Source organism: Gopherus flavomarginatus, chromosome 21 (assembly GCF_025201925.1).
Source record: "Gopherus flavomarginatus isolate rGopFla2 chromosome 21, rGopFla2.mat.asm, whole genome shotgun sequence".
In the NCBI taxonomy this organism is placed as follows: Eukaryota; Metazoa; Chordata; order Testudines; family Testudinidae; genus Gopherus; species Gopherus flavomarginatus.
In genome coordinates, this window is record NC_066637.1 from 9,305,887 (window position 1) to 9,366,971 (window position 61,085).

Sequence of the window (61,085 nt, forward strand, 5' to 3'; positions counted from 1 at the left end):
ATTTGTGTGTGGAGAGAAGGAGGCCTTGGGTTCCCACTGGAGTCAGAGCCTGGACTTAGTGTGTGGTGTAGACATACCCTTAGTCTCCCTGTGCCTCAGTTCCCCGGCAGTGAAATGGGTATAATGACACTTCCTGACCTCAGAGGAGTGTTGTGAGGATAAATCCATTAAAGACTGTGAGACCTCATATCCTATGGTAAATGCAACTAGATAACTTAGCTAGATAGACCTGCTAGGTTCCCAGTTAGCACAGTGGCACGTCCCTTCTCTACACAAATTAAAAGCAACTTTCAAGCTCTTAAGCGCCTGCTTGGCCACAACGTCTGAAAACCGGGTGAACTATTTAAAACTGGGTAGAGTGAAAAGATTATGAGGAAGTGTCTTCCAGAAATGGACCCACGTTCTCCAAAAATTATAAGGAGAAGGGGCTCGTGGCCGACTCCCTAGGGAGAGGAACGCTGTGCAACATTGCAAAAAGATCCTCTCTCTTTTCCTTTTGAAAAACTTACCAGGAGATTGGTGAAAAAGACAATGAATGGAAGGCTTAAATACGCCAGAAAGACTTCCTGCTGAAATGACCAATGTAACAGGAGTATTATTAGTCCCACTTGACCCTTAGCTGCAGGTTGTTCTTCCCGCAGAAAGTCCCTGCCATCCCCTAGCTCTCACACAGGAGGACATGTGCCTGGTCTTCGTTGCCTTTGCATCCTGGGCCGTGAAGACATCAAATCTGCAGGCTCCAGATGCATGGAAGACTGGTATGTAGGATGACAATGTGGGAGAGGAGACGCGCTTTACATAAAGGGGAGGGGGAGATGCATGGGGGATTTGTGGGGGTGGGGAGGATTTCTCTTTGGATAATGTTGGAAGGTTACATCCTCCCACTAGGCAGATTATACAAGTTGGAGCAGAATCTTTCCCTACTGTCGAAGGGCCTCTTCCTGCTTTCTGAAATGTTGTGTCCATCACCAGCTGTTTCTAGTGTTCTCTCTCACCCAGGAAGGGTGAGATTTCTATCTCTCATTGCTTTTACTCCAGCATAGCTGCTGCTGACTTTAATTATAGTTTGAAGCAGTAGGAGAATTCCTTTAGTTCTGATTAATCCTGTCCTGTATCCGGACAGTGACAATATCACCACATCCTATCATGGCTTATCGCTTCACCCCGTCAGTTTTCCCTAAGGTGTCAAAACACACATGGGGCAACATGTGCCTCCAATGCTAGCCTGGGCGTGCCAAGCTGCCAATGAAATGCTGGTGTTGGAAAGGACGGATGCTGCTGTGATCTGCCGGCACAGAGAGGTGGAACTGGACACCAGCACCCAAAAGGTTAATTAGTTGGGAACATTGCCACCAGGTGGTTAGAGCAGAGGGTGAGAAATCAAGAGTCCTGGGGTTCCATGCCAACCTCCGCCACTAACTCACTAGGGTTGAAATTAACCCCTGTGCGGTGGGGTCAACACAACACCTGTGTCCATTGGGTGAGTCACTGCTCCGTTCTGTTCCTTCAGTGTCCCCATCTGGGAAGTGGGCGTGATGATACTACCTACATTAAAGGGGGTTTGTGAGGCTAAATTCATTTATTTTTTGCAATGTGCTCTGCATTGTTGTGCAGAGAAATTGTTCATTAGCTGTGACCAGGAAGGACACCAGCATGAACGGCCCATGGTTGTTGTGCAGCAAAAAGACAATCATATGCAGAAACTCGTGTTCTGAAACTCTGCTCCAGAAAACTGTTTGCTCAGACTAGCCCTGTAACTATGGCTTTGGAATAATCCTACATTCATTCTTGAAATGTGTTGGGGTATTTTCCAGTATTACTGGCAAACGTCGGCACCCTGTCTGCCATCCGGTACTTCAGACGGCAGGCCATAGAAGGACAACATGGAACCTAGACACTCCCACATGGCCAGAGACACGTCCCGTGGGCCCGCGAGGAAGAGTCCGAGAGACGACACTCACTGCACCTTGCCCTTTGGCAATAAAATGACTGTTTGCCAAAGGATCCAGTGGAGATATGGTTCTGGAATCCAGGCTGCAGAGTCCTGGCAAGGCACAGGGTGCTAGGAAGCAGCATCCTTGCAATGAAATCTGACATGTAATCTGTTTGTTATAGGCATTATATGCATTTTGTTGCACGGGGTAGAATTAGGCCCAGTGCATGCTGGTTCAATTCTGCTCTCTGCCTCTGACTTGGTCAACATAGCGATGGTGATCGGGGAGGAGGAGGGGGGTGAAAAATCCACATGACTGACCAACGTAGCTATGCCGACCTGGTCCCAGTGTAGGAACAGCTCAAGAGAAGAATGCTTCCGTCAACATAGCTGCATCATTCAGGGAGGTGGAGTTCTGTCAGTGTAGGCCGTGTCTACACTATAGGGTTATGCCGATGTAGCTATGCTGGTATACAGGGGAGCTGGAACAATTTGTATGGGGGGGTGCTGAGAGCCATTGAACCAAACTGTAAACCCTGCATATAATGGAAACCACTTCAAGCCCGGGGGTGCTGCAGCCCCCCCAGTTCTATCACCTATACTGGTATAGTCCCTGAAGTGTAGAGATTTCCTCTCACTCCTTTAAGTTCAGCGGTTTCACTTTGCTGTGCTATCTCCTGTGGATAGTTAGGTAGCTGCATGCATTGGTGTATGTTCCAAGGGGAGTCATATCCATTTGTCTCCATCAGCTGGAAGTTGATGATTGCTGGCACAGGAGCCTTCTGAGAGTGGGGAGCCGCAAAGCAAAATTTAAAAGGGCAACTCCTCAGTCTTCTGGTGTCCAGTGGTCCTGGCTAGCAATGGGGAGGCTTTCTGGAGGGAAGGGAGAGGGTTTGGGGAACAATCGACTCTCCCCGGTTAAATATCTCCACATTGGCAGCTTTCAGGTTGGCTGCTTAGCCCCAGCCGATCTCTGGTGCAGCAGTGAAATTGGGAATGTATCCAGGTGACCTTAGACGGTGGCTTATTTAGCAGAGTTCAGACCTTTGTGGCTTGGATCATGCCAAGGGAGTTCAACCTCTCGGAGGTCAGTGCTAAAAGTCACTGTGTTCACGCCAGTGGTGCATTTCAATGAGGCTGCAGTAGGATTTCTGGAGCCAGTTCCCTGCTTTGCTGTGCCAGAGGCCGCCGGTTCAGTGCACTGGGGTGGGGAGAACCAGGCAGGTATGATGCACGCTGCTCCTACAGGGGAGGTACCGTTTGGCATCATTCAATAAACGACTCCTCTGACAGGCTATGCAGGAGCACTGAGGGGTCCTGAAAAGGGGCTGGTTTAACCTTTCTGGGCTGGATGGATTGAGGGCTTCAAGGTCAGAGTATATACAGGGGCTGGGGTTGGGGAGATTACGAATGAGGAGAGATCTAAAAGGCTCTGATGGGGGATGCAGAGGCGGGAGAAAGGGGAAATACCGAATGACTATGGAACAGATGGTACTGAGATGCTATGACCGCAGATACTAAGCCCCTCAGTGGTGATCAGGCCCCAGGGTTCAGAGACAACTGTAGGGACTTCTGCTTTATGGCATCACAGCGGGGCAGGCGGAGGGGGTTGAAATTAGTGGGGGAGGGGCATAGAAAGGGGCTTTGGAGAAGATGTGACCATGTGAGAGGACAGGCTGGTTGGTAGGTATGAGACCTGGCTAAGGCTGCCAATTTTGGTTGGACGTATTCCTGGAGGTTTCATCACATGACATAATCTTTTACTTAAAGATGAATCTTTAATTCCTGGAGACACCAGGACAATCCTGGAGAGTTGGCAATGCTAGACCTCGCTTGAATATTGCAACAACAAACAGGGATCTAGCTACTGCGCTGTTTGCTGCTGGAGGAGCCTTAGGCAGGTGTGAAAAGTGTCCTCAGAAAGTAGGCTGGGGGCAGGGGTTGGGGCACTGAACAGCCAGGGGAGGAGGAGAGAGGACAAAGGTGGCTGAGATCCAGGACTGAAAGGGGTGAAGTTCAAGAGTCTTGTGTTAAGGGTTAGTCACCCCATAACATCTCTGCAAATGTGCCACAAGGGACCCTCTGGGATAATCTCAGAGCACCCTCCTGTGCCCCAGACAGGTATTACGGCTAACGGCAAGCTACTAAATTGTCCCTGAAATTTTAGACTTTGATTCTGTTTTAGACATCTTCTTTCATTGGGTGCTAGGAGTTATCCGCAATGTAACCACCATCATCTTGGTCCCTATAAAGGACAGAACACAGAACTTGTACAGCTCCAGGCCTGCACTGCTACACGTTGAGCTAAAACACTGTGTCTCCCAGGTGGGCGATGTCGCCGACTCATCTCGGTGGTTCAGGCACATACATAACACACCCTAAACAGTGGGTTGCATTAGAAAACCCAGTCCTCTTCTAATGATGCGTTCACCAACTAGGGCCTGTAGGAAAAAGTCTTAGGCTTGGTAGCCTTTGCTAACTTCACCACGCAGTCAATCTTCCATCTTACCTTCTCCTTTACCCGTTTTCTGCTGACGAGGCTGCAAATTATCGGTGGCATAGTACAAGCAGGCACAGTGGGAGGTTCTGCCAGACAGCTCTGCCAGAGCACAGCGATCCCAACAGGCCGTTCCCTCTGTTTTTCGGGGATGGCCTACGCGATCTAATCAATTTTTGTTCATCTCTGATTTCTATAATTCCAGCCATCAAAGCACACAGACCTCAGTCACTGCATCTCAGTATCTCTTTGCACTAGCCCAGCCCTACTTTCTACATAGGTGCTGGAACTAGGGGGGCAGGGGCGCTACTGCACCCCCTGGCTTGAAGTGGTTTCCATTATACACAGGGTTTACAGTTTGGTTCAATGACTCTTCATACCCCCACTATAAAAATTGTTCCAGCCCCCCTGACCTTCTATAGCCAGAGACCCTCTCAAATATCAGATGGTGTTGAACGGCAAGGACGTGGTCAAAAGCCAACGAGGGATGTAGGCTGAGGCCAGCTAGCATGCGCATCACTGTTGACCTGCAGGTATCAAGCCCCCAAAGGCTGCAGCACATCAGCAGGGAGCATGCTGCCCAACCAGTCCCCCACCCACGAACTCCTGACAGCCCCTTCCATCCGTGAGAAATAACAGTGCCAGGAAATGCTCATAAGCCTTACTTGTCTTTGGCGCTGGTTCCTGAATCTGTCTTATGAACTAAGAGATGTTTAGGTAGTCCCTTGCATTACGTAATGTCATAGAGTTTTAATGTTACTTATGGGGGGGGATTTGAGGAGCTGGATTTAAAATCATGCCCTATTAAATACAAGAGTGAGCACGAGAGCAGTAAAAGGAGACAGTGGTAGGTACACACTGTATCTAGACGGAGTATATTCGTTGTATATATGAAATAAATCTCAGATAATTTTTGGCTGAATAATGCGTTGGAAGCTTCCAATACTTTTTCTATTCCATTTTAATTCTGGGGTCTTTCTACTTATACGTCCCTGCAAAATTTCCACCCGGTTCACACACACCACCATTTAATGGGTATGTGCCTAATAAACGATCAACCAGCCATACAGCCGCCTAGCACAACCGTTTCAAGGCATTGCCACAGTACAGAGGTGCTGAAGGGAACTGGCCAGTGAGGGCTACGCTAGATGACTTAATGACAATGTTGTTTTTTTTTAAATCATTTCTCCCGGCACAGCTTGGAGAACACTCGCTACTGGGGCTTGATCAAGAGAAGTGCTTCCTTAACCTCCAATGCCTACTGCCATCGGGGCCCAGGAGAGGAGTTCTCTTCCCAGGCCTACTTGGGTTTATCCCTTCCCAAAGAGCCAAGGAAGGGATTTCAGGAATGGGTGGGGGGAGGGAGTCCATTGCATGCTTCTGGCTCAGTCTAGCCACTGGCTTCAATTCATCATCAAGTCACATGGGCCCGTTTGCAGTGGTTTTGGCAGGGTGTTGTTCTCCAGTACTGTCGTAGAACATGGCATCCAGTTCTGCACAATTACAGTGTTGAGTCTGAATTAAATCCAACCCAGCAGCAAGCTGGTCTCTGCAGAACATCAGGAGCTATATAAACACATGGTACAGCGCGACACCAGTCCCGCTTGGGCCAACAGCAGGCCTCAAACCCATGACCTTTGGCCCAAGCAGGAGAATCTCATTATTTTAGCACTGCAGAGCTAGTCGGTGGAAGCAGCAGAGGACTCATAAGCCGCATGTGTGAACCAACTACTAGGAGGGAACAAAACCCCACATATTCCTAGTCTGTTACAGAGACACACGAACTGGGGTTTCTTTTTATTTTGCCCCAAAGACTCTTCTGATCAATGGGACACTTCATGACACTGCAATACAAGACCCAAGGCTGGCCTGGCTCAGCTGACTTGGGCTCCTGGGGACCAGGCTATGGGAGTATAAATTTGCAGTGTAGATGCTCAGGCTGGAGCCCTCCCCTCTCACAGGGTCTCAGAGCCCAGGCTCCAGCTGAGCCCAAATGTCTCCACTGCCATTTTATCCTCCCGAAGCCTGAGCCCCAGGCTATGAGCTGCCCCAGGCTATGAGATCGCAGTGTAGACATCCCCTAAAGGACAATCATTTTAAAACAAACACTACTCCAGGTGGGGTGAAGAGAACCATGAGAGAAACATCCCTCCTAGGAAACCTCCGGGCTGGATACAAGTCACACAACAATCTGCACCAGTGGCAAGAAGCCCCCATAATGTGAGGCACAAGTCAGGGGTCCAGGCCCTCCTCCTCCGATGGATACAGCCAACCACGGCTACCTGGGTTCTCCTGCCTGCAACGGCATCAGCGTCCAGGCCTGGGTAATTGTGCACGCCTGTCCCCCTTGAACAAACGGTAACACTGCAGGCGCTAGGGGAGTTCGAACATTCACATATGTTCAGTTTCACTGTTTACCCAGCCAGAACACATTAACCACACGGCACATTTTCAGTGGCAGGTTGGAATACAGAGACCGCAGCATGGGTAATAGGGGTAACAGCTGGAGGAATCCGACTATTTCATTGTCCAAGGCTTTCCTGGGAGACAGTAAATAACTCTGGTTAAAAAAAAAAATCAAAGCTGAGGTGGAGCGTCAGACAGCTCCTTCCGCTGAAAACAGAGTGTGCAGTGTTTGCTAAGTCTCAATACACAGTGTTTTGCGTCTCCCTGCTCAGGCCCTTCGGTTGCACCAGAGGCAGTGTAGAAGGCATCATTAATGCAAGAATAACCTCTAGCGGCTCCTTTTTTGGCTTTTCATTAACCTGATACATTTTTTTAACCAAATCACCAAAATCTGAAGGGAATCAGCTTTCTCCTTTCCACCCCAGGTGTAAGAGCAAGACTCAAGTGAGCTGTGTACAGCACTCCCACTGGCAGGCACCACTAAGATGTCTGTATTAAATAAATTAATGATTGTATAAACGATCACCAATTAGTGGGGCAAATCTCCAAGAGGTTGGGAATTCTACTTTAGTCTAAATCCACCACCTAAAATCTGGCTGCTTCTCTGGACTCTCCAAACTTCTTAGGTTGGTAAAGCTGGGCAGGAGGTCACACTAGAATAGGGGAGGTTTCTGGTACCTATTTTTTTGATCCTGGCCAGAAACCTGAATGTAATAATTTTTTTGGAATTCTTCAGACCCTCAGAGGAGGTTTGGCCCAGCTTGGGTTCCAAACCTGGGCAAAAGGTTGGCAGGGAAGAGTTTGATTTTTTCCATATGAGTTTACTTGTTCTTAACCCAATCTCCTACACATGAAGGATTTTCGGTTACGTTAGGTTCCTTCCAATTGCTGTGGTTTCTCCTAAGCCACAGCCGGGATTGAGTCTGCAAGGCGGATGCTGCTGGCTCCATTCACCATTTTGGTGCCTTATGATGAATGAGTGAACTCCATCAACTGAGGCCAGATCAGAAAACTTTAGCATCAGTGCACAGCTGGGCCTTTTGCTGAATCATTGCTAGAGAGTGACCCATTTGCCCTTTTCCCCACCCCAGAGCTAAAGGCATGGCTTCTGCACGGCTCCCAACCCCTGCCACATTGCTCTCTGCCCTTCACGTGATGGTGCTGTCAATCTTCTTAAGCTGAGCACAGCTGGGCTGGCGCTGATGGGAAAGCTCTGAGGAAAATTCTAGGGATTCAGTTCTGCCACCTTGCATCATCATTTACACATTTGCAAATACTTTTGATTTGGCAGCATTTCCCACTCCCTCTGCACAGGTACAAATGATAACATAAGGTGCAAGGCAGTGGAGGATCGCCCCTGAGGGTCTGCAGGAAGCTGAATAACTAGAGGACACTCTTTCCTCTGAATCCCCATTGAGTCAGGGACCCAGAATCCCTGCAGGGGCAGCTGTACTGCTAAAACCAGGAATCTTCCAGATGAGATGTAAAAACCAGATGCCTGGCTGTTTGAATAGCTCAGCCTGAGAAAAGAAATCATAAAAACAAGAGCTGGTGCTGATCGCAAACCCAAATTCTGGTACCTACAGTTTAAGACACAGGTTGATAAATTGGAGAAGGTTTAGAGAAGAGCCACGAGAATGATTAGAGGATTAGAAAACCTGCGTATAGTGATAGACTCAAGGAGTTCAATCTAGTTATCTTACCAAAGAGAAGGGGTGACTAGATTACAGTCTATAAGTACTTATGGGGGAACAAATGTTTAATTATGGGCTCTTCAGTCTGTCAGAGAAAGATATGCAGCAGAACCTCAGAGTTACAAATACCAGAGTTACGAACTGACCAGTCAACCACACACCTCATTTGGAACCGGAAGTACGCACTCAGGCAGCAGAGACAAAAAAAGACAGCAAACACAGTACAGCACAGTGCTGGGTTAAACGCAAACTACGAAAAAAAAAAAAGGGAAAGTTTAAAAAAAAGATTGGACACGGTAAGGAAACTGTCTGTGTTTGTTTCATTTACATGAAGATGGTTAAAAGCAGCATTTTTCTTCTGCATGGTAAAGTTTCAAAGCTGTATTAAGCCAATGTTCAGTTGTAAACTTTTGAAAGAACCATAGCGTTTTGTTCAGCATTACGAGCGTTTCAGAGTTACAAACAATCTCCATTCCCGAGGTGTTCATAACTCCGAGGTCCTATTGCAATAGGATCCAGTGGCTGACAGTTGAAGCTAGACAAATTCAGACCAGAAATAAGGCATCAATTTTTAACCATAAGAGTCGTTAACCATTGGAACAATTTACCCAGAGTCACGGGGGATTCTCCATCACTGATCATTTCCAAAAGCTCTGCTCTAGAGATCAGTGTGGGGCAGTTCTCCGGCCTGGGCTCTGCAGGAGGGAAGTCTAGACAATCACAACAGTCCTTCTGGCCTTCAAATCTCAGAAAGCCAGCCTAGGGAATTCAAACCCAGGATGCCACTGAAATGAACAGGGGTTGTGTCTAAATCCCCTACTCAGCCTTGAAAGTCTCAACTGTGGGGATCCGAAACACACGAAGCTTTATCAAGGCCAAACAGAAAAGCACCTTCCCTGCCCTGCAGAGTTGGATGTAACACAGTGAGTGGGGGTTACAAACAAGAGGGCGGGGCTGGAGGGAAGGAGGACCAGGGTTACAGCAGAAGTATCAGGCGTTTACTGAGTGTATGTATGTGCAGTTTGGGGTTGGTTTTTTTTGCAAGACCAGGACTGCTGGCCCAGACTGTAATTTGGCCAACTCATTATATCCTGCCATTTTAACTGGATACGGCCCTCGTTTATTCCCTCGGTTCTAAAACTGAAAGTTGCTGGGAGCCATTCAACACTTACTGGGTTTTTACCCCAGAAGTAACAATATTCCAGTGGTAGCTAACATGGTCTTTATGGGCCAGAATTTACCATTGGAACAGGGATGTGGTGAGGGTTTTTTTCTATCACATGAAATCTTCAAATCCAAATTGGAGGGTTTCGTAAGACAATAGGCTTGGGCCAGATCACAAGATATTGGCTCAATGCAGGAATTACTCGGGGAAATTCTGCTCAGTGTAAAATACTATGATCAGAAATTCTATGAATTAGTGGCCTTTGAATCAGGTACCTAAATACCTTTAAGGATCTGGGCCGTAAGGCCTAACTCCCACTGGTTTCACTGAAGATCTGGGCCTAAATGCAGAAAGCACTTCGAGATCTTTGCTGCAGAACAGGGGTTCTCAACTCATTTCTTTCTGAGCTGCCTCCTCCCCCCAACATGCTATAAAAACTCCACAGCCCACTTGGGCCACAATGATTGTTTTTCTGCATATAAAAGCCAGGGCCGGAGTTAAGGGGTAGCAAGCAGGACAATTGCCCAGGGCCCCACACCACAGCTAAGTTGCTCAGGCTTCAGCTTCAGCCCAGGTAGCAAGCTTCGGGGTCCTAGACTTCAGCCCTGCCTGGGGGGGTTTTGGCTTTCTACCCTGGGCCCTAGTGAGTCTAATGCCAACCCTGCTTGGCGGACCCCCCTGCAACCTGCTCATGGCCCCACGGGAGCCCTGGACTCCTGGTTGAGAACTGCCACTGTGGAAAATGCCAGATAATCAAGATGTGATCACACTGAGCTGGGTTCACATGCTTTGCGGCTCCTTTTGTATTCTACAGAAAGCTGAAGAGGGTGAAGTGAATAACTAGAAGATAAATGCCTCCTACCCTGTTGCAGAGCAATAGGAAAGGAGTGGCTTACACTGCAGAAATCAAAGTATCAGAAACCACAGCCAGTATCGGGGGATAAGCTCTGGGAGTTGGGGCCGGACTTGAAAGACCAGCAACCTCTCCAGTATCCTAGAGGGAAAACCAGCCTTGACATGCCTGTAATTTTCCTGCTTGGTTTAGTCAATGACCTTTTACACTCTGAAGTCTCCTCCCTCCCGTACCACTGACAGGTCCACGAGCCAATATCCTGCCCTACAACAAGGAAACAGGAATGACCATCTTTTGCAAAAGCAGGGATCAGCACAATAGAAAAATCCAGACTCGGACCCACTGAAAAGGTCATTTCTGTTTCACTCTGCCAAAGCAAGTCTGGAAATGCCAGGTGGGAGCCATGCTACCCTACACCGTATCCTAACCTAGTGTGCAGTTCCCCATCTGACACCGCATCGTGCCAAGCAAATGAAAAAGTCAGACAGGTGCACACTGAATAATTACCTCCCCGGCTTAGCTGCCTTCCGTGGCAGCATTCTTCAAAAGGGCCCCGTTATACAATGTAACGCTTAAGCTGCTGGATGGGAATAGATCCTGAATTTCTCTCTTCTATAGCAACCAATATAACAACAGCATGGACTGTTCAAGCAATAGCCCCACTAATGATTCATCTGACCACAACAAAATCAGAACGTAGGTTCCAGCGGAAATGTCTGCTCCGTCGCTTTCCAAGACATTTGCCTGGACCACCAGGGCTTCAAAAGGGATTGGAAAGCCATAGCTTTCAAATGATTTCAAGCCAGCTCTATGAATAGCATTTGCTAGTGAGCCGGCAGAGGACTCTGCTTGAGTCCTACAGAAATGACGGCCGGCTAGTTTTTATTTTAAACTGCTCGGCGACTAAAAGGCAGCTTGGACTAACAGGCCGGGGATATCTCCCTAGTTTCTTCCATGCCCCGGGCACCAAATCAACTAAACTACACACAGAGGGGTCACGTCATCCCATTCTGGGAGGAGCTGAATGGATCTTCATCATAAAGCCCTCAGGGGGCTGGATGAGGGACATATCTGGGCTTTGGTGGGGGGAAGAGGAAGTGGATTTAGTTCCCGCAACCACAGCCTTGCTGGAAAGACCCCTGGCTTAATGGGCTCTTCTGCAGTGATGCAGCAGCCTTGTTCTGTTTCTTCTTCTCCCTGGTCTCGAGCGGCATGGGATTGAGGCCAGGTCCCAGTTCTTGGTCCTGCTCCCCACAGCTCAGACTGAATCTTCAGGGAAAGCAACTTCCTGTCCTATCCACACCTCCACCCGTCCATCTGGCACCCGGCCCAGGCCATTACTCGTTGGCCCAAGGGCCGTGGGGGGCTTTAGTGCTTTCCACAGCAAAGGTCAAGTGCTGCACAGCATAGAGGCAGAGTAGGACTTTAGCAGGAGTGCAACAACTCTGGCTTCTGAGAGCCCTGCAGTTATGATTTGCACTTAGAGAAACTTCCATTAGCCAAGGATCTTAAAGCCTGTTACCAATACGAATTAATCCCCCCAGCCCCACAGAAGGCCAGGTCCCCATTTTATAGGTGAAGAAATTGAGGCACAAAATGTTGCATGGACTGGTCTATGGTCACAAAGGGAGTCAGTGGCTAAACCAGAAGCAAACTCAGGGCTCTTGAATTCCCAGTCCCCATAAATACCAGATGATGCTCCCTCCTATGTACATAATACAGTAGTTCTGAAAAGATCTCTCTTCACCTCTCATGCAGCAGAGAGGGAAACAAAATGCTCTCCCACGTTCTCAAAGGAAGGTAATTTATTTCTGCATGGTCCGTCAGGCTGCAGAGCCCTGACAAAAACACTGCTGTTCAGTTAAAGCCACACATTAATTCTGAGAGGTTTGAGTATTCACAACTCCCTCACGAGCATTCGTGCGAGCAACAAGTTCACAAGAACATCAGTGGAAAGAGAACACTCCACATAGCCTCGTGCAAATGTCCACTCTCACGCAGCCCTGTTCAACACTCTTAGTGGATTTGGGAATCAGCTAATCAGGGGGGCAGAAGCAATGGCATAAGATGAGGCTGACCAGTAACACCGCATTGATATCACTGAGATAGCTAATGTTACTTTAATTAAACTCTCTATTTAAAAACCTTGGACTGGCTGAAAAACATGTTGGAGAGCGAGGTGGGTTTTCAGTCACAAGAGAAGAGTATAAGGTAGAGCTTAAAAATATACCACTGCAGTCTGCAATAGCAGCTCCCAACAGCTAAACAGCCAGGGTCAGGCTGGGTCAGTAGCTCCCAGGGAAAATATTAGGGGCTGCTGTGAATCTTGGACTGGGATCTAAACTTACCCACTGTTTAGGGGTGCTGACTGGGGACCGTTTTAGGGCTCGTCCACCCACAAAAGTGCTACCACTTAAACTAAGCCAGTATTATTAAAGTAGTACCACCCCCTCCCCCTGCTCCCCCAAGCGTGGCATCAGATGCAGTTACATCAATATAAAAGTGGCATATTCCTATATGGGAAAGGAACTAAGCTATACCAGTATAACTGGTCCACAGTTGGGTCCATACCATTATAACTATTTAGATTAGAAAACAAAGCCACCCCCATAACCAGCCTAGTTCTATCAGGCCAAAAACGGTCTGCAGCCCAGGTCTTAGAGATCAATTAACCAATGACGTTCCGGGCTGGGGGCTTCAGTTCCACAGCGGATCTCTCTCTCCCCAATAGCTGGCGCTACTCCCATCGCAAGCACTCAACTAACAGCCCAGAACGGCGTGAAGGGGCAACAACGTCAGAGGTTTTGTCTTTCAGACGAGACATATGATCAAGGCCTTGGCAATGTGGTCATTAAAGCCCCATGGCATTTTTTTGCAAGATTACCCAGCATGGAAGATGGCCAAGATATCACAATTATTGCATTCTGCCTCACGCTATCCTGCCTGCACTTGCATCTGGATAAAGTAGGCTTCCTTTTCTATCCCGCTGTGCTACATTACTGTGTGCTGTTCCAGAATTGCCAAGTTCCACCCCAGAGATGGCTGTATTTCAGTGACAGGGTAATAACTCCTAATCCCCCAACAATCAGCTGGCTGCACAATGAATGCAGTTTGGTGGAATCTTTTCTGTAGAGGGATAAATACACTAGATTTTCACCACCATCAAATCTCTCTCTTTGACAGGCATTTTCTGCAGTACTTTGATCTCTAGTAACTAAGGCCCAGATTAGGCGTCGCTGCACTCAGCGTCACCATGTTTAATTACATTAGGAACGTAAGTCTCATTTTCAAAAGCAAAGTGGGCATTCAGGTGTCTAAATTCCATTGACGGTCGAGCACAGAAGCACCTAAATAGCTTTAAAAAGCTGGGCCTAAACACTGACCCTGAGTTAACTCTTCCAGTGCAGACATTGTCCCAACTCCTCCTTACAACCCTGAGCTGCATGTTTTGAAGGCAGCTGCACTCTCTTTTGCATACTCACATCAATCGATCTCCACAAGAGAGGGGGAACCAGGTAAAAAGGTAACATTTCTTTAAGAGTCGAACAGGCTAAGAGTGGACTGTCACAAACAGGAAAGGAAAAGTGACTCAGGTTTGAAAGAAGAACAAGAGACGTCTCCATCAGGAGCAGCAGATGGGTAGAGACAGGGTGACATTTGTAAAGCCTTGTTCGAGGCTAAATCCAGAGTTTCTTTAATGCCCGATCGCTGTCTTGAGAACTGGAGCTGCTTCTCCCCTTTATGGACTTCAGAGACAAACCCATGGCCTGACCTACCATTCCCAACCTGGAGGGACATCTAAATCTTCAAAAGTATTTAGATGCCTAACTCCCACTGATTCTACCTTCGGAGATCTGGGTCTGTCCTTCACTCCACTCACCCAATGGGCCTGGGACTTTATTTCCACTCAAAGCAAAGCTTCCACCCAGAACGCCTTAATTGATTTCCTTTCCCCTCCCACCCTGGAAAGGGGGAAGATGTTACAGCTAGATGGTACAGTCACAGCTGCTGTAGAATGCTAGATTCGTTTGAAAGATTGAGAAACAAGAGAGAAAGAGAAGGTGCCTCTTGAGTGAAATCCACTCCTATGCAAATGTTCAGCTAAAGGTTTATGCATCACTTATGATCTACTTCAGCTCGTGCTGGCCCTCTGCAAGTTTCCTGTAGTACTGGACTGCAGCCAGCATAACTGATAAAGTTTGCAGGCAGGCAAAGTGACCCCGGTCAGTAAAATCTGTTGAGCAATTTGAATTCTTTGACTGATACTTGCAAAGCACCTTTCCAGCCGAAAGATTCCAAGGACAGCAGGGCAAAACAGAGTCTGTAAACTCTGGAGTTCCAGCCTCTGGCACAAATCCCATCTCCCGAAGAACACACTGGAGAATTTGTTCCTAGATAAGGTGTTTGCACATGATTGATCTAAACTGAGCAGCGCAGGCTGTCGGCAGTCTGAAAATTCTTCCTCCAGCTAGTGATTCAAAGACTTAGGTGGGGAAAAGTAATTTTGTCCTTCAGGTGCTGGAAGGAATGACAGCAACACAGAGAAAACCACCAATCCCTCAGTTAAACCAGGTGAGGACAAACAGAGACTCAGTTCTGAAGACACGTGGGTGTATTATTACTAGAATTGTACAGTCTTGCAGAAATTGACCGGAGTACTTTACAGGAAATTATTTTGAAACATTGCAATTTCTGCTATTATTTATATAAAAATCTAGATCTTGAAAAAGGTCTTTGATTTCAGTGAACACAGCAACATTCAGTGAGCCCAGCTGCATCCCAGAAAACTATGTGCCTCTGACATTCCCCAGTGCAATTCTGTTCATAATAAATAGCTCCTCTCCGTGTTGTTATTATATATAAACCCTCCCAATAAGAAAGTTAAACCTGAAACAAAACAAAAACAGCTAGAAGACCCAACCATCCCACACAGCACAGATGTGTCGGCAGCTGGTAGTCTCACAGTATTGTTCATAGTCCATAGCTACAAAATTAAATAAGTTTTTAACTCACCCACATTTACATATTAAATACAAATATTCCACTCAAAACCTACGTGTAAACTTTGCTCATTACCTTCTAAAAAATTTCAAGTACAACAGTCTAGTGGCTTGTTTCACTTCCACCAGTGAAAGAAAGAGATTTCCTTAATATGCTTTGTTCTACAGATTGCTTGGGGAATGCAGGTTAGAATTTGGAGCCTAGGGTAAAGCACCTTGGCTTGCTGTTGACCCTGTATGTGCCGAAGGATCCGTCTGAAGCGGTTGGAAAATGATAAAGCTCAGACACTGTCCCCCTCAGGAAGGATGGGTTTTGTGCAGTGGTCTTCTGCCTTCCTAAGGGCCATGGAGGGGAGCTCAGGACACCAGCATTCCTTAGATTATTGGAGCATTCGGAGGATCGTGCAGGAGTTTTGCTTAATGATGATTTCCTGCCCACCCCCGCTGCCCAGACATACAAGAGGCAGAGTTTAGATTGAGTTCAGTAAACTTGGAGAGGTCTGAATGGGAGAGAGAGAAAAAGTCTCATAGAGGGATCCAGGGGTATCCTCACCTGGAGAACTCTTTGGAAAACGCATGCCCTTTGGAGCACTTCACAGGTAACAGATTTCCTCTTCGTCTCTTTCTCAATGCTGGCCAAGCTATGCAGATTCTTTCATTAGCACCCACCACCTTAGTCTCTGGCCATCACTAGCAGGGAAGATTGAGCGGTGTCCAGAGACAGAGGTGGACCCTACATGACCCTCCTCTGTTAGCTTGAGCAGGGCCTGTGGATCAGGTCAGGATTTCTATCTACCCTACCTCCATTGCCAGCTCTGACTTTTGCACCGAGTCAATGGGCTGAGTGCAGTTGTTACCCACGCTGCAGACGTTAGGTGATCGTGAATGCTCCCAGGGCTTCACAGACTTGATGCTTAGTGGGGAAATGTCTGGCTAATCAACAGAGCTCAAGGTTTAAAGGTATCCCAGATGTCGCCAACTAAGCAGCTCCATTGAAAAGGAAAGTGACCAGGTCTCCCGATGCATAGGTCTTTAATACTTAACACTCATGCTAACCCATCCAATGACCGGTTTCTCCTCTTCTATCCCCTCGGAGTCACCGACCTTTCCATACACACAATGTCCTGTTAGCCGAAGGGAGCGTGATTAGGAGCTAGGCTTCTTTTCTACTGCATGGAACAATGGCTATTCATGAAACCCGGTTCCCTACATAGCCAGGAAAGTGGGTTTCTTTAGAGTGCCTAGCGTCCAAGATCCCCTACTACTGTCAAAATGTTGGAGGGTAGGGAGGTACTTCATTGTTCATTAGGATTCGTAGAGTCTTGTTCCTGCTCATGGGCATCGTATTAAGATTTGGTGGAAGAGTTCCAACATGATGAAAACCTGCCGGAGCCAGAGCTCAGCACACACAGGAGACCCAGTCACTGGAAGGATCCTTCCCCCTGCTCATTCTATACACACCTTACACGCTTCACAGCTAAAAGGCACGGCTGAAAGCAGAGTGGTCAGGGTGAGGCAGGCCCGGGACTTTTTATGAGCACTGCTTTGGCTTCCTGCCTTCATACATGATAAAACTGCTGGCAGGAGAAGGGCACGGCCTGCCGGATGCCTGACTCCTTCTCCTCAGCCTCCCAGAGGTTGTCGTAACTGAAGTCGCTGTGGAAGCTTTGGAGTTCCGCGTAGTCATGATATGCAGAGTCGTGCCTCACGCGGCCATTCCCAGGCAGGTTGTAAACACCAGCGTTTCCCTCTGCAAATCAGAGAAAGAGAGACAAACAAAGCAGTTTACATTGATTGCTACAGGATTTCTACGCTATTATAGTCTCTTCCAAAATATACAATGGGGTAAGGTGCTGCAGTGAGAGATCTGGTAGCGGAAGCTCTCAGAGAGCAGATCCAAGAGAAGGACCAGCAAAGCATGCTTGACCCATACTGCCCTGCCCTGGCCCCAGATGGCCCAGCTCCTGGGGAGAGGTCCATCCCTACAGTTCTTGGTCTCGCTGCTGAGACGCCTACTGGGAGTGCAGGCCAGCCATGACTGACAGTGGGTTGTTTTCCTTTGTCACATGGCCACTTGTCCACAGGGAAGCAATGGACCTAGCGAAAGCCTCGTGTCATTCTCTAGCGAGAAGATGAACAAGGTCAGACGTTATCCTGGGTCACTGCCCCAGCACCACCAAATCCGGGGGTAATTGCATCTAAATGATTTTCCTGGAAAAATGCCCAAGTATCAAATGCAAACCCCAGCGTAAGCCAGAGAGGTGGAGTCTGGGGATAGCGAAGGGGCCTTTCTGTCGCTACCCGAAGATGGCAGACACCAACCATGCAGCCTGGGTTGCAGAACACACAGCAGCTGCTGGCAGTTTTAGAAAGTGCTGAGATACAGCTGGGCTGGGCTGAGCACAGCTAAGACCATGTTAGAAGAGAGGCAGAAAGCTAGTGCTGGTGTTGCATTGTACTGGAACTAGACAGTGGTTCTCTCTGGCTCCTGGGGGACTCACCTGAGGACTGCAGTGAGGAGCCCAGAAATTCTTCCCTCAAGGAGGGGATCTAAAGGAAAGAAATAGTGATGAGGGGTGTCTCTTAGCATTTGGGATGTCAGTGCCGGGATCTTTTGTAGCTTCCCACATCCAAATCCTCCAGGGTGTACCCGATCATATTCCCGAGGGTCAAATACTTTACACCGCTGCATTGTAACCATCATCTTTCTGACATAATAGGCAGGTCCAGCTGGACCCAATCCACAACCTTTCTTAGTCACTCAGAGAGGTCGCTCTTGGGCATGCATCACACCTGGGCTGGGAAAATGGGGTTCTCGAGGGCTATAGACGTTCCCTGGGCAAGGAGCTGCATCTTCAGCCCTCAGCAGCCTGCAGGAGCAAGGATGCTGTGGAAGGCTGGCTTTGTGGCTAAGGCCCCCAACTGGGATTCAGCAATTTGCAGTCAACTCCCAGCTCTGCAACAGAATCCCTGAGTGACCTTGGTCAAGTCCCTTAGGGGCTGGTTTTCAGAGTTGTTGAGGATCCATAGCTCCCATTGCCTTAAACTAAAAATAGTGGCTACTCAGAACTTCAGATCTCTCTCTCTGTGCCCCATCTACAGACGGGATAATGATACCTGCGTGGGGACCTGTGAGGATATGTGCACTACAGGGCTCAGGCTCTGTGGGGATGATAACTGCAGGAAAGCTTCCAAATATAGAGGAGAATGGTCCAGTGGTTAGGGCACTAACCTAGCTAGACCTGGGTTCAAGTCACTGCTCTGGAACAGACTTCTTCCGTGACTGTGGCCAAGTCATTTAGCCTATCTGTGCCTCAGTTTCCCTTTTGTAAAATTAGGATAATACTTCCCTACGTCCGGGGCTCCGGTGAGGAGAAATCCATTATAGATTGTAAGGCACTCAGGCACTACGGTAAATATAAATGCCATAAATGCCTAAGACAGACATAAATAAGGACCTCGGGATTTGACTCATTAATAAAAGTTACCAGAGTTGCCCATCGCTGGATTGAAATCATGCCCAACACTCCTGCAGACTTTAAGCCACCGTGGGGCAGGAGGAGCAAACCCACTCCTATTTTACAGAACGCCTCGGTCTGGATCTGGGCAGCAGCCTACTGCTCGACCTACTCTGGCATGTACCACTAGGGATGCTGTTGTTACCACTGGCCATGTCTGTTTCATGGCAGAAGCGCTGGGAGCTAGGGGGAAAAAGCGGGCACACGGCATGCTCAGGGGAGGAGGTGGAGCGGAGGTGGAGGTATGCTGGGCAGGGAGCTGCTGGTGGGTGCTGAGCACCCATCAATTTTTCCCCATGGGTGCTCCAGCTCTGGAGCACCTTCGGAATCAGTGCCTGTGCCCACACATGCTTGGCATCAGACTCGGGGCCCTGAGGGCACAAACACATCTGGTGGCAGTGGGAGCAACCCAGAGGCCCCATCTTGGCACTCACGTTTGTAAAACAGGAAGTGTCGGAGGGAGATGCCTGCGGGAAGTGACATGAGGTGCCAGGGATGCTGTATCTCTGCGCTGCGGATGGCTCTCTGCCGCGACTGCTGGACAACGGGTGGGAGGTCTTCTTCTGCAGTGGAGGGTGATGGGCCCCTGGGATTTCTGCATAGCCGTTCAGCTGCTCTGAGCCAGTCTGACCATGACGTCTTAAGAACTTAGAAGAGAACAGATCCCAATTTGGTAACTGCCGTCCCTGGATAGGGGCCTTCTCTGACTGCCCCCCACCTCCACCCACCCCAATGTTTCAATAAAATACCAGAGCCACAAAAAGAGGTTCAGGGTCTAAACTTCAAAATCCACCGAGTTGATACGCAGCCACTCGATTAGGGAGGGGGAGTAGCCTCACACTACTCAGCCATGCCCCAGAGCGATGACGAGGAACTCCAGAGGGAATCCTAGCCATGCACAAGGATGGGGAGAGGGGACACTGTGCCACATCCGGGGCGGTGGAGGGGAGACTGAAGGGCAGCTCAGGGCTCTGAAAAGGGGAGATGAAAGGGAGCTGCCGCCTAGCAGCAAGATAGTGGCTGCTAATGGACGGCACCAAAATGGCAGCAGCTTATGAGAGATGAGCTCATTGATTTATCTACCCACCTCCTCACAACACCTCTGAAACTTAGGGGTTTGGAGACAGTGGTCCCTAGATCTGAATCTGAATCTCCTGGTCTGGGAAAACCAAAGCTCACCGCCTACCCCCACCTCACTTTGGTGCATTTTTGCTCATCTCTGGGTCATTTGACACCCTCATCCGGACAGAGGAAACCAGCTCCTCACTGCTTCAGTCCGGAGCCAACAGGCAGAGAACTTTGCTGGTCACCAAAGAGACAGGCACCAGATTTCCGGACCTGTGGAACACTCGCCCAGGAGAAAAGGCCTGCTGTGCCTGGCATGGCTCTGTTGGGGGCCACATGATGTCAAAGCTCTGCATATTGAGCCAAGGATGCGACTCTTCTTGCCCTGGGCAGCCCCACGGTCACATACATATAGTACCTCTTCCAGGATGTCAGAGTCTGCAACCCTGCGTCCAGGGGTGGGGGTCGGGGTGTAGGGGTCAGCGTACAAGGGAGAGCGGGGCAGGGCTGGTTTCTCCAGAGAGCTGGGAGCTGCCAGAGTCTGACTTTCCCCCAAGCTCCAATGATTCAGCTGAAAGGAAGAGTCAAAAAGTTAACGCCAGGTCTCGTGGACACAATGATTAATTCAGGGGTATGGGGTGAGATTCCCCTGGAATTCTAACTCCAAATCCAACGAGGTCCTAAATCATAGAATCACAGAGCCCTGGCTTCTATAACTGTCCATCAGTGGGGACTGAACTCAGAGCAACAAGCACTGGAGCTAAAGCGGTAACTCCTTTGCTTGTGAACCAGTAGTAGGCTCTTATCCTTGGTAAGTCTTGATGGAAACAGATATGGAAACACACTGCTGGCCTCTTCCCAAAACCAGTCTCACAATGTACAGAGCTCTAAGCTGCAAGAAAAGGTTACGTCAGTGCTTTCCTATCTGTAACAGGAGAGAGAACCAGCCAGTTACCTACAGAGCCTGCATGGAAGACAGTGACCAACTGCTTTGCTTATGCTTAAAGCTGATCCTGCCTCTCTGACCTTCTAGAGACCAGACTTATGTAGGAAAGGCTCAGGAAGAGGAGATGCCATGTCCTCCATCACAATAATGCCCTCTTCCCCATGTAAACCCTTCTTCTTTACCAGCAGAGCTCCAATCAGAGCGGCACTCACACAGCCTTCAGGCTCAAGGTCCAGGAGCATGTGAGGGGTTAATGAGACCCTGCTCCACCCAAAGCAGAGATGAACCCATCCCCTTTCTCACTCCTGCCCCCAAAACACCTGCTATTGTGGAAGTCACTTCCTGTGAGTTGCCCTTTAAGGGGCAGTGCTTCTGGAAGTGCGCAGAATGGAGGGCAGGAGCATGGAGAGCAATATGAATGCCTCTGTCGGCAGGTGACCGAATCCCTTTGGTCGATCTATTCCACTCCCCTCCCCACCATGAGCATGCAGGCACTGGAGTGGAAAGGGCTCGGCCACATCATCTGCATCCCAGTGAGACGAGAAGCCCTTACGTTGTTCGAGTCCAGGTGCGGTGGGGGGACCACTAGGTGCTGCTGGCAGCTCAGTGGAGAGTAGGGATCGTTGTACACTGGTGACAGCAGCTCCCTGTTGGGGTTTTCGGGAATGAGGCTAACCACAGTCCTTTCTGAGTCCTGGCTGCCGGGCTGCAGCTGCTGGGTAGGTCCACATTTGCCTTTGGACTTGCGAGCGCTGCCACCCCTCTTCAGTTCTGGTTTGGGGATCCCGGTACTTGGCCAGCTGGGGTTTGCCAGGCACTGAAACAAGACAACAAATGCTATGGACCAGCTGTCGTAACAGTGAGAGTCCGGACATGCGTCACCCACAGGCACATAGCCATGTGATTAGGCACACACCTACCAGAATATACACATGCTCGTGTTACAGTGAACATGAACTAGCAGGTGACTGTGTAATTAAAGGATGAATTTTAGTTCCTATAGGCAAAGGGGCAGAGATAAGGGTGTGCGATAATCTCAACTTGGAGATTCTCTGACCTTTCAGTACCTTCCTGTTGTATCCTCACCATTCTTCAAACATAGCTTTATGGTGTGGATTTAATACAGACTTCTAGAGTGATATTAATAAAAACAATGAGGAGTCCGGTGGCACCTTAAAAACGAACAGATTTATTTGGGCATAAGCTTTCAAATAAATCTGTTAGTCTTTAAGGTGCCACCAGACTCCTTGTTGTTTTTGTGGATACAGGCTAACACGGCTACCCCCTGATACTTGTTGTATTTATGAGGATACTGAGGTGTACTAACTGCTTTGGAAGTTCTCTTGCTGATCTAAACTCTCGTTTAACCAAATTAAGCCAGTGCCCCCCATTTCATCTGGTTAATTGCATTTAAATGACTCGTTCAGGCCACTGCATCAATGAGTTTCATTCAGCTTTCCTGGCCAGCAGCGCAACCTCGACGCTGTTGAACACGCCTGTTCCTCCCCAACATCCAAACTGATCCCCTATGTATCCCCCAGGCTCCCAAGAGACCTCACTTCACTTACATGGACAGGCTGGGCATAGCCTGGGGACAGCGGGTCTTCGGTCACTCTGCCTTCAGGCATCAGAACAAATGATTGCTGGTCAGGGATGGAGCCACTATGCTGGGAGTGGTGGGTTGAGGTGGTAAGTTTCCCTCGTGACGTCCAGGAGTTTGTCCGGCCATCGGAGGTGAGTGAGCCTCTCCCGCTGCCTGGGAACTACATTGGCCATGGTTAAAAACAACAATACTTCTCATTGGTAGATTCAGGCTAATCCATTTCCCGCAACATCCCGCAGGCTCCGAAAGAGATGCCCAGTGGTCAGCTCGCCCTCAGATCCATGGGCAATGCCACGTTAGCATTCGCTGCTCTTTTAATGTCTATGTGAATTTGGTGCTGGCCTGACAGCCCAGAGTCCCCTCACTAGGCACAGAACAGGGCCAGCTTGGGTTGCCAGGCAAACTCCGCTGAGTGCATGAGAGGGAGGCGCTACCCTCTAGATGTAGGAGGGTAGTTGAGTGCTTGTGAACTGCAAACCAGGGACATATACAGGGATCAGCTGTGATGGTGGTTTGTGCGGCGGGGACACATCACACCCGGGAACTGGAGTGAGACCCGTCAACTCATTGCACGTTGGACACTGGCCAGTCATTAGATGGGAAACAATTTTGCTCACTGCCATGCTGGGCTATTTGGTGGAAGACTCTGACCCCACCCCCTGAGACAGTCCACCCCCAGCCTTTCCTCTCCCTGCTCCCCAGAGCAGAGCGAATCCAAGGGCCTTCATCGACCTTTACTCCATCCCTGTAACTTCTAATGAGACGCCTTTGACATGTTCAATCCTTGAGGGGGCCATTTAGGGATCTGGGGCAAAAATCAGTCTGGAGATTTGGTGCTGCTTTGAGCAGGGGGTTGGACTAGATACCTCCTGAGGTCCCTTCCAACCCTGAGATTCTATGATTATCTAAGCCCCATCTCCCCTTCAGATACTTCTGCTGGAGGCTGCTGCCCTAATGTCGATCTGGGCATATCAGTGCAGACGCATCTCAGGTGAATTGCCTCTCCGTCTTTAAGAAATGAGCAGTCTGGGGTTTAAATCATGGGACGCTCGGCAGGAGGAAAAATGTCCTCCACTAATTCCCAAGCCCTGAACTCACTGGAACAGGATGGGCTGGGGATGAGGTTGGAGGGGTGTGTCACCAGTGCTTAATTTGTTCTGGGCTCTGACTGCTCCCCACCCCCGCCCCCGCCTCGAGTGCTGGCGGTGTAGCTCTCAATGGCTGGGATCTCTAGGTTTGGCAGTTCATTGTCCTGGGCTTGCTGCTTCATTTATGAAAGGAGAAAAATTATGCGAGTCCCAGCACCTCTTCCATTACAAATTAAGCACCAGCTGCCACCTTTGTAAGCCACCATTATTGTCACTGTACCAATGCATCATTAAAATTGCACAACAGATTCATAATCTACTGCCGGGAATCTGCTTTTTATAGGGCTCTAAATATAATCTAAAATGATCAAAGACGTTCATTAGTGCCCTTCAGGGTGGGACTCAAAGCAGCCTGGTGTGTCGGGGCAGTCTCATGTGACTGGAGATACGACTTGGGGACACGCACTGATTACCAGGCAGTCCTGCAATAAATATACATTACCTGCCCAAGGTGTGGTGGCTTTGATCCCGAGAAGCTTTCTGATCCCGAAAGGGAAGAGTCAGCATTTCGAAACTGGGCTGTTTTAAGGCAGTACAGCCACTCCTGGTAATCTTCGTAGCTGGGGCAAATGACCTGGATTGAGTTTATTAGTCGGCCTGGAAGTAAGATAAATCACATGGTTAATGATGCATATTGAGAGTTTATCTTTCTTCCCTCTGAAATCCACTGAGGACAAACATCCGTCGTAGGTGGGGAGTCTGCACGAGGCCCATGCACCAAAACAAGGTGTAAGTAGGACATAAGTGCTGCTTGGACCTTGGCACTGGGTGAATTTCCCCTGTTGTGCATCTACTCTGGAAAAATCAGCACCTGCATTTTAGCAATGGGCCAGCTGCTGAGCTACTGGTTTTGAATGATTAAAGAGAATTAAATATGTTCCTAAACTTAGTTCATGAAAGCTTGTCTCTCTAACCAACAGGAGTTGGTCCAATAAAAGATATTACCTCCCCCACCTTTCTCTTTAGTTCACAAAACACAGAATTCTTTAGATTTGCTCTTTTTTTAAAAAAAAAGAAGTGTTAGTTATGTATATGTCATTTCAATAACTACACTACGGTAAAAGTTGTTTTATCCGGCACGTTGGGGAAAGGAGGGGTGCCAATAAGTAAAAAATGCCCGTTACCTAAAAGGGAGGGAGTTTGGGTGTGGGAGGGGATGCGGGGCTGGGGCACGGGAGGAAGTATGGAGTGCGGACTCTGGGAGGGACTTTGGGTGTGGAAGGGGACTCAGGGCAGAGAGTTGGGGCATTGGAGGGAGCGCGGGGTGCCAGATCCGGGCGGTGCTCACCCCCGATGGCTCCCGCAAGCGGAGACCTGCCCCGAGCTCTGGCTGCTCCTAGGCAGAGGCGCAGCAGGCAGCTCTGCGCAATGCCTCCGCCCACAGGCGCCGCCCCTTCAGCTCCCATTGGCCACGGTTCCCAGCCAACGAGAGCTGCGCAGCCAAAACTCGAGGCAGGGGGAGGGGGAGCAACCGGAGCCCGGGACAGGTCGTCACTTGCGGGGAGCCACCCAAGGGGAGTGGCCCCCTGATCCAGGATCCCGCATCCCCTCCCACACCCCAAGCCCCCTCCCTCACCCAAACTCCCTCCCAGAGTTCACACTCCACACCCCCTCCCATGCCCCAACCCCCTGCCAGCCCCTCACCAACCAGACTATAAACCAGCATTGCAATGAAGATAAGAAATGCCAGTGTACAGAGCTTTCCAGTTGGTGAAGTGCCAGATAAAATAGCTTTTACTGTACTTAAGTTTAGGCATAAATTAAAAGGGGATAAAGAAACAATCATAACAATTGTTCCTCCCAATGTTTAGTCAACAAATGATGCTTTAAAATCACTAGGTGTAGTAGAATTAAAATAAACAGGAAAAAATACCTGTGGAAATTGTCCTGAATTCTGTTTTATCCTCAACATTTAGAAATTTGAGATTTCAATGACTTTTCTTGTCAAAATTCAAAAACAAAAGTTGAGCAGCTCTCCCTGTCATCCTGGGGTGCCTGCTGGTTGATTTTTTTGGTATTTCACACGGCTCCAACAGTGAAATTAGACTAGTAAGTTTCATTTCCTGGTTGTGGGGTGTCAATTCATTTTCAGTTTCTGGTTTTCAGGCAGTAACAGAAAACAGTTTCTGAACACAGACATTTCACTGGTACAATGTAAATATGTTTCCATTGATGCAAACATGCCTGCCCAGATTAAGTTTTGGAACCCTACCACCACCCTGCTACATAAAAATAAAGCTCAGCAGCAAAATCTTATTTTGGAACCTACATTTTAAATGACTGAATCGGATTCCTATAAATCAGTCTGACTGTTCTTACTGCAGTGTCCAGTATGCATCAGACACGTACCTTCTATTAGAAAGGAGCTTTTTTGGTTTTCTTCAAAATGAACTTGTATTGCATTCAGCGGCAGTTCTCCCTGTTTGTAGAAAGGAACAGGCTTAGAATTCCACAAGGTGAGAGCAGTCAACATTTGCCCGCTTTTACTTTTTAAACTTCAGGCTCTCTGTTGTAGCATCTGAACCTGTAACTAGGAGCAGGCTCCCATTGTACAAGGTGCTGTATACACACATAAGGAGAGACAATGCAGAGATTATAGTCTGAATAGACCGGGCAGCCAAAGGTGGAAGAAAGGAAGCAGTATTATCCCCATTTTACTGATAGAGAACTGAGGCAGAGAAAGACTAAGGGCAACATTTTTTAAAGCACCTAAGCGATTGAGTCTCATTTTCAAATGTGATTCAGGGTTTGTCTGTGCAAACTATTAGGCTATGTGCTTCAGTGGCAGTGTAGCACAGACACTTCTTACATCGACAGAAGAGTTATGAAAAACCCACATCCCTGGGCGGCAGAGTTAAGCCAACCTAAGTCCCCATGTAGACAGTGCTAGGTCAACAGAATAATTCTTCCGTCAACCCATCTACCACCTCTCGGGGAGGTGGATTACCTACACTGACAAGAGAAACCCTCCCATCAGTGTAGGCAGTGTCTACACTGAAGCACTACAGTGGCACAGCAGCACCGCTTCAGTGCAGACAAACCCGTAGTCCTTTTTGAACCAGGATTAGCTCAAAGTGCATAAAGTACTGTTCACACCCATCCATAGGGTGCACATGGACACTTAGAGGGTGGCGCAAGGTAGATTCACACCCAGCTTGCCACAGTTTGTTTGAGTAGACAAGCCCTTAATCTCACTGAGAGTCAATAGGATTTAGGCACCTAAATCACTTAGGTGTTTTCAGAAATCTGCTCCTTATAGTAGAATTTTCAGAAAGTATTTAGGTGCCTAAATACCTTAAAAAATCTGGCCCTAAGTGACTTGCCCAGGGTCAGGCAGATAGTCTGTGGCAGAGTCAGCAATTGCACCCAGAACGTCTGAGTCTGACCCCAGTGTTTTAGCCACAATCCCAGTCTCTCTTATGAATTTTCACATAATGCACAGAAAAAAAAAAGCCTTTAAAAAATTGTGAATGTAGCTTGAATGCCCAAGCCATGTAAATTATTTATAAGGAGTCGCTGAGCTCTGACCTGTGGAAAACATATGCTTTCTCCTGTGCTGCTATTTTCAAATTCTAGTGATTTTCTGGTTGGTTTCCCCACATGGATTGCAAACATTGCCCTGGACAACACTTCGTTTGGTTTGGCGGACAGAATAATAAGATTGATGAAGACATTATCACTAGTTATGGGTTTAAGGATTAATATACCTTGACGTGCCATTAAGTGTCATTGTAAAGATGTCTCTCTAAATAAATCATATACAGTCGTAATGGCATGTGGTGAAATAAAATACCTAGGACCTTCCAGCTTTGCAAACATAAATCCTCTCAACAGGCCAGCCTGGGAAGTGCTATTTTCTCTGTTTAATCGATGAGAGAACTGAGGAAGAGACGTTAAGTGACTTGCCTAGGGACAGTCAGAGCAGGGATTAGAACGCAGCAGGAGTTACTATTTGCCAGGGGTTTAATAGCATCTTTACATCAGTGGCGTGGCCTTTCAGGAGAACTTCTCCCAAGAGTTAGTACAATCAGGATATCAGTTAGGGTCTAAATCCCATTTTCCTGTAGTACCCAAAAGCATCCACTGGGTTTTGGGTGCACAACAGCTGCAGGATTGGTCCGTAAAAGAGCAGCTGACCCCAGGATTGTAAAGCCACAGCTAGTTGGAAACAATTCACATAAGAGATTTTTTTTTATTTATTTTAATCAGGGGACACTGCAGGGCACCAGGATCTTTGTTTCTTGAGAGCCCTGTTTACTTGCAGCCAGATGTCATCATAGTCTTGTTTGTGAGCGAAGGATAATTTGCACAGCAGCTAGTCGTGTTGTCTTTGGGAGAGCGTAGCAGGGCTACCTGGGGGGGAGGGGAGGGCAGGAGGCAAGTGGGGCAATTTGCCCCAGGCCCCGGGCCCCACTGGGGCCCCCACGAGAATATAGTATTCTATAGAACTGCAACTTTTTTTTATGGACGGGGCCCCCGAAATTGCTTTGCCCCAGGCCCCCTGAATCCTCTGGGCGGCCCTGGAGGCTAGTGACCTCAGAGTGGGGAAGATGAGCCAGGAACTAACGCATGCTTAAAAAACAAAGGTCCAGTTGCATGCAGACATCCCTAGCGATTAGGCTGGTGAAGGGACACCTATGAAACAGGAGATGGGCAGAACTGATTCCAGACAGAAAGGCCAAACTCATCTGTAGTGCAGTTCAGTGCAGTTCAAAATTTTCCAGATCTCACTTGTTATTTCAGGGCCAGATCTTCCCAGCCTATTTCACTAGTGCACAATTTTTTTCCATACAGCCCAACTAATTGGCTCCTTGGCCTGATTCTCAGCTGCATTGTACAGTACACAATAGGTGTGAAATGCTCCCAGACCAGAACAGTAGCGTTGTACAACACCCACTCTATGCTGGAGTAAGTCACAGCACAAGGCACAGGACAATACAAATCCAGGCTCTGAGCATATATAATTATCACGCATATCACAGGCAGGCAGAAACCACCATTCCCAATGAGTCTGTAGAGTCAGAACATACACCCCAACCCATTTGGGTTCCGCACCCCTTTGGAGTTGCCCCTCTCGCTGCCCTAAAGAGGGATTTTGAATAAGCAGAAATCAAATATGTTCCCGCAGGTTCTTATTCTGGGCCCTAGTGAAATCAAGGGCTGTTTGTTCACAGCGCAGTGCATGGAAATCACCTGTGAAAACGCGCAGGTGTGCACGGCAATTCCGGCTGGCCCATGAAAATGATGGTTTGCACTGGTTCGACAAGTTGGCCTGTGGCTCTGCAGGCTCGCACAGTTCACTCTCCTTTGAGAACCTGGCCCTCGTGGGTAAGGTTGGCTTTGGGAATGTGCCTGATGTTTGGCTGGTTGTACAGCACCACTGTTAGGGGACTGATGTGAGAACGTGGGTCTGCTGAAGAATGGAGCTAGAATAGTTTCACGGTAGTTGGGTGCTTCTTTCTACAGTCCTAGGGCCTCTGTAATAGGAGCTAGCCACATTAAAGGATAGTGAGCTACTGATTAGAGCAACAGGGGAGGCCTGAGAGTGAGGACTCCTGGGGTCTGATCCTACCCCACCTTGGATCCTAGTCCTGGCTCTGCCACCTGCTCTGTGTACGACCTTGCTAGGGAAAGTCCAGTCACCGCTCTGTGCCTCAGTTTCCCCACCAGGATAATAAATTATTACATCCCTGCCTGTGAGGCTTGCACGAATGAGTGCGTGTGAAGCGTTGTGAGGCGCTGGGATGGAAGATGCTGGGAAAGGGCTCGGAGTGCCGGTACATTTATTGCTCCAGCACATCTCGGTCTGACTGGAGTAACCACACCCTGATTACTAATTGCACGTCGAGACTGCGGCTGGGAAAGCTGCGGCTGTGCAGAACATTCTAAACCCAAGTATGCAGGGAAAGGCTCCTGTTACCACCCTGCCAGCACAGCAAGTGTGGGGAAATAATGCCAACCCTCAGCAATGCCTGGCATTCCTGGTTGTGGGCAAGCCTGGTACAGAAAATCAGCTTTCAGGGTTGGGGTGGGGAGCCTCTGGGATTCCCATCTTGGCAGTCTCCAAAGCTCCACCGCATCAGAGTAATCCACCCTGCAGCCGAGGAGAGCTGGCTGCAGCTTCGGCCAGGGTACATCAATGCTGCATCCTACAGACCCCCTCATGGCACCGAACCTGTGACTTGTCCAGAAGGCAGTGCCAGCTGCCTGGTAGGTGCCACCTCAGGCCCGTGGCCTGCAGAGAGGCCTCATAGCAAGAAGGGAGGGAGGTCGCTCAGCAAGAGCAAGGGATGGGACTGTCTGCCTGGAAGCAAGAGGGGCCATGTCGCCTGGGAGAAAAGGCGCATGATTATCCAGTACTTTATCCCCTTCCCTCTCCCAGCCACATGCTCCTCTGGGTCATGGGGGCAGCTCCAGCTTTGGTCAGCAGCCTCGGCTATTAGCTCGCTACTCCGAAGGGAAGAAGAGCAGTCCTGTTTGCAATCCTGTGCGGTGCAGGCCCAGCGCTGCGACCCCATCAGCCGCCGACCCCTCACTGGGCATGGAACACTGCTCTTTGCGACACTGGGGGGAAGGAGCAGAGATCGATCTCTCTCACACACACACACACACACACACACACACACAGCTCCGCTTTGCTCTGTGAATGAGGTTAGCAATCCCCAGGTGTGGAAAACACACAGGCAGAGTCCCACAGCCTCCACCTCAGCTGCTTTGGGCTCCTCTCTCCCTCCCCTGGCACAGACCTGGCTTCCTCACACGCACGGGCAGCTCCTGCTTTGCAGTCCCAGGCCGAGCCCTGGGGCCTTTTCCCATCAGAGGTGAGTCAGAACCTGCTGTCCTGGGCAAAGGCTGCACCAGCTCCATCCAGAGGGACCTGACTCTTCCCTCCCCCCAGCCGCCACCAATGACAATGCCTGCCGTTTGCACGGAGCCCAAGAGGAAAAGCATCTGGTGCTTTCTTCCTCATTCCTATAGCCCTGGATCTTAGCTTCCATGCTCGCGGCAGAAGCCTCAGCAGGAGGATACTGTGCCTTGACATGTCTGTGGAAAAGCAGGTTCCTGCTGCAGTCTCACGAGCCTGATGAATCACAGCCATTGACTCCGACCCAAAGGAACTGCCTGGGAGCAAAGCCTGGCTACCCTGGCGGAAAGGAGATGCCAAGGGGGTCGGGGGTCTGGTATCACTGGCCTAGGATTTCCAAAGTGACTAGTAATTTCAGAAGCCCAGCTTGAGATCCCTTTAAAAGGGCCCTATACTCAGCTGGGGATGTTCCAGGCTCTCTGAAAGCCAGGCCCCCTTAAGGGGACTCAAACCAAGTAGCCAAAATGGCTCTGTTGCTTTTGCCAAATGTAGGCTATTCTCTGGAGGGGAGGGAGAATGATCACTGGATTCCTTCTCCTCTCACCCCAGCCCCAGCCCTCTTCTCCACCCCTGGGGCATCAAGTGTCGAGCCAGTCACAGCTGATGCTAAGGCTGCTGCTCATTCCTTTTCTGGCTTCCAAAGTATGTCCCCACCCTGCCTCCCAGGGCCAAGAGGGGAGACACTGTGTATGGTATGTCAGTGATGGGCATTTCCTGGGACCTTTGTCTTTGTGAGAGGATAGAAAAACAGACTCCCCCCCCAGCCCTCTGTCCCTTTTGCTTCTGTTGACTGTCTTCCCTCCAACATCTTGGCTCACGCTAGCATATCGCACGGTGCTCAGTGTGTGCAGGGTCAACACTGGAATTATTGGGCCCATCAGAATTTCCGCACTTGGCCTCTCCACTCCTCTGACCTCTCTCTCCTCTACAAAGCCAGGCTCGATGGCATGGGTGCTTGGAATTTTCTCACACAACACACATTTAACCTGTGGAACTCCTTGCCAGAGGATGTTGTGAAGGTCAAGTCTATAAGCAGGTTCAGAAAAGAACTAGATAAGTTCCTGTTAGCCAGGATGGGCAGGGATGGTGTCCCTGGCCTCTGTTTGCCAGAAGCTGGGAAAGAGCGACAGGATGGATCATTTGATGATCACCTGTTCTGTTCATTCCCTCTGGGGCGCCTGGCATTGGCCCCTGTCGGAAGACAGGATACTGGGCTAGACGGACTTTGGTCTGACCCAGTATCGCCGTTCCTATGAATGGCAGCCATCAATCTGCACTGAAGCTCCTGGCATTGCTCCCAACAGTAGAGATGAGTCCAGTGTTGACTACAGTAGGGAAACCCCACAGACATTTCCCATTGTTGCTAAGATTTTCATGCCTTTATGGGCAGGTCCAGATGTTGCTCCGGATCCTCACTCTTCACCCAGTACTCTGTGCGGCACTCTTCAGCTTATAGTAAAATGTACTCGGTGAAGACAACAAGCAAACCCAACGCCCCTAGCAACCTCAGCTCCAGCCAGCCAACTCCCTGTGCCCCTCCCCAGAGAAACTCTGCATCACATGGGCCATCTCTGCCTGAGCAATTGCGAGCGGATGCTATGTTTACAGGAATATCAACCCACTTCCAGCCAGGTAGATGAAGCCAGCCCAGGGTGAGCGGAGATTGCTGGGGAGCATTGCAGGGTATATCTCAAGCTGGAGAGGATCGCAGGGTTGCTACCCAGCCAGTTCTGAGCCACAACTAAACACAGAAGCTGCCTCCTCCCAGACACTGAAATACCCAGGCAGTGGACTCCCTCATCCCTGGACATTTGCAAGGTGGTTCTCACAGGAGGATACCTTACAACATCCTTGTGCCACAGTGTTGGCTTACTGGTCACAGAACAGGGTTGCAGCAAAGGGAGAGAAAGCAATGAAGCGCAAAGGGAGTCTAAATGAGTGAAGGTAATTTGGGGGAGAGAAAGGACTTGAAATGCACAAACCTTAAAGTAGAGGCCATGGCGCTCTTCGGAGACGATCACCAGCGTGGACGGGTACAGGATCAAAAGCCTGTCGTGCTGCTCCTGAGGGACCCCAGGGGAAGAGTTAGCATCAGAAGCTGCACTGGGGCCTGATCCAAAGCGTACGGACCTCAATGAGAGGCTTTGCATCTTTCCATGGTCAGGGTCTAGATCCGTGAAGTATAGGTGCCCGTATTCTTCTACAATAGCCGGAAGTGCAGCTTCTAGACAAGATTCCAGCTGGCTCCAAAATTCTGACTCTGCCAACACTTACACACATGCTTAACTTTACACCCAGGTCATGCCACTGAGTGCAACTGCTGCTCTTGTGTGCAAAGTTAAGCACACACTGAAGTGTTTGTAGGATCAGGGGTCTATGATTTTTCCTTCCAGGGAATTTGGTGGGTGGGGGAGGGGTTGACATTTCTTGTAGTATATGAATCAAGCTATTGCTTTCCCTTTCTTTGAACACACACAAAGAAGTCATGGATTTGCACATCACAACACACCTGGCACCTCAACGGGTCCGGTGCTGCTCTCTAGCTGTGCCCACTGGCTCTCGTGTCGATTCACAGAGGCACAGCCAGCCCAGGGGACACGCAGGCACTTCCTTGCCTGCAGTGCTAAGGCTGGGGGATGCAGGGTGGAAGATTTGCTTTAGTAACTAGGACACTCATGGGAAGGGGTCTGAGTGGGAGGAGCCTGCTGGTGTGAAGAGGAGGAGGGCTGAAGAAAACGGTGCCCCCTATTGGATTCTCATTGTACCGACAGATTTTTTTTCCTGTTACTGGATCTATTAACTTTTCCCGGGCAATAGCAAGTCACTTCATTTATTCAGGATCTTACCTGGAAAGGCAAATGCTGCAGCTTAACTTTAGAGACACAGAGGACATCACCTAGGGACTCCCGTTGGGTCCCTCTCCATTCTTGGACAGGCGTGTTCTGCACAGACCACCTCAGTTCCTCTTTCCCTATGGAGTTCTGCTTCCAGTCGCTCTAAGGAAATAGGGAACAATGAGCAGGCACATGAGAACCAGATGGAAAGAACGGAAAAACCAAGCGTAATCACATGAGAGCCTTCTCAAGCCCTAATGCCTCTCCTCTGCCTGCTGCCCCTCCCCCTCCCCCAAATTTAACTGGAAGCTAAACTAAACCACGTTTTAAGGTCTGGAAAATTCCATTGACTGTTTTCTTCTCCATCACTTATCATATTTGCATTGCAGGACTATCGCTAAGAGTGGGAGAGTTTAACTAGGAGACAAGCTGGTCTCAAGATATATTTCAAGCTTGGCTGGAAGCAGGAAAGAGTAAAAACCTGGTGTGAAAACAAGAGTTCCATCCCACAATTAATAATTTGCCGGAGTTTCCTTGTCTGTAAAATGGGATTGGAACAGCCTTGGAGAACTGTGTATGAAAAGTGCTGGACGCATGCTGAGAGAGAGGAAGTGATTGGCCTAGCATCCCACACAGGGTCAGTAACAGAGCCAGGAAGAAAGCGCAGCTATTGACTTTAGTCCTGTTTCCTAACCACTCTCTTCCTTCGAAAGGTTTTGCAGATTTGGGAAATATGCAGGAGCATCCACGGTTTGGGGTGTTTATTCAAGCTGAAGCCAAACCTCTGAACTTCCAGAGGTTTCTCCATCATGACAGCTCATTCCTGTTTTCTTCCATTAAACACACCCACCAATACATCCTTTTAAAGGACCCTACACATGCAAAAGCTCAAGAACTCAGAGGTGAAGAAAAAGGAAGTTCCAAAATTAAAACACACACACACACACCCCAGAAATCCCCCAAACTTATTTCAATTTCCAATAATATATTCTTGGGTCCTTTATCACAGAAACTTCAGGTTCGCTCTGAGGATCGCCTCCTATATGTAGGCCACCCAAAAAAAAGCAAACGTGAATGTCCTGGTTTTTTTCTGCAGTACAAAGAGTTCCCAAGTGACAACACTGTCCTCATGCAAGTTGTTTGTGTGTCTATCCGGGGATGCTTTGGCAATGACAGCATAAAGGGGAGGAGGCAGAAAAGAAGGTGGAGACTATATATTGCCCATGGATTTAAGCTTATTATACAAGCTCATTAACAAATGAGAATAAAGGAAACCAGAGCTATGCTCTGACCTGTTATTAACAGATCTATTGTTACGTGTTTGGGACATTTCATCTGTTGTAAGGATCCATGTTTATCTATGGCACTAGCTAAAGAATAATAAAGAACAATAGTCCAACAAAAGGCCACTGAGGCAGGCAATAAGGGATGCAGGCAATAATAGTCACGGGGTAGAAGGAGGGACATTAGCTACAGCCACTGCGCCCACGCTGCATTGATGAATGTTACTTACGAGGCAGTGTCAGCTAATGATCAGTGCAGGTGACTGGGAATCTGTACCCGCCTTTGCCACTGTGTCACCTCTCTGGTCCTCCCCTGCCCCAAATGTGTAAACTGGAGCTGTGCTACAGGCCTCAGGATTAATGACCATTTGTACGTAAAAGGCTTGATTAGCAGCGGCGCTGACAGATGAAAATCCACATGCCTTTCCGAAGCCTATTTTTACAATAGCAATAGGTCCCTGCCTAATAAAATCCCAGACTGCAGCAAGCCCTGACTAACAGCGCAGCCCACGGACTCGTTAGGCAGGTTCTCTCAGCTGACAGATGATTTCCTGTCTGCTCCTAGTGGCGGGGGCTGCTCCCCTCCGTCAGCTGAAAGATGTTTGATGGCTGTGGAAGTCATTGCTTGCTTTTCCCATTTGCAGCAGCGAGCGCTCAGCTGTGACAGGCAGACTGGAAATTATGAGTGGTTGGCCTGTCACACGGCTCCTGCCAGACAGCCTTGCTCTTCAGTGTACCAGGCCCGATGATTCATGCTGGGAGCAAACAGACGAGGGTGGCTGCGCTGGTGGTTTGGGGCAGGAGAGATTTTGCCCAGAAAGAGTTTCTAGGTGAAGGCCTTTGAAGGGGCCTCCAATTGGACAGGTAGTTGTGGGAACAGCCAGTCGGTATTATGCATTTTATCTCTCAGGCACACATGACATCTAGCTGTGAGTGTAGCCCAGGGCCACCCAGCTCAGACTGCTAAACCTGATGGAGCAAGGCTTTCCCTTGCAACTGGAAAGGAATTGGACAACAGTACCATTTCCTCTCCTTCCCCAATCTTTGATGACTTCTCTTCTCTCTACTTTAGCCCTCCTTACCTGGTCGCTACAAGTGATAAGTCAGATCAAGGAGGACTCTTGAGTTCCATCTCTGGCTCTACCACTGCCTGACTGTGTGACCTTGGGAGAGTTACCTAACCCTGTTGGTGCCTCAGCTTGCCCCTCTGTGAAATGGTGAGGATAATAATCAGCAGGCTCATGAGGGCGTTGAGGGGCTTAAATAAATGCATGCAAGGTGCTTGGAGGTCCTCAAACAGAAGGTGCTGTAGCAGGGCAAAGTTATCTGTCATCACCATTCCAAGCCAGTATTCTCTTCCAAACCTGGCTTGGCACTGCTACATAATACCAGAAGGGGTTACTACTGAGTGAGGCAAGGCATCTTGCTTTCCCTCCTGCTTCCCCATGCCTCCAGCTCCTGCTGGCCCATGGAGAATGAGATCAGAACCGCAACTGAAGCCCAGGTGTCCTGCATATCAGCAGCCTTTGGAACTTGCAATTAATAGTTTACACTAGCCAACGGAAATGGTTGCGTCTGGGGAGGGGAATCTGAGGTGCTCCCACTCCCCGCTGAAGTACTCAGCTGCTTAACCCGAGTCCCCAGATATCAGAAGTAAACCACTGCATCATGGTGGCACAAAGGATTCTGGGACACAGAGAAAGATGGGCTCTGAGTGTCCCTGAAAGCAGGGCCAAGGTACGCAGAAGTTAAGAACAACGATTGAAAGCCTGAGATCATCCTGTTCCCGACCACGGCCCACCACGTCACTAACCTGAGATAGGAAGGACCCGTCCAGGTTCCCCCCATTCAGGTGGATCTGTTTCTCCAGGTGATAAAGCCATCGCCTGAGCTCTGACTCGCTGGGGCAGTACACGATAAGGGGGTTCAGCAGGGGACCTAGGGACCCAAGGCAGAAGACGATCTGAGTACATACAGCAAAATGCTAAGTGGTACCATGGCACAGCATGCAGCACCAAAGGGTTAATCAGCCCCCCCTGGTTGCTAGGCAATAGTGTACTGTGCTCAGCCAATGCGAGAGGTTGTTCTGATGATGTAATACTAGTCATTGGCTGAGCATAAAGTCTCACGTTGCTGGGAGAATGTTGTAAGAGGAGAGTTTTCCAGCTTGCTAATATAGTTCTTAAAGGGGCCCTGTCAGGGAGAATTCGATCCCAAATGTCGGGAGCATAAAAACACAGCTTTTGTGAAGCTTGAGATCGCTGCAAATGTTTTTATTTCATACAAAAATCCAGTCCAGAAAAGTGTTTTTAAAATTCCTCTGCAACCCAAACACTGCAGCAATGTGCTAGTGCATGAGAAATTGACTAGAAAAGGCTAGAACTAAAAGGGAGATGTAACGGAATATTTTCACAATCTTCTAAGCTGTACTCACAAATATTAAAACAAACAATAGGGCAAAGTCAGTCCAATTTTTAATGTAATTTCCTATGTAAATATTATAGGTAAAAGAATAAACATTTTCATAGTATTTTTTTTAAACAATCTTAAAGTGTTCCCTCAATGAAAGCAGTTGGGATTTCCTCTGTTGTGGCAACTGTCGCTGCTCGCTGCTGAATTTTTAAAAACCCTCCATAAATCTGAGCAATGTTTCAGTTGCCATTAAAGGCAATTACACAATTGCACCAATCCCAGGCAACATGTTCCCAAATTCACCAAACAGCATATTACTGTTAAACCATTTGTTATGTATTTGTCACTTTCACGTTTTTGTCGTAAATTCACATATATGACTACAGTAGCTCTACCAAGCTGTTTGCTTATTGCGTTACCAAATAAAATGTGTGCCAGACCATGTATAACTGCTCTCAGACATAGCCTTGCTGGATGGAACAACGCTAGCCACTGCTGATTTTAAGATTTCAAGCCGTCATTTGCTCAGTGTGCATACCAGAAGCCTCTCTCACCTCTTACCAGTCACTATGATAAGACCCTAGTGACGTAAATAAACCACTTCCGGCTGGCTGTGTAATGTTCGCCACCATTAATAATTAACTAGATGCCTCCCATTAAAACTATATTAGATGCACTGTAAATAAGATTCTGATTTTAGCATCTGCATGGTTGGGGAACATTGAGATGAGCAAATTCACACTATGCCATCATAAAAAATCGTCCTCATCAGGGTGATACTTTGCCCTTCTGTGGAATCTTTCATCTCAGAATCCCAACCTGTTTTACAAGCGTTAATTAATTAAGCCTCTCAACACCCCTGTAAGGCAGAAAAAGTGCCACTATGTCCATTGTACAGATGGGGATATTGAGGCACAGAGCAGTTAAGTGATGTAGTCCTTTAGACTACAAGTTCTTTAGGGCAGGAACTCCCTCATAATTATGTGAGTTTACACAGCAACTAGTACAATAGGGGCCTCAATCTGACTAGGTTTTCTGATATTAATCATGTGACATAATGTGTCTGGGACAGGAATAGAACCTAGAGTGTCTGGTGCTGAAATGAGAGTCATTGGATTCCCTGTTTGACCTTGTGGCAAGTCACTCAGCCTCGGTGCCTCAGTTTCCCGATCTGTAAAGTGGGGCTAATAGCACTGCGCTCCCTCCTAGGCATGTTATGGGGATAAATACGTTAATGCCTGACGTGTTCAGACTCTGTGGTCAGAGGTGCAACACAAGTACCTCGCCAGATGCCCAGTACTCTGCTCCATGAATAGAGCATGACCCTTGACCTCCCTCTGGGTTTGTTTTTACACCTTTCTCAAAGGCTAGCCAGTGGCTGTTTTTGTTGCCACATCCAAGCTAAGCCTCAAAGGGAGAAAAAAAGAGAAAAGAAATTAATATCTCAGCCTGAAGCTTTGGGACATACCTTGAGCTCCTGTGACCAGCTGCTTGGGTGGCTGTGACACTAAAGCAGGGAATGGGGGGTGGTAGCTCAAGGAGTCACCTTCTGCATTCCCAGCACCCCAAGAGTACGTCTGCTCTGGAGTCAGGGTGCATCCAGGTTTATGAACCTTTCCCAGCCCTCGAGTTCCTCTCTTCTGTTCCACATCCTCTGGCTCTCCCCTGGCACTATCGTGGCGAGGCCCATAGGCTGAAGGACACTGATGCAAGCCATTGTGGCATATGGTGCTTTTCTAGGTATGACAGATTTATTACCAGACCACCTCTTGCTGCACTAAGAAACCAAGAGTGGAAATTATTGGGGGGAGGAGCAGGTGCAAGGGTGAAAGTGTCGAGCAGAGATACACTCTGGGTTAGGAACCCAACGCTGGCTGCCAGCCCTCTTGTTCTTAGAAGCCTGTCAGAGATCAGAGGCACTAAAGGACTTCTGTGTATATCAGAGAGCTCCGTCCTTACTTGGTGTCTCCACTACTGGCTGGCAGCATCCGATGATGATACCGATAATTATACAGTTGCCAGCAGAGGGTGCAGAATTGCACAGGAGAGGCACAGGAATTCATAGGACCCTGTCAAAGTCACTGGCTTTCAGCAGGGGATGGTCTTGTGACTAAAGCCCTGGACTAAGAGTTAAGAACCAGAGGTCCTCTCCCCAGCTTTGCCACTGATTCCCTGTGTAACCTTGGGCATGTCACTTATCCTCTCTGTGCCTCCGTTTCTCCCTCTCTAGAAGGGGAATAATACTTAATGGCCTCACAGAGGGAGGTGAGGATTCCTGAATGCATGTTTGTACAGCTCTTTCCATTTTCAAAGCACTAAGTATCACTATTTCTTCCTGCCCCACCCCCTTCTATATGTATTCATATTATGGTAGTGCTTAGGGGTCCCAGTAATGGATTGGGGCCCCTTCGTGCAAGGCACTGGCCACTCAGAACAAAGAGAAGGTCCCTGCGCCACATAGCTTCCAGTCCAAGTAGAAGACGAGAGTCAACAGATGGTGTGACAGACCCAGGCCAGTGTGGTACAGGAGTCTGGTAGAAGGCAAATATACTGGTCACTGGATGAGTAGTTTTCTGTTCCCTGAGTGACCAGAGCAGGGGCTGCACTAGAGTAATCAGGAACCTGCTAGAACCAATTAAGGCAGACAGGCTGATTAGATCACCTGCAGCCAATCAAGGCAGGCTAATCAGGGCACCTGAGTTTTAAAAGGAGCTCTCTCCAGTCAGATGGGGAGGAGCCAGAGGAGAGGAAGTGCATGCGAGGAGCTGGGAGCAAGAGGCACAAGGAGCTGAGAGTGAGGGTGTGCTGCTGGAGGACTAAGGAGTACAAGTGTTATCAGACACCAGGAGGAAGGTCCTGTGGTGAGGATAAAGAAGGTGTTTGGAGGAGGCCATGGGGAAGTAGCCCAGGGAGTTGTAGCTGTCACGCAGCTGTTACAGGAGGCACTATAGACAGCTGCAATCCACAGGGCCCTGGGCTGGAACCCGGAGTAGAGGGCGGGCCCAGGTTCCCCCCAAACCTCCCCGCTCCTGATCAGACACAGGAGAAGCTGACCCAGACTGTGGGGAAGATCACTGAGGTGAGCAAATCTGCCAATAAGCGCAGGACCCACCAAGGTAGAGGAGGAACTTTGTCACAATGGATACAAAAAAACAGACCGGGGAGCAACAATGATGTAACGATTCATAGATTCTAAGGCCAGAAGGAAGCTCTATGATCACCTACAGCGTAACACAGGCTGTAGCACTTCCTGGAGTTAATTCCTGTTGGAACCAGAGCAGATCTTTTCGAAACACATCCCAGCTTGGTTTAAAAATTGCCTGCAATGAAGAACCCACCTCACAGCCCTTGCTAAGCTGTTCCAATGGCTAATGACCCTCACTGTTAAAGACGTGCATCTTATTTCTAGTCTGAAATTGTCTTGCTTCAACTTCCAGCCAGGCGATCTTTCTCAGCCTTTGTGTGCTAGATCAGAGCCACGCCTAGGCAGCAGGATAAGCAGTGGTCACACCACATAGTTTGCTTAGAGCAATATATTATTGCATTAATGTATTAAAATTCCTCACTGCAAATTATGTCCCAGTTTCATGCAACATCTTTGACCTGAATCTCTGGAGGACTGCGCGTCTAAATGTGGTTTGAACGTCTCACAAGGCACATGGCGGCCCAGGGAGGTGACTCTCAGAACCTGCTATTTTTATTACCGTAGAGACGGAGTCAGTTGACCTGGGCTTTGAGTCTCACTCCCATGGGTTGCCGCTCGCTGTGGAGACAGACTCACACTGGCCCAAATGGGAGCAGAGACATAGAGGCAGTTTTGCCGCACATGCAGATGAATTGGTACCTGAGCACTGGGGCACTGGCAGTGGGTGGGGGAAGAGAACATACTGCACAGGAAATGCAGAACCACGAGGCTTTGACCCGGCAAAGAGTTCCCAGGATATCTTGGTTTGCCATTTGGAATATAGCAGCCTTGGGGGCGTGGGAGATTTTGCAAACCTCAGAAGCTATTTCTTGAGCTGCTAAAGGTGGCGGACCTTTTCCCTGCAGCGTGAGCTGATGTTCCAGCCTCCTCCAAGGGCCAGTCACATTGAACAAGTAGAATCAAACATGGAAGAGCGGCCTGCTCTACCTCAGGGAGACCACAGTCATGTGTGTTCGTGGGATGCGCTGATAGCCAGGCACAGCAGGGATTGGATTCAGGATTTGTATCTGAATTCCTCTGCTTCCCTGCTGCTTTGTCAACCTCCTTTCTTGAGCGGGACAACAGCCTCACAAAGCTTGAGTCCAGATTCCCTATCTACAGCATTCGCGGGTGTTTGAAATCTGGCAGGACGAGTCCGCCCCTCCCTATTGGGGATGTCTCTTGAGCTCCAAGATGCACAGGTGCACAGATATCCAGTCCCTGAGAGACTGGCCAAAGGGGTTTATGGGATCTGGTATAATGGAACAGTTACAGCTCAGCAGTCTCTTGTGGAGAGCTATTGCCTAACCAGACGTCCCTCTGATTTAGGTAAAAAAAAATGTTTTTACGGTGGAGTGGTTCTATGACTCATTTTCCAGCCCGGCTCACCTAAGCACGTAGACACCAAGCACCGTGCACAAATTAGCTTTGCTAGCTAGGTATCTTTATGAGGTTGTTAGTTACCTCTGCCTACCATTCTTGGTGGCTCTGGACTGCCATACTTCAACAATGACTAAGCCCCAGTGAGCCTTCAGCTGCTGGGAAAGCAGGTTTGTTATCCCAGGAAGCCTTTTATAATGCGAGATGACTCAGAATAAAATTCAAAAAAGAGAGGAGGACTTTGGCAGAAGAGAAGTTGATTGATGGCTTTCCAGTCCTGACAGGGCAGTTCTGATGCTACCGACTGAGGATAAAGAGCATCTCTCATTGCTATTGTTATTAGTTTTCTATATGCGAGGGGCCCCGATTGGCCCCGCTGTGCAAGGTGCTGTACATACACATAGTAGGAGACAGTCCCTGCCTTTAAGAGCTTATAGTTGAAACAAAGCACACAGCCAATGGGAGCACGCTTATCCTTGTGTCAGGATGAAACTGGGCACCCCAAGGCATGAAGAAACTGAGTGACTTGCCGGAAATCACACGGGACTGGGAACGGAATCCGCATCTTTGGGCCCCAGTCAGCCTTAACCACAAGACCACTCTACCTCCAGGCTCTTTCCTTGCAGTTCTGGACATTGTCCTAGAAGGGAGGTTTGAGAGCAGAGAGCAATAGGGGAGATAGGCTGTCAAAAAAGGGTCATAATAAGGTTAACACTATGCTGTTCAAACCCTATTCTCTGAAGCACCCTTCCCCTTGGGATGGGGCTTCCCACAAAGCATGGCCACATCACGACCAACTCAGGCTTCATTCTCTCCTCAAGCCAGAGCAAACAAAGCAGCACTGACCTGTAATGCGGAACGCATGTTCCTCCTGCTCGGTGCTCTTTGCCTTTTCGGTTTCACACACGCTCAGCTCTTTCAGTGGCAGCAGCCCCTGCATAAGCAGAATGCACCATTATTACCTCGGCAGCTTGGCTTCTGGTGCCAAAGCCCTCCTTCCAAAAGGATCCGACGTCTTCAGAGAGGCACCATCAAGCAGTGTCCTCCAAAGGGAAATATTTTGGGACCTGATTCTTTTTACTCTAAAATAAGGCCTCGTTCCACTGCAAAGGGACCTAAGTGTAAATGAGCATCAGACCTTAGTCAACTCCTATTTACTTCAGTGGGGTCAAGATTTCATCCTTCGTCCTTAACATCAATGAGAACAGGATCTTGTTGTTTTCAAATGTTCCTCTGCAGTCATGGAAACCCAAATAAAACAGTGCTGGGTCAGTGCAAAAGAATCAGAAAGTGAAACTGACTATAGATAAAAAGGAAAATTGACCAGGCTACTTTCAATGTCCAAACTGAGCTGTTTGCAAAATGTAAACAAACAGCATAATGGTGACAAGTGTGAATTCAGCCCAAGTGCTCATAGTTAGGCATGTACCTAAAATACCTCTCTAAATCAAACCTGTAAGGAGCACTGACCACCATAATATCTAGGTGCCAATACCGATGCATTAATTCTTTTCTAATTCTCTCCGTATTAGTGTGAGGGACTGTTAGTAACAGAGACAAAGGATTTTCAAATACGGTTTCTATCTTGACAACGTGTCTTCACACTTGAAGGCCGGTTTGCTGGGTGACTCAAGAGGTTGTCTTGTCATAATGAATTTACCTCAAGTGACTTAGAAGGCAATAAATCATTTCAGAAGGGGCTGGATTCTGCAAACATCTGCAAAACAGCCTTGCACAATTTTACTTGCTGAGGGTGAGGAGTGCTTTGTTTTGGAAGGACACACAAAATCTCCTTTGTTTTTTCCTTATCAGCAGCATCACAGTAAAAGATGGGTAAATAGATTTGGTGGCTGGGGTAAGTTTTCATCACCATTTTGCAAGGCTGACTTCAAGTATCCTCCTCATACCTTCCCCTCCCCCTGCTTCTCTCTTGTACTTTCTGCTTGAAGGCCAAGATTTTTTGGTTTTTTGTTTTTTTTTTTTTTTAAAGGTGCTACAGTTAAGCTCATAAAACCCTATCCAGGCACCCAAATAAGTTCTTTGATTTTCAAAAGTGCTGTGCACACTACAGCTCTCGTTAAGGCCAACGGGACTTTCTGTGTGTTCAGCATTTCTGCAACTCTGGCCACTTAGTTGGGTGCGTAAGAATTATTTTTATTTATTTCCATTACAGTAGCATCTTCAGGCCCCAGGTGTGCTAGGTGCCGTACAAACACAGCAAGAGACAGGCCCTGGACAGAAGAGCTTTCAGTCTGCATGGACCAGACAGACAAAGGGTGGGAGGGGAAACTGAGGGACATGACTTGGCTGAGGTCATGTGGCAGGTCCAGGAACAGAACCCAGATCTCCTGACTCCCAATCCAGGGTGCTAATAGACCATGCTGCCTCTTGACTGATACCTGCCCAGGAGTGCTGGCAGCCTTTTGGCGCCCTTGGCGGCGGAAGGTCCTGCCCCCGAAATACCGCTGACAACCGTGCCACCCCCCCCCCCCATGTAATGTAATGGGTTGCACCGGTCCTGTCCTTTCATGGCAGTGCAGAGACACATTACCTGATAGGTCAGTCCATTTGAGCCAACAGACTGAAAGTACAGGTAGGACTGGAACAGTTCCAAGTAGCAGTCGTTCACCTCCTGTGGGAAAAGGACACGGTGAGGTTTGCCTCAGGGGAGACACACTCCCCAGGCTTCACTCTGCTCTGGGGAGTTTACTGGATAATGGGCCAAACAACCATTTATGTCAGTAACCAAAGGAAAGACCCACTCTGTTTCCAGGCACAGCTGCTAACCATGAAAGCAAGGCCAAATTCTCAGACCTGGGGGAAGCAACTGAGCCCTAAGTTACCTGTGCATGGTATGGGAACAAAACCACCTCCACAGCATCCCATAGGCTAGAGGATAAGACCTTCCCAATATCCTCCTATCCTGGAGCTCCCCTCTATTCCCAGGCCCAACAGTGGTAGGTTAAGGCAGGGCCACATGGGTCAGCAGCCTCAAGTCCCTAAATACTTCAAAGGGCTCCCAAGATGCCAACCCCTCCTTCACAAATGAATGACGTTTGTGTTGTGGAAGGGAACCCTTGGCATTCTGCCACTCCAAGCCCCACAACCAACCCTCAGAAATATAGGCTGATCCAGCTCCCATTGAAATCAATGGCAAAACTTGCCCTGATTTCAGTAGGGTAGCATCACAGCTGATGTGAGGGAGATGAAAGCACCATGTTTATCATTATTCCAGGCCACGTTTGATCCATCCCTGGGAGGAGAATTAGGTTACTTTTCAAACAATCTTTTTCTCTACTGAGATCGATCGGCTCCATCTCCTTTCCGTTACCAGGGGAATAGACCCATGCAGTTACACTGTATGCATCTAGATGCACCAGGGCTTACCTGGCAGTGCTGGAATTTAAATTTGACCTTGGAGTAATAGATAATTTTCCCCAGATTTCTTACAACTGTCTTCCTCCGCCCTTTCTTGAACAGGCTGGGAAACCGCTGGTCCAAGTTTTCCTTTTGATTTTCCTGGTTCGTGATATTCTGTACCAAGGAAAAAAATAATCACAGAGCTGAGTGCTGGTGGGGCCCATCAACATCTGCAAGAGACATTAGCAGAGCTGCCTTTCTTTAGAAAGGGGTCCTGGGTGAGTGCCCTGGCTAGGTTGTTTGTTGTTTGGTCTCCATGCCAGCCTGGGAGCTGGGATTTTATTACTACTGCAAGACTTGGTTCCCTCACCATCCAGGGAGATATTTTAAAACAAACTCGGATCATCTGGTTGGTAGAAACAAGTTATAAATTTTAGGCCTCTCAACTTCGCAGTCACGCTCCGCTTACCAAGCTGATTGGTTTAATGTGGCCCTAACCCAGTTCACTTGGACAAGGAGTGACCCAAGCTGTGCACAGCTGAGTGGTCTCAGTTTATAAACCTCTGTGCAGTTTCTTTGGTTTAGCTCTGCCAGGGCTTCCTCCTACCCACCTCTCCCTGCTGATCGATTACATCCCCCTCCTACTGTGTTTTTAAATCCGAGCTGTTTAGAGCTGCTAATAGCTATCTGGACACAGGGATTCACATTTACTGGGGTCAGCCCTATGCTACCACACCCATCCGTGTTTTCTGTGGCTTCCCCTGCTCTAATCTCTCCCAGAACACCTTGGAGCTTAATTCCCTCCCATTGCGTGTCTGCTCCCCATCCAATCCACACCAGAGAGGCACAAAAAGAGCCATGCAGGATGCAGACATGAGGAGAAGTCGATTAAAACAAAAGAGAGAGAGAGAGAGAGACTGGGCTCCAGCTAATAGCCACAAGCATTGCTCAGCAGCCCAGTGCATTGTGTCGAAAGCAGGCTGTGTGCGTACCACCTCCACAGAGCACAGCTTGACAACTGCGGGTATAGCTCAAGGAGCAGAATGCAAGTTGGCCATAATGCCCGCTGAAGGTAATGGGATCCTGTCCATTGGCAATGGCCATTGGATCAGGCCCCAAATGAACTTGGCCTAACGGAACATGCTGGAAGGAGTGGAAAAGAGGGTTCCTCCAGAAATGGGTTATTCTAGGGAGCTCCTGGTGACTCAACAAATTCAAGGCTGAATCCCCTGGCTGAAGTTGCTCTCCGTAAAGGCCATTGTGATGCATCCTCTGGAGAAGGTTAGGAGAAGCCAGTGGGAGCCAGAGGGCTGAGAAGAGACAGACATAAAGGCATGGTCTAGCAATCTCAGGGGATGCTGCTTGCATCATTTCCTGAGTCCCAGGTGTACGGAAATTTCTCCTGTTGTGCAATGAGCTGGGCTGTGAGGTTCAGACACTATTCTGTTCTGGGGCCCATCACTGGAGGATCTTCTGAGCCCTCTCCAGCAGGACTAGCATCGACCGACATACAGTCCCTGAGAATTTATTTTGGAAAGAGCAATATCAGTGCACGTTGTTTTGTAGGGGGAGATTTAGAGAGGGAATGTGCCTCACTTAGACTCACATCCTGATGCCCTCAGTCGGCTTGTGCTTGAGTCCTGAATGAACCATTGCAATTGTGTTGCAAACAGAGAAGGCCAGGGAGAGGCTGCAGGAGGGCATGAGACCCCCTGTGTCCTACCAGTGCTGTGTACACCAAGGCTTGCCTTGCCTTCATGGATTATCTGGAAGCAGGGGGCGGAGGGGGATAGGGATGGCTTCCTTCCTCCATCCCAAATCTCCTTTGTTCTAGACGTTCATAAGATGCACGAGCACCCAATCGAGCCTGCCCACAGCCTGTGATCAGGTGGGCATAAGAATTTGCTCTTTGAGACATCCATGTCCCAGCTCAGCTGGAAGGGAAATCTGCTGTATGAGGAGGCCGCGATAGGGTTTGTATCATGTGCTTGCCAAGCAGGGAGGTCATTCAGCTGCACCCCCATCTCCAGGTGGCAGGGCTACCAAACACATGACAGAATTTAGATGATGGGGTGGGGCGGGGCTGGGCGGGGGGTGGGTAGGTGGGATTTAAGGCTTAGGTGTCAGAAAATCTTTCTTTCCAGAGCAGCATTTCCAGGAACAACAAATCCAGATGCAGGCGCTGCAGATAGATAGGGGGTGCGGGGGGGTCAAGTGACAAACTGACAGCCCCGTACATACAGGGCAGCCCAAACAGCCAGCACTTTCTCAGAGCTGATGGAGAACCTGACTAGTCTACATGTGCCCATTTGAAATGCTTGGTGCCAAGGAGACAGCTGCAAAAGCCCCATGATAAACGAAGAGCTGCAGCCACTAACCAGACCCATTCTTCTGCCTCCTAGGTGAGCTCACCCATCAGGAAGAGATTCGCTGGACTAGCCATTTTAGAGGCATCAACAGGTCTCAGGTTAGAGAGAGGAACTGGTTAACCAGTGACAGGCTGCTAATGGTTTTTGGAGCCCTTGATCTGCAAAAGCCGGGAGTTCCTTTCACAGCTTAATTGAATCTAGATAATTACTTTTTGTCAGGCCCAAGTAAAATCCCCCAGCACCCCAGAGGGCTTCATCAGAATGTTTTCCTCTGGTTTCCAACCATCTGCAGACTAATCAGCATCTGTGCGCAGTGTCAGAAAACATGTGACTGGAGGTGGGAACCTGCTAACTGCCAATTAATGAGCTCACCGAGAGGCAATTAAGTGCAGAAGAAAGATTAAATATTTGCTACAGGCCTCGGTGGAGGGCTGACTGATCAGCTGCCAGTCGGGGAAGCAATAAAGAATACAGGCTGATAACAACAAAGCTGTTCAGCATGCATGGTGTCCTGAGGTGTGTTAAAACACAGGAGCTCTCACAGGGACATGGACACGTTGAATTTGGGTCCAAATTTCAGTAAAAAACACCCTGTAAAAATAACTTAAAACCAACATAAATTATCCCCTTCGTTTCTGCTTTTACTTCCACCACATTCAGTTGTTCATTTGCTTTTTCATCTAGAAATTCCCCGTCCAGTGTTTGCCATCCAAATGTTACTCTTTTGAGATATGATCCGTGTTCTGGTAGTGCCCAGTAAGCCCAGTCGTGAACCATGGCCCCATGTGCTAGGTGTTGTGTAAATGCAGAACCCAAAAAAAAGCCCCTGTCCCAAAAAGCTTACAATCAACGGATAAGAGGAAAGAGAAAACACAGCGGGGGCGGGGGGGAGGGAGCACAAAGTAACACATGAGATGATTGTGAACAGTGTGAGAAGCAGTGGTCCCAGCTGCCTAACCAACATTGCAGTCTTGTGCTAGCACATGAGATCTAGAAACAGAAATTGACTAAGAACATAATAATGGCCATACTGGGTCAGACCAAAGGTCCATCCAGACCAGTATCCTGTCTACTGACAGTGGCCATTGCCTGGTGCCCCAGAGGGAATGAACCTAACAGGTAATGATCAAGTGATCTCTCTCCTACCGTCCATCAACACCCTCTGACAAATAGAGGCTAGGAACAGCATCCCTGCCCATCCTGGCTAATAGCCATTAATGGACTTAACTTCCATGAATTTATCCAGTTCTCTTTTAAACCCTGTTATAGTCCTAACCATCACAACCTCCTCAGGTGAGGAGTTCCACAAGTTGACTGTGCGCTGTGTGACGAACTTCCTTTTATTTGTTTTAAACCTGCTGCCCATTAATTTCATTTGGTGGCCCCTAGTTCTTATATTATGGGAACAAGTAAATAACTTTTCCTTATTCACTTTCTCCACATCACTCATGATTTTATATACCTCTGTCATATCCCCCTTTAATCTCCTCTTTCCAAGATGAAAAGTCCTAGCCTCTTTAATCTCTCTTCATATGAGACCCATTCCAAACCCCTCATCATTTTAGTTGCCCTTCTCTGAACCTTTTCTAATGCCAGTATACTAGAAACAGATGCTGACCATAAAGTGAAACTGACATGGGCCCTCCCGTTCTACACCGAGCCCTGTTAACTTCAGTGAGACGCTGCACAGGTGCCATGTTCCACCGGCACAGATTTCCTAGCAGGTTGGGGACCACAGGGAGAGAAATTGTTCAGAGTAAGAAGTCAAATGGATTTTTCAATGTATTTCCGTTTGAATCGCCTAGGGGTGTTGCTTGTAATAGCACCAACAAGCTAGGATGATTAAATCTAGGAACTGTAAGCAGTGTCCCTTTAATTGCTTGCCCTTCTGCTGGAGGTCCCAGCACACCCAGGTACAAGGCACTAGCTATGCAGCCACAAGTCCTAGGTACGTCCTTCCATTCCATCTGGATCAACGGCAGGTTAATGGATGGGAGTGGCAAGTGGTCGTGGAAGGTCGGTGCTTAGTGGTGAATTATATTTTATACCTTTTTGGGCTCCTTTCAAGAAGCCGCCCTGCTGTTGAATTGTATATAATATATATAACCAGCAATAACATGGCAGCATAACAATCTGGAATCTCATTTAAACAATTCTAAGATTAGGAAGCGACTTGGCATTTCCCATGGCCAATCAGTGCACTCTTTAAGACACCAATGTGGGAGCGCTTTAATGGTACCAGTCTAGTTAAATGCTACAACCATCACCAGTGTGGACACAGTTATATCCGTATAAAAGGTGCTTATACTGTTATAGGTGTTCCTGAAGGGGAATGAGATATACATTTATAATGGTATAACTTCAGCCACATGAGGGGTTTATTACTGTTTTGGGGCGGGAGGCGGGAATCATCACACTAATAACAGAACTAGTCAAGCTGGAATGAAAAGCCTGTGTTCAAATCACTGTGTTCCCTAGCCCTGCTCCTCTGTTAGCACCCCAGCCACTGCTACCCTCAACAGAGCTGCAACACTGGCATAGTAAAAAAGATTGGCCGTGGGCACAGTCAGCATGAGCCCAAAACAAGAGAGACAAGAAAAGTTGTGATGATGGGCCATTAGAAGACTGCTAAAACTGCAGTGATTGATCCAACTGACTATGAATGAAAAGGTCAGACTAAAATTCCAGGATCCAGACCCACACCGTTTGGTTCTGGGCTGGATCAAAACCCAGAAAGGGGCTGATTTGTTTGTGTGGGTATCAGCCAAGGACCGAGAGTGGGCTTTCTGTCTAACAGGGAAGTGCGTTTTTCAAGCTGCGTTAGTCACATGACTTGATGATCAGGTGCTGCTGTGTAGTCAGGTGCGATGGCCTTGGGCTGCTTTGGTCAATTTTTACCTGGTCTCTCCTGGTGTTTTTCTGTTTTTTTGAACATGTAGCTGACGGGAGCCCTGGACTTTGCCTGGGTGCCCTTTGCTGAGGAGTTTGTATAAAACCAAAAGTGAAGTAACTAATGGACCACTCAGAAGAGACTGAGGATTCAAGGAAGGGCTGGACTCATGAGAGTTTAGATCCAAAAACTCACGAAAGCACCAGAAGAATGTTTGGCACCATTTAATCCAACCTCAGACCCTAACTCTGATTGCACCCTGCGCTCCACTCCCTGCCTGTATCTAAATGGGATGGAGGCTTCATCCCCTGCGCCCGTCTGTAGCCAGGATATACATCCACCACAGCCTCAGCATAGCTAGAATGACACAGTCCTTGGTGTATCTTATTATCACTGCACCCACACTCCAGACAGGTCAAGTTAATGGCTCTCAAGGGAATTTTACATCAGGTCTGCCCTATGCCCCTCCCACTGCAGTTGTGCCAGCAAACTGGTGCTATAGCCACCACTGCACGTGAGTGAGGTGTTTGTGTGGACACATGAGTGAACAGAACACTCAGCACTCAGGCTATCCCTGGGGAGAACTTGCCTAGTGCAGGCGAGCGCTGTGTGTTTGTAGAGCATCTTACGCAGTAAAAATAGCAATGTCTAGATCTTATCTAGCACTTGTCATCAGTAGATCTCAAAGTGCTTTATGAAGGAGGGTGGTATTGTAAGCCCCATTCTATAGGTGGGGAAACTGAGGCACCAAGGGGCTGTGACTTGCCCAAGGTCACCCAGCAGGCCAATGACAGAGACATGAACAGAACCCAGGTCTCCTAAATCCCAATCCAGTGTTTAACCAGTAGGTCACACCACACACACTCATATAGTGGATCATATTTTTCTGTGGGAGACTTAAATTCAGACTGCACAAAGCACCAGCAAACATCCTGCTCTGGCCACAAAGGGGACCATGGGGAGAGTGAGATGTTACCTCATCTATTTTTCCCATCTGTGATTTCCTTTGTCCCCAGTTTTAGAGAAAGATGCTGTCTAATCCCAGCTCAGGAGATCTCACTCTGCACAAGGAACAAGAACTCTTTGTAATGCTGTCAAATCTTTCCCATCAATCTGTGATCAGCTGCCCCGGCGTGAAAGAGAGACAATGTGATCTCTCCCCTGTGATGTGATGGAAATGACTAAAAGACAAACCCCAGACTGCAAGAGCTAACCCCAGACTGAGATGAAACTGCCTTCATGTTTGCAGCATCAGCTTCAGCTCTGCATTCTCTGGGACAAGCGTATGATTGCCCCACGGCTCCATCATAGCTGTGGACAAGATCTCTAAGGCCACCGAGAAATTCCTCTGCAACAGAGTGAATCCCCACATGACATAGAGCTGGTATGATAGGTTCTGTTATGTTCGTGGCACGCAAAAGAGAAGTTAATTAAAAACACAAATACTCTTGCTGAAAGGTTGTAAGATAACACTACTTCATTTCTTAGAATTCAGAACAATAACACAAAAGAGCCAAAAACCAGAGAGAGACAAAGCAGGCTGCTCCCTAAAAAAAAAAAAGAGGCATAAATCTCCCCATCTTACTCTAGGCTGGCTGTCTCAGACTCTCTGATTGCACACTTCCCTAAAGAGCACCCCCATCTCTGCAAACAAGACTAGGAAACCCCTTACAATTTGAAGTGTCAGTTTACAATTCCAGCACATTTTTCAAATACACCTCTACCCTGATATAATGTGACCCGATATAGCACGAATTCTGATATAATGCAGTACAGCAGCACTCTGGGGAAGGCGAGGGGGCTTCATGCTCCAGTGGATCAAAGCAAGTTCAATATAACATAGTTTCACCTATAAAGTGGTAAGATTTTTTGGCTCCCGAGGACAGTGTTATATCAGGGAAGAGGTGTGTGTCACACTGTCCACCTCCTTGGGGCACTTGCCAGCATAGGGGAGGTGTTCAGGGCATCTCTGGGGGAAAGGAGGTGTGACCAGAGGTCTGTGGCCTTCTGGCAATTCCTGACTGCTGAACAACCCAAAGGGGCTGTGTGCAGCCAGGGGAAAGCTAGAGCAGCCATGAGGCTGCTCTAATTTCACTGGGAACCAGGCTGGCCCTTGCACGGCCCCAGAATAGGGAGAGTCTAAAGTGGCATTAAGCTACATTAGTTCCCCAGGGTTAGGCACTGGGTGGCACTTTGTGCCTTCTCCTTATTAATTAAGCACAGAGAAGGGAGTTCATCCCTCTTGTACCTCCATGCAGCAGGGGGAACGTAGGCCAGAGGTTTGACTCCCACACTCCAGCTTAATTATTTGTCACAACCTTTCACTAGCTCTTTGGGGCAGAGACCGTTGTTTAGTTCTATGTCTGTACAGCCCCTAGCGCACTGGGGCTCCTTGGTGCTACCATGAACAATCGTGCTAATAGTAAATAATCATCCTAATAATAAATTAGAACTGTACTTTGCTGGCATGTTCCACTTTCACTGCTGTGCAGACACACAACTGTCCAAAGGCAAGTGAGAGCAGGGAACCCTCCACAACCTGCAATAATGTATGTAACACAGGGCCAGATCCCCGAGCTATCTCAGATGCTGGTGTCTCGAAGCAGCACAAGGCACTCGCTAGGACCTCAGGAGTTTGTGTGAACAGCTTGTTATCAGCCCAACCCAGCTGGGAGGTCAGCACCGTTTTGCAGCACCCCTGCCACACCCAGATTTAATTGGAGGAGCCCCCAGGCACAAGTGACAACTAGGTTGCACCTCTTCTGGTCCCAGGCTCTCCTAGCCAATAGGAACACATCACACGCCTGTTCTAACCGAGCCATATGTTACCTCCCTGGGCTAATTAACCCCATGCTGCTGGATCCTAATAACAGCTCGGACTAGACTGGGCTAGAAGGAGTTTTAAATCCGACGCCGTGGCTGGCAGACCAGAAGCACACTTTAAACCCTAGGGGAGACAGGGCACATTGTACTTTAACACGCCTTAGCTGAGGGAGGTGAAGGGGATAGGAGAGGATCACAGAGTCTCACCCTTCTCTCCAGAACACCTAATGCTCAGCAGAAACCATGGGAATCCTGCTGACTGCAGCCCAGATAAAAGGAACCGAGAGTTTCGTGCTTTGTCATCCTTTCGCAACTCTCATCAGCTGGCTGTTATTTCCCCGGGACTGTTTATATTTGTGGCTCCCCACTGCCGCCCCCAGTTCGCTGAACAGGGCTCGTTTTTGTTGCCTCCGTCAGGGAGTTTGATGCATCACAGTGCTTCGGAAACCAAGGGGCTTGGCAGAGCAGCGAACCGCAAGTCTAATGCAGCGCTAATGCCCTGACATGTTCGCTCTCTGTCTCCAGTGCCTCATCCTACAGGTAGAGTGAGTTAATAATTAACCTCCTCGCCCCCTCCGGACCCTCAGCGGAATGTGAGGGGTGGTTAGGCAGCAGATTTGCAATTGGGCTTCTCCCTCCCTCCTCCAGTTTGTGGCCTGGATTGGGAAGTGGCGTAATTAGGTCCGGGGGTTGGAGGCATCAACAGCAAAATAAGATGGAGGCTCTTCTGTATGCAACTTGCCCCCGGTTGGGTCAGCAGCAGCGGGCCACGTTTCTAGGCATCCACAAAGCTCTGTGGTCCCCTTCACTTCTATTGGGGAAGATCCTGGGCATCAAGACTCAGGAGTCTGAGGTTCTAGACTCTATCCCTGCGCTATGCAGGAGGTCAGCCTAGAAGAGCCCAATGGTCCCTTCTGGCCTTAGAATTAATTATCTCCATTTTGCAGATGGGGAACTGAGGCCCAGAGAAGCGAAGCAACTTGCCCAAAGTCACTCAGGGAGTTGGTGGCAGAGCAGGGATTTGACCCTGGGTCACCCATGTCCCAAGTCAGCACCCTAACCACTGCACCATCCGTGTAGGGGAGAAGCTTACTTCATTGGAAGTTTCCTTCACGAATAAATTGGTATGTGGCTCATTTTTGGTCCACGTCCCACATTTGCATCCCCGTGTTTGGGCCTTAGCAGGTTGAGGGGTGTGATCAGCTGGAGTTGCACCCGAGACCTCTCCCACCAAAGGACAGACCTCTACCACTTGGGTGAGAAGGCAAAGTCCATTAGCTGAGAGCAGCAGCAGTCAGCTGTCTTCTGTGGATCAGTCACAGAGGGGGATGTGGAGACATCTGCCAGTGCATGGACACACATATTGTTGTCCTTTGGGATCTCGTGCTGCTCGTGGGTTTCATTTTCCCGGCCTGTGCAAATGTGGCTATTCTTCGTCTTGCCTCCTTTGGGAAAGTATCGATAACACTGGAGGAAGCCAAGCGTAGGTCCTGATCCTGTGATGTGCCCTCCGCGCTCAGAGCGCACGTGTGTCCTCCCAGCTCCTCCAGGAAATGATTTTGGCGTCCATCCTGCTGGAGGCCTATTGAGCTCAGTTACAAGACAAGCAGGTGAGGAATAATACTTAGCACTTGCATAGCGCTTGCCATCTGTAGAGCTCCATACGTGTCCCAGAGATGATGAAGCATCATGTCCCTTATTATACAGATGAGGAAACTGAGGCACGGAAAAGTGAGGCATGGGGCTTGCCCAAGGTCACACAGAGTGAGGAATAGAACCCAGGAGTCCAGCCTCCTCCTCTGGTGCCAGATGATGAAAGGTGAAGTTGTAGAGGCTGACAAAGGGCCCAGCCACATGGGTAGGGATCCAGTGTGGAATCAGGAGCTTTTCCCTACATAAAGGTTACAGCAACCTAGCATTTGTGGGTGGAAAGCAGAGTGGTGGCTCTGGGTCCTTTCCCTTCTCCAGAGGCTGCCTGGAGCTTCAGTGAACCCAAGGCAAGAGGTATGACCCTGCCCAGGGCCAGGACTGATCGAAGGGCAGACGGGGCCACTGATGGACAGAAACCAGGTATTCGTCTACCTTGCACAGCATAATTAAAATAAGCCTGTCCAGTGGATAAGGCTCTGGGCTGGGTCTCAGGAGACCGACATTCTACTCTCTAGCCTTGTCACTGACCTGCTTGGTGAAATTATTTCTCACTCTCCATCTCCGGTTCATCTCTTGTTCCTCTCCCACTCGTCTTGTCTATTTGCATCGTGTTCATTGGGGGCAGACTAGTGGGCATCAAGGCTAAAGACTCAGGAGTCTGAGGTTATAGAATCTGTCGTACTGACATGGTACCCATCACCATAGCAACCGGGAACCTCACATAAATGCTCCCCACAGCCCTGCCAGGTAGGACAGTGCTCTAGTTCAAACAGGTAGACGGACAGTACCTAGCACAATGGGGCCCTGGTCTTGGCTGGAGCCTGTAGATGCTACCGTAATATAAATAAATACTACTACTACTAATATAAGCTCTGCTTCCATTGACAGGCTGCTGGGAATGGCCGACGTGGCTGCAAAGTTTGTATGTAGGACAGACTTGCCCCTACCTCTCCCCTTCCCACGGCATATTGCTAATACATTGGCAGCTCTGCCTCATTCCAGCATGGGAATGAATCATTCTCTCTGTTGTACGCTCTCTCTAATTTCCCCTCATCCTTCCTCGACCTAGAAACAAAATAACTACGCGCAGCAGAGGGAGTGCATCGGAGTCCCTGCCTGCCTCCCTGCCAGTGCTGCATCTCAGATTCCAGATATTCAGGTTGATGACAGGGCTTCATGGTCCCCACCCAAGGGATGCTGCATTAGAGTCCTGGAGTGGCGAGCTAACCTGCCTGGAAGGAGATAGGTCTCAGCTCCTGATCCCTGCTCTTGTTACAGAGGTCCCCACGAGCCTCTAATCTCCTTCACCCGGACCTGCACTACCACCCCACTGTGCAGAAACCCCTCCCCATTTCATGCATAGGTGTCCCTAGACATGTGAGCCCCACAGCAGCTGATAATAACTTCTCCTAGTTCAGGGGAATGGCTGGATGTGTTCGTACTTACCTTCCCAGGAATATACTGCAGTATTTTGTCTGTGGTCATGTCTCTCTCCTGCCCTGACTCAATACCAAAGAGGCTGGCCAGTTTTTTCTTGCTGTCTTGTCTGCAAAGAAACAAAAACACGTAGGCCAAAGCTGGTATATTGCGACCCCCAGGTCAGAAATAAGAAAGCGGGCAAGCCAAACAAGCAGTTTGCCACTAGCCTCCTAATCATCCCAGGCCAATGAATGGCTGATAATCAGCCTGCAAGAATTTTAATGGCTTTTCCAGGCACTTGTTGGCTTGTCTTTATTTTGTTTACTTATCTTTGCATAACCAAACTGCTCAACAAACCCTATCTGCATCTCTAGCTTGGCCCTGCATCTGTCTCCAGGTTGGCCATTTGTTCCAGCTTCCCCAGGCAAGAGATGGCAGCTGTGCTGGGAGTGTCTTACCAGCACTCACTCCCTCCATTTTATTCCATCTTTGTGTCTTTCCTGTCTCTGTCCTCAGAATCCCAGGACCCTTCTATCCCGACCCCTTTGGACACAAACTCATGCCCATGTTAATGTGCCCTGCCGCCGCTACCAGCTGAAATTTACCATTTGGGTCACTGGGGCTGCTTTTGCCAGGATTCCTAAGCAGTTTTCTCTCTTTAAACCACATTGCAACAGTTAACGCTACGGGGACCAAATTATCATCTGCAATGGACTGAAGACCCCATCCTGCAAACTGCTGACTGACCTCAAAGCCCAGCAGTGCCAGTGAGAATTGCAACACACAGGATCAGGCCTTTACACTGCAAGCTTCTTGGGGCTGGCAATCTTGGGCCCGATTCTCCTGTCCCTTACATCTGTTTTATCCCAGAACAACTCCATTGCAACTGCCTTCCTTCGGTGGAATTACTGTCGATTTACAACGTCAGGGAGAAGAGAAACACTCCTGACATCGTGTCTGTTTGTTTGTAAAGCCCTGAGCCTACAAGGCTGAGGAATGATCTCCTGAAGCCAGCTGGTGCATCCCACCAATAATGCAATGATTTGTTTCCAGCTTCAGACAACGTAAAAGGAAACCACAACCTTCGAAAAAGGCTCAGCTCACCGCTGCAGCCTAGACCATGCCTGGTGGGCAGCAATGCTGGAAGGTGCCCCTTCACACACACACCCGGGCAGGGGATAGCAGGAAGCAATACAGATGACGTCCTGGTTATCACAGGGCTTAACAAGTGGGGGGGGTGTGTAGAGATCTGCACTATTTCTGATATTTGCACGTGACCTTAGAGGCTCAGTGTAATACTACTATTATCTATTTATCTCAGGGGGTGCTGCTGCTGCCCATCACCATGGTATCTGACTGCACCTTCCAGGACAAGTTGATACCAATAGCAAAGTCCCTACAAGACTTCCTGGAGTCTCTGGCTCTTCTCCCTCTTCAGGGTGAAAATGCTGCTCACATTATGGAGCTAAAAATGCCTGGCTCTGGAGGCTCGAGCTCTCTCTCTCTGATCCTGGCTTTTACAATCACTCATTTTTTGGACTTGTGACCCCTCAGTGTCAGAATCAGGAATCACTAGCGCCACCAGTAAATCCATCTGCAGCCTTTGTGTGCGCCCCCCCGGCAAGTCTCGTGGGAGCGAGTTTTCATTTTCAAATCCAAATGAAATAAACCAGCCCTTTCTCCCAGGGGCAACGTGACTGGGCCCTTCCCCTGCCAGAGCCTGAGAAGTCCTCGCTCTCTGACCCTAGCTGCAAACTGAGCTCGCTCCTGGTTGTCCAACCCCACGCGAAACCGTGCAAAAGACGTATTGTCTGCAGCTCCCAGGTATCCAGAGATGGGCTGGGGCTACTAACCCAGTTCCAGCTGGTGCCTTGCCCAGGACAAAGCCGGCTGGGACTAGGGTGACCAGACAGCAAATGTGAAAAATCGGAACGGGGGTGGGCGTAATAGGCGCCTATATAAGACAAAGCCCCAAATAGCAGGACTGTCCCTATAAAATCAGGACCTCTGGTCACCCTAGCTGGGAATAACTCTAAAACAAACCCAGATCAAAGCAACACCCATCTACTTACTCTTTCTTCAGGGAAGGTTTCCTGCTGAAGGAGTGTCTGAATCTCCCAGGTGGCTGGGGAACACAGGTCATGTTCCCCATGTTGACAGCAGCTGGGTTAGTCCAGGAGCACCGGGAGCGGAGTGCTAGGCACTGGCAGGGAGAGAGAGGGAATAAGGAGCTGGGGAAGTTTGCAAGCATGTGTCATGCACACATTCCCATCCCCACTTCCGTCTGCGGTGACTCTTGTGGGTGTGATCTGTGTGAGCAAACAGCCTTTTGGCCAAGGGCTGGGCCACTGGGTTCTCTCCCCTACCCCCGCCTGGGAGCGCTAGGGGAGGGATTTGGGCAGGTGAACCAAACAGGTCCCTTTGGCACTACCTGGGATCTTTGATACCGGGGTGGGGGCTGAGCAGTTTGTGCTTGGAGTGGAATTTGAATCACTGTTAGATAAGAGGGATTCCATCCACGGAAGCATTTAGGTCTCACTGCTGCAATCTGATCCCACAGGCAGCCCCCTGCAGAGCCCCATGAAAGCCAAGGAGCAGAGGCAAAGTGTGTGTGGATCCAGTGCCAGGACTGGAGCCTTAAAAGGACAAGGTAGGGGTTTCAGGGCTCCTATCCTGATGTGCCTTTATTTTTCTTACTGACTTGGTTTGCAGAATCCATTGCCTTCTTATAGAAGCATTCCCATATATATTTCTTCTAACTCAAAAAGTGCTGCATCCCACATGGGGGATTTCTGTTTTAGCCCCCATCTTGCCAGCTAAAGAGGAATTAACCAGAGAACAACAAATTAGTGGCTGCTTAGCTGCAAGTGCTCATAACTGGAGTACATTAGTTATGTACCAGTTGCATAAAGTCCAGGTCAGTCATATATATATTTGGGGCTTTACAAAGGGCCAATTTCACAAAGCTGAAAACCATCATGAGCCAAATCAGCAAGAAGAAAGAATTTGAAGAGAGAAACACGCATGATAATTGGGGACAGTTTATGAACATTTTACTAAGCTGACCAAAAGACACAGGCAAGAAAGAATTTAGACTGTACGCTCTTTGGGGCAGGGACTGGGGTTTTTTTTGTTCTGCGTCTGCACAGCACCATGGCACAATGGGGTTCTGGCCCATGACTGGGGCCCGTAGAGGCTACGATAGACATAGACTAAATAAATAATAAGGCTACAGCGATTAAAAAAACAAACTGGCTTCGGGGAAAGTGAAATCAGCTATAAAAACAAAACAAAACCAACCCCCCCAGTATATAACAAATGGAGAAAAGGGGAAGATGACAGCAATGAATCTAAATTAGAAGTTAGGAAGCACAAAAAGACACAAGGAGGAATCTTTGGCCAGCAGAGAAAAATACACTAAAGAGGTATGGGAGTCCTAGCAGGAGTATTGGTCCATTGTTGGACGGAAATGGTAGAATTGACAATGATAGTACAGAAAAGACAGAAATGTTCAATAAATATTTCTGTTCTCTGATTAGGAAAAAGCCAGGATGATGAAATATTTTTCATTTCAACAGTAACTAAAGAGAATGTTAAGCAACAGCTGTTAAAGCTTTCAAACATTGACATTTTCAAATCAGCAGGTCTAGGTAACTTGCATCCAAGAGTTTTAAAAGAGCTGGCCCAGGAGCTTTCTGGGCTGTTAATGTTGATTTGTAATAAGTTATGGAATGCTGGGGGTGCTCCAGAGGACAGAGAGAAAGCTAATGTACTTATATTTTAAAAGAGTAAATGAGATGGCCTGTATAATTATAGGCCTGTCAGCCTGACATCTATTCCAGGCAAAATAATGGAACAGCAGATAGGAGAATTGATTAATAAAGTCTTAAAGGAGGTTAGTATAATTAATACCAATCAACATGGGTTTATGGAAAACAGATCCTGTCAGACTAACTTGAAGTTTTTGGAGGAGATTACAGGTTGGTTGATAAAAGTAATAGTGTTGATGTAATATTTTTCTGTAAGAGGTCTGACTTGGTATTTTGATTCAAAAACTAGAAAAATAGAAAATCAGCGTGGCACACATTAAATGGATTAAAAGCTGGCTAACTGTCAGAACTCAAAATGCAATTGTAAATGGGGATTCTTCACAGAGCGGCTGTGTATCTAGTAGGGTACCACAGGGATTGCTTTTTGGCCCTTTGCATTTTTATCAGTGACAGGGAAGAAAACGTAAAATAGGTATCTGAAAAACTTTGTAGATGACACAGAGTTTGGGAGAGTGGTGGATAATGAGGAGGACAGGTCCCTGGTACAGAGCGATTGGGATCACATGGTAAGCTAGGTGCAAGCAAACAATATGCATTTTAATACATCCATATGTAAGGTCGTAATCAGCTGAACATGAGCTCCCTGTGGCCAAAAGGGCTGACATGGTCCTTGGATGTATAAGCAGGGCAATAGTGAATATTCCTCTGTATTTGGCAGTGGTGCTACCGCTCCTGGAATGCTGTGTCTAGTTTTGCTGTCCGCTATGTACGATGAGGATTGAAAAGTCAGAGAGGAGCCATTAGAATGATGAAGGGATTAGCAAACCTGCCGTGTATGGAAAGATTCAGGGAGCTCCAGCTGTTCAGCTTAAAAGCTGCAGTTTCTAGGTCCCTACATGGGGAGCAGAAATTTGGTAATACAGGGGCTCTTCAGTCTAGCAGGCAGAGATCTCACAAGAGCCAATGACTGGGAGCTGAAGATGGACAGGTTTAGACTAGAAAGAAATGACAGATTTAT

At 48.6% G+C, this 61,085-nt stretch overlaps 2 protein-coding genes across 3 annotated transcripts in view; one reads left to right on the forward strand and one right to left on the reverse strand.

The window, feature by feature from the left end:
• The window catches only part of PERM1 (PPARGC1 and ESRR induced regulator, muscle 1), a 10,908-nt gene extending 5,538 nt beyond the window's left edge, over window positions 1-5,370 (forward strand). The window contains exons 3-4 of the mRNA XM_050931413.1: window positions 642-758; window positions 1,815-5,370. Of these exons, the coding sequence (XP_050787370.1) occupies window positions 642-758; window positions 1,815-1,894 (197 nt within the window). The 3' untranslated portion in view covers window positions 1,895-5,370. The remainder of the gene's footprint in view (window positions 1-641; window positions 759-1,814) is intronic.
• Window positions 5,371-16,058: 10,688 nt separating this feature from the next.
• Window positions 16,059-58,611, reverse strand: PLEKHN1 (pleckstrin homology domain containing N1). Of its 2 annotated transcripts, none has more exons than XM_050931417.1 (16): window positions 58,370-58,611; window positions 56,325-56,424; window positions 45,174-45,320; window positions 44,338-44,418; window positions 42,633-42,720; window positions 36,624-36,748; window positions 33,540-33,689; window positions 32,676-32,756; window positions 26,178-26,247; window positions 24,271-24,425; window positions 22,646-22,840; window positions 21,631-21,894; window positions 20,550-20,702; window positions 19,501-19,713; window positions 18,050-18,098; window positions 16,059-17,298 (listed from the first exon to the last, which is right to left on the reverse strand). In XM_050931417.1, exons 1-16 carry the CDS (start codon window positions 58,546-58,548, stop codon window positions 17,108-17,110), a joined length of 2,241 nt encoding a protein of 746 aa, XP_050787374.1. In that variant the 5' UTR covers window positions 58,549-58,611; the 3' UTR covers window positions 16,059-17,107. The 2 variants fall into 2 exon arrangements, with proteins under 2 accessions (XP_050787374.1, XP_050787375.1); XM_050931418.1 differs by having other exon boundaries at window positions 56,325-56,411; window positions 58,356-58,611.
• Between the last annotated feature and the right edge of the window lie 2,474 nt (window positions 58,612-61,085).

What these genes read in the sequence shown, in the direction of transcription:
- PLEKHN1 (XM_050931417.1), bottom strand. Translation starts at nt 58,548, where the DNA reads ATGCTTGCAAACTTCCCCAGCTCCTTATTCCCTCTCTCTCCCTGCCAG. An exon ending in CAAATGGACTGACCTATCAG is followed by an intron (nt 42,721 to 44,337) that starts GTAATGTGTCTC and finishes CTGCTTATGCAG; the next exon opens with GGGCTGCTGCCACTGAAAGA. An exon ending in GCCATGGCCTCTACTTTAAG is followed by an intron (nt 26,248 to 32,675) that starts GTTTGTGCATTT and finishes TTCTACAAACAG; the next exon opens with GGAGAACTGCCGCTGAATGC.